At 38.9% G+C, this 64,221-nt stretch overlaps 1 protein-coding gene and 1 long non-coding RNA gene across 3 annotated transcripts; both read left to right on the top strand.

The window, feature by feature from the left end:
* The first annotated feature begins 18,222 nt into the window (after window positions 1-18,222).
* Window positions 18,223-44,102, top strand: LOC120539752. 2 transcript variants are annotated; one of them, XR_005635668.1, is made up of 3 exons: window positions 18,223-18,807; window positions 30,017-30,105; window positions 43,947-44,102. It is a non-coding gene; the product is annotated as an uncharacterized LOC120539752 (long non-coding RNA). The 2 variants fall into 2 exon arrangements; XR_005635669.1 differs by lacking the exon at window positions 18,223-18,807 and adding an exon at window positions 18,844-18,955.
* Window positions 44,103-55,471: 11,369 nt separating this feature from the next.
* pgam2 (phosphoglycerate mutase 2 (muscle)) lies at window positions 55,472-60,719 on the top strand. Its single transcript, XM_039768391.1, has 3 exons — window positions 55,472-56,062; window positions 56,640-56,820; window positions 60,069-60,719. Exons 1-3 carry the CDS (start codon window positions 55,646-55,648, stop codon window positions 60,236-60,238), a joined length of 768 nt encoding a protein of 255 aa, XP_039624325.1. The 5' UTR covers window positions 55,472-55,645; the 3' UTR covers window positions 60,239-60,719.
* Window positions 60,720-64,221: the final 3,502 nt, after the last annotated feature.

Genomic DNA, 64,221 nt, shown 5'->3' on the forward strand with positions numbered 1-64,221 from the left:
CTGAATACCTGCTAAGGACAATGAGAGGCAACATTCGTAGAGATCCAAATGGGTATTGGTATTTTAATTGTGCCTTATTAGCAATAAGATGCAAATATCAAAGAAACCAGCAGTTTTCCATTTAACTTTTTTCCATTTACAACAGTGCATATTCATCACAAAATATGTGGTTTAATGAAATATTTCAAAGGAAAATGAAGAGAAAAAAGTGAAAGACTAAGAATTACTCATCACCTTTAGGCTGCAAAGTATTTGAATGATATTCTAAGGAAGGAAATGACCTGACATGGCAGAATTAAATAAGATCTCTGGTAATAAGATCTTCTGGTAATGATTGGTTTCTAATTAAGCAATCAGGATGAAACATCCAGGGCTAACTTTGAAGACCGCTGTTACAGAGCTTTATGTTCTCTAGGAATGTTGCCAATAATTATATTCTCTGTATTTGTCTTTATTTTTAATAAAATAATGTGAATGCTGTCATTTGATTTCCACTCTGAAGTGAAAAAAATCTATCTAATATGACACCCCTAAATCCTCACTCGTGCAGCCATTTGATATTAAAAGTCACAGAAGTAGTTCAATAAAGGTCACCTATCTGGGGTGTCAATTGATTACAGTCTACATGTGCTTTATCTGGAAGGTCAAGCTTGTGGTGAGTCAGTATGATGGCATAATCTACACAATCAAGACAAAAGAATACTCTAAACAACTCTATGAAAAGGTGATTGAAAGTTAAGGGATTGAGAAAGTCACTGAATATGCCTTGCGGTTCAGTTAAATCAACTACTAAGAAATTGAGATTATGGCACAGATGTAAATGTGGCTAGAGCAGGCCATCCATAGAAACTGAATGTTTGTGCAAGAAGAAGACCAGTGAGGGTGTCCACCAAGAAATCGATGATAATTCTGAAGGAGTTACAGGATATAGTAGTTAAGATTGGAGTAGGTGTGCAGACAACAACTGTTAAAACCACGTACATGACATCTCAGCAGAAGGCACATTGTAGACTCTGCAGAAGTCTGCTTTAAGAAGTTCTATTGGTCTAATGAGACCACAAATTTGCTTTTAGGCCTTCAAACTAAATTCTATGTTTGAACAAATTATCAAAAAGACACCGCTCCATTGTGAAGCATGGTGATGGCAACATTATGTGTGGGAATGCTTCTCTGAAGCAGGCCATGAAACGTTTGTTATGAGAATGTATAATTATTGGTTTAAAGTGTTTACATATTTGGAATTAACTTGGTTATGTGTTGTGGAATGGAAGTTAAAATCTATTGCTAGCTTCTGTATGAAAATCTGCATGTTCTCTGTGTGGCTAGGTATTATTATTAACAGAAGCGTACTTGCATGGAGTAGAGCTGCCGGTGTGGAATGCAAGTTTTGACTCTTCCCAGCTGCTTCAGCAGTGTCTAGATTATTGTCCAAGTAAGAAGCCAAACATATGACAAGTTTTCTGATAAGCTTCATTCCAAATATAAGACTAGAATTTATGCTTTCCGTTGTAATCAACAAATTTTGTAAAGAATGTTCTGTGGCCTTGGATGGAACTGATCTATTTTTTTCTAACCATTCTCTTTGAAGATTTTGTTATAAATGCAGCTGAAACCCCTTGTCGGGGGCCTTCCTTGCATTTTCTCTCTGTAAGGAAAAGCCGCTCTGCTCACCAAGAAGTCAGAAATAAAAGATTCTGCTTATTAGAATTGGTGTCTGCCTGCTATTTGTTTGAACCTTCGTCCACAGTTTTATGGCACCCGAACGTGGGGCGGAGACGGACAGGTGGCTCCTCGAGCGGGATCGTCCAGAGGACCGGTAAAAGGACCGACTCCGGCCGGGTCGGAAGGACCAGCTCTGGCAAAAGTTAGGACTGGCCTGCCTCGGGCGTATCCTGTGTGAGAAGTCCCTGGCCTCCTCTGATCGAATACGAAGGTCGAACCAACTGGGATTTCCCTAGCAGGTCACGAATTTCTTGGTGAGTAGACCGAGGGAGTCCGATTGAGTGAATGAAGTAGCTCAAGGATTTGACCGGTTTATGGGAAGTTAAGGAAAATAAATACTATATCACTAACGTAGTGGATGGTAACTGGAAAATAGGGAATAATACTTGGGTCCCTCGGGGGACAGTGTAAGATACTACAAGTACGTTAGTAAGTTACTCCCTGGGAAGCGGAACAGAAAGGGGTGAGTGGCACACTCCTATTAAATAGGGGAATGGGAATAAGAAAAGCATAGTATATGAATTGAGTGTCTGGGAATAACACTGAGTGGGTGGACGAGTTTTCTGTTCCTAACGTCTGGTCATAATCCTGCTTCTACGGGTTGCTCTGTGGGGGAGACATGCACTAGCAGTTTGGCACATAGGAGGCGTCTGACGAAGGAAATGGTGTTAAGCACATCTTGTATTCCGGACTCCATGCTGAATATTGTTGTACGATTCTGCTAAACAACGGACACGAAACCACTTGAGTACTAATCCGGGAGTGGGACAGGACTGGGAGCAGAACGCCGCAAGGGCTGAATTGTTCTACTGTGGTCCAGTGCCATTCATTATGGGAAAGCAAAATAGTAAACCGGTCAAAGAGACTCCTTTGGGAAATCAAAAGTCTCTGTTAGAAGGATTATTTTTGGAAAGTGTCTCGGACATGAGCTTTCACTCGGGTCCGAAAGGGGGTTCACCTAGGAAATTAATAGAAAAGAAAACCGGATTAGACTTTAAGAAAGCATGTAAAAAATGGAATAAACAGAGTGGTGGCAGATGGCCGATAGACGGGACTGTGGACATATCAGAAATACAAGAAATAAGGAAAATATTATGTAGAAATGCACGAGGATGTTGTAACAAAGGTCCGTATAGAATGTACATGTTTGATAGATGGGAATTGGTGATAAAGGATAGGACCTTGCAAGCAGTGCAGAAGCGTAACGAGCTGCTGGCTGCTGAGGTCAAAACACAGAAAGAAAAGGAAAAGTTATTGCTAGCATTGCAGAAAACGAAGGTAGAGACAGAGCCCAAGCCTGAAAGTAAAAGAAAGAAGACCGAAAAGAAAGACCCCCTATACCCCATAATCTGTCCCCTCCTTACCAAACTCCCCCGATTCCACCTCCTGCACCCCCTCCTCCAACTGCACCCCAGTTAACAGACGAACCGTCTGGAGCAAGTTTTTACGATGAACAATATCATTATGACCCATCCTCACATATTGACCCTGAGGAAGATGATTCAGATCATTCACAAGGTGCTACTGGGTTGCAATGGCAGAAACCAGAAGAGTCATCTGTCTCCCAGCGCACGAGAAGTCAGACCCTCCGCTCTAAACCTATGGGCGGTTTTACTTCCCCCTTCGGCTCCCCTAAACCTTCTGGCCCAACATTCTCTTGCCCCCTCATTGAAGTCCCCAACCCCCGACATGATCCTGCACAACCCCCAGGCAATAATAATCCCACTACCGTAATGATTCACCGAAATTGGAACATTCAAGAATTAAAGGATGTGGTGTCTGAACTGTCCGACCCCAAAGCGGTCGGTGGACTGAAATTTGTGCATCAGTTACAGCAGCTTGATGACATGTATAAACCAAATGCTGCAGAGTGGACAGAGGTGCTCTGCCAAAAGCTGGGCACCACATGGACAACTGTAAATCACGGTGATCTTAACGGTGCCCCTTGGCATTGGAATGAAGCTCTTTCCCGAGGCCCCGGGAATGAAGGTCCTTTCCTCGGCCAGTGGGAGCCTTTGAAAGGAGCCCTAGCAGAAAAATATAAAAAGGGCACAGACTGGTCACTAATTTCAGCCGCTAAGCAGAAAAAAGACGAGACAGTGGATGAATGGGCTCACCGGTTGCAAGATCTGATGGCTAATCATTCTGGGCTAGACAATGAACACGATAGAATTCGTGCTGCAATGCCACCTTTTGTCTCGGGACTGAGAAGTGATATTCAAAGCAAAGTTCGCACGTCTTGCATTAGGCTGGGAAAGCGCTACGTTCGAGGAAGTCAAGCGTCATGCAGAGCATGCTGAGAGACAGACTAAATTAAAAGAGTCAGACACACAGACCAAACTGTTGGCTGCACAAATAAATTACTATACTGGTGGAACTGATCCGGCTAGGGGAGAGGACGCAGAAATTTCTTTGGAAGGCGAGGCGCGGAGAGGACGAGGGTTCCAATTATCAAGCCCTAATAATCGTTTCGCTCAGATGCCTGACCCTTCGGAGCAGACACCAGCGTCATATGCCTGTTACGGCTGCGGTGAACTTGGACATTTCAGACGCCACTGCCCACACAAGCACCCTCCGCCACCCCCTCTCCCTGAGTCCAATGACATTCCTTGGTCCTAGGAATTAGCAGGGACTACCAGCCATTTTTCCAGTTTCCTTTGCTTACTCGTCATGCTGATACTGATCCTTTATTGACTTTAATAGTAAACGGCAAAGAAACTGTCTTTCTTGTGGACACAGGAGCCACGCGCTCCACTTTATCGCTGTTGGAGGTCCCTGCCTCGAAAGACACTGTGAAGGTTCTCACTGCTTCAGGACAACCACATACACTACTAGTTTCAAAGCCTCTGCAAATGCAACTCAGCACCGACAGCTCTCCATTAACTCATCGTTTCCTGTTAAATCATTTGTGCCCTGTGAACTTGCTGGGAAGGGATCTTATGACTAAGTTGTCAGTCTCAATTTCTTTAACTGAACAAGGATTTTACTGCTCCATTCCTAAGCTCCTATGCCAAACTACACACCCCAAGCCCTCTTTTGCTGCATGGACCCTTGACATCTCACCACACACCCTCCTCTTGAAAGCCCTTCATTCTTTCCCCTCATGCCTATTTCCCCACTTACAAGTCCCGGACACCCTGCATTGTACTGCCCAATATTTCCCTGTTGATGTAGACACTCCGTGGTTAGAATCTTTTCTTTCCTCTGGCACATGCCCTGAAACTTTGTACATTCCATGTATTTTTGTTTCATCTACTAAAGCTGCTGCGTCAGTTCAACTCACATGTTCACAAAGTATTTTCTATCTAGGTGGTTCAGTGCCCCATGTCCCTCTGGCTAAATCTAACACCATTCGCTGGGTTGAAATTGGGGACTGGGTTGAAAAATGTCTAAATAGAACTGATTGGCTGTACGTTGCGCCAGGTATTTTTGACACCTCAGACCATCTAGTTACTAAAGTAGTAATTCAGATTGATCTGCCAGTCGTTCATTCCCTGTGTCATCCGTCTCTCTCTTTATGTTCACTGCAAACTGATAGCATTGCATGGCTCTCTTCAATTCCTGATACACTGTGGTCTCAAGGGAAAAATGATTTTGGCAGAATAGCAAATTGTGAACCTCTAGTAATCTTTCCAAAATCCTCCTTCCGTCCTCGCCGTACGCAATGTCCTCTCTCTCCCGAGGCTGAACTCGGAATTGCTGCTGTACATAAAGATCTCGTTGAAAGGGGGGCTATAATTCCTATGAAATATTCTCCTGTAAACTCCCCTATCTTGCCAGTAAAGAAAGTTGATGGCTCTTGGTGGTTTGTCCAAGACCTCAGACAAGTCAATTCTGCTATCTTTCCTAGAGCACCGATTGTGCCTAATCCTTCCACTATTCTGTCTACAATCCCTCCATCTGCACGTTATTTCTCAGTTATTGACTTAGCAAATGCTTTCTTTTCTATTCCTGTACATTCTGCTTCTCAGTTTTGATTTGCTTTTACTTTTCAAAACCGCTGTTGGACATGGACTGTTATGCCACAAGGTTATACAGAGGCTCCTTGTGTATACGGCCAAGCGCTTGTTCAAAACCTGGAAGGCTTCTGGCCTGACAGGGGAAGTGCATTGATACAGTACGTCGACAATTTTTTACTCTGTAGTGAAACAGAGAAAGCATGCACACAAGATACAGAAATATTGCTCAAGTATCTTGCAGAAAATGGGCACAAGGTTTCTAAGGCCAAGCTGCAGCTAGTTCAAACCACTGTCAAATATTTGGGGCATGACATCACTTGTGGTACCAGAGCTCTGTCAAAAGACTGCATAACCACTATTCAAAACCTGCCCAGACCGGTCACAAAACAACAGGTTATGTCTGTATTGGGCATTTTAGGTTACTGTCGACAATGGATTTAAAATTTTTCTGAAAGAGCACAGCCTTTGCAAAATCTAGCTAACACTACTGACCTTCCTCTTTCTGGCCGCATACAGTGGAATGAGCAGTCTGAGAAGGCTCCATGTGATTTAAAAAGTGCATTACACTTTGCGCCAGCGTTAGGGCTTCCTGCCTATTCTCGTCCATTCACTTTGTTCGTGGACGAAAAGGGGGGATATATGAATGCAGTATTAACACAGCACCATGGAGAAAAACAAAGGCCAATAGCCTATTTTTCGAAAAAATTGAATCCAGTGGCTAAGGGAATTCCAACCCATCTCAGAGCAGTAGCAGCTACAACAGAAGCCGTGCTAGCCAGTACAGATATAGTGCTCATGAGCCCCCTAACAGTAAAGGTGCCTCACGCTGTACACTCCATTTTAGTACAGGCCAAATCTTCACATCTCACTACTGCTAGGGCAATACACTATCAAATTGTACTCTGTACTCTGTCTAATGTCACAATTGAACCATTTATACAGATTCCAGGTATGCTTTTGGAGTCTGCCATGATCATGGAGCATTGTGGAAATTAAGGGGATTCAAAACCAGTACTGGTAAGCCCATCCAACATCAGAAATTAGTCGAATCCCTCCTCGAAGCTATAATAAAACCATCAAGACTGGCAATAGTTAAATGCCAGGCCCACACTGGGAAATAAGATCCTGTCAGCAAAGAAAACAACCTGGCTGATTACTTTGCTAAACAGGCTGCCTACAATAACACACCAATTTTTTTATTTCAACAGAAAGATGACAAAGACGCTGATAATCAAATAATCTCTTTACAGAGTGCAGCCACGGACAGAGAAAAGAGAAAATGGTCCGATCCCTCTCTGATGGGGTCTGGACTCACAAGCAAAATAACAAGCCTTTCCTTCCAAAAGCTTCTTTTCCAGGTATGGCAAAAATCGCACATGGCCTGGACCACACCGGAAAGGATGCCATGATTCAAGAGCAATTCTGCAGACGCTGTGCACTATGTCAAAAATTTAACGTAGGTAAATGTACCCCGGTAAGTCCCGCTGTCACACCTAACCCAATGGGTCCATTCGAACATCTTCAAATGGACTTCATTGAACTAACACCATCTAAAGGGTACCGATACTGCTTGGTAATTGTCGATGTGTTCTCCCGATGGGTGGAAGCTTTCCCTTCCAAACACGCAGATGCAAAAACTGTGGCAAAAGCCTTGATAAAAGAAATCATTCCAAGATGGGGAATACCACAAAAATTGCAGACTGATAATGGTACCCATTTTGTGAACTCAGCAGGTCATACGTTAGACTTAGTGATTACTAAAGGACTTAAAGTTGATATAAAGCAGGTCACTGATATCGGTCTATCAGACCATTTCCTTCTACTATTTAATATAGAAATAAAGATAGAAAACGCTCATGAGAAGCATTTTGTTAAAAAACGCTTCTTTGACTCATCAGCAGCTTTAAAGCTTACAACTATTCTAAGCAATCAGTCCGTTTATAATGCCAGCTATAATAGCGAGGATAATGTAAATAGTAAAGTGGAAAACTTTAACTCTAAAGTAAGAACTGCTGTTGACATAGTTGCACCTGAAAAGACAGTTAAAAAATCCTCTAGTACTGTTATTCCATGGAAGACCCAAAGAGTGTCTGATTTAAAAAGAACATGTCGTAGAGCTGAGCGTAAATGGAGGAAAACTAAACTAACTATCCACTATGAAATATTAAAAGTTAAAATAACAGAATACAATAACACTGTCCGTCTTGAGAGGCTGCTATTTCTCTAATATTATAAATAACAATGCTAGTAATCCCAGAGTCTTATTTTCAACAATTGACCGTCTGTTAAACCCAGGTAACACAAAGGAATGCCCCCAGAATACTTCCAGTGAAACCTGTGAGAACATTGCTGTATTTTTCACTCAAAAAATTAATGATATTAGAGATAACATAGTATATCTCCCCAACACTGCAGAACCTCCAAAGCCCGGTACTCCGTTATAAACAAATTAAATGCTTTCACCAGGATAGATTTACCTGAATTACATAGTATAATCTCTCAACTGAAACCCTCCACCTGCGTCCTTGACCCAATACCAACCAGGTTTTTCAAAGAAATATCAGGCGTTCTAATTGACAATATTCTGGACATAGTAAATTGTCATTAGATACGGGGTCTTTCCAGACTGTCTTAAGACTGCTGTAGTTAAACCCCTTCTTAAGAAACATAATCTTGACCCCTCTGCCTTTGAAAATTTTAGACCCATTTCTAACCTACCCTTCTTAAGTAAAATTCTAGAGAAGGCAGTCATTATGCAGTTAAATGACCACCTCAATAAACATGCTATTCTTGATACTTTTCAGTCAGGCTTCAGAACAAATCACAGTACAGAAACTGCACTTGTTAAAGTAGTAAATGACTTTGGGTAAATGCAGACAGAGGCCATTTATCTGTTCTCATCCTCTTAGATCTGAGTGCTGCATTTGACACCATTGATCATAATATTCTTAGAAATCGCCTTAGTCAATGGGTGGGCCTCTCTGGCAGTGTCTTAAATTGGTTTGAATCCTACCTGGCAGGGAGAAAATTCTTTGTGAGTTGTGGTAATCAAATCTCAAAGACACATGATATCCGATATGGTGTTCCACAAGGCTCTATCCCTGCTCTTCTCAATCTACATGCTTCCGTTAGGTCAGATTATCTCAGGTTACAACGTGAGCTACCACAGCTATGCTGATGACACACAGCTGTACTTATCTATAGCACCTGATGACTCCGACTCTTTCGATACACTAACACAATGTCTTACTGGTATTTCTGAATGGATGAATAGTAATTTTCTCAAACTAAATAAAGAGAAAACTGAAATTTTGGTAATTGGCAATAATGGATTCAGCGAGGTTATCAGAAATAAACTTAATGCACTAGGATTTAAAGTTAAGACGGAAGTAAAAAATTTAGGGGTAACCGTTGACTGTAATCTGAATTTTAAATCGCATATTCATCAGACCACTAGGACAGCATTTTTTCACTTAAGAAACATAGCTAAAGTTAGACCTCTTATATCATTGAAAGATGCTGAGAAATTAATTCACGCTTTTGTTTTCAGTAGACTAGATTACTGTAACGCACTCCTCTCAGGACTACCCAAAAAAGACATAAATCATTTGCAACGAGTGCAGAATGCAGCTGCTAGAATCCTAACTGGGAAAAGAAAATCCGAACACATTTCTCCAGTTTTGATGTCACTACACTGGTTGCCTGTGTCATTCAGGATTGACTTTAAAATACTGCTTATGGTTTATAAAGCCTTAAATAATCTCGCTCCATCTTATATATCGGAATGCCTGACACGTTATATTCCAAATCGTAACCTTAGATCTTCAAATGAGTGTCTCCTTATAATTCCAAAAGCTAAACTTAAAAGAAGTGGTGAGGCGGCCTTCTGCTGTTATGCACCCAAAATCTGGAATAGCCTGCCAATAGGAATTCACCAGGCAAATACAGTAGAGCACTTTAAAACACTGCTGAAAACACATTACTTTAACATGGCCTTTTATAACTTCACTTTAACTTAATACTGATACTCTGTATGTTCAATTCTTCATAATAACTATTCATGGTGGCTCTAAAATCCGTACTGACCCCTACTCTCTCTTCTGTTTCTTTTTCCGGTTTCTTTGTGGTGGCGGCCTGCGCCACCACCACCTACTCAAAGCATCATGATGCACCAACATTGATGGACTGAAAGCCAGAAGTCTACGTGACCATCATCATCAGGTCCTTCCATGAAAACACTAAATACAAAGAGGACTGTTTGATTTATGTTAGGTAGAATGCCCAGAGGGGACTGGGCGGTCTCTTGGTCTGGAACCCCTACAGATTTTATTTTTTTCTCCAGCCTTTGGAGTTTTTTGTTTTTCTGTCCACCCTGGCCATCGGACCTTACTCTTATTCTATGTTAATTAATGTTGACTTATGTTTATCTTTTATTGTGTCTTCTATTTCTCTATTCATTTTGTAAAGCACTTTGAGCTACATTTTTTTTGTATGAATATGTGCTATATAAATAAATGTTGATTGATTGATTGATTGAACTCTGTAATAAATGAATTGACCACTTGGCTCCAGATAAATGTGCATCACTATTGCAAGTACCACCCTCAAAGCGGAGGTATAGTAGAAAGGTGCAATGGCACCCTGAAATCTAAATTGGCTAAGATCTGTGAACAGACGAATTAAACCTGGCCTGACGCTTTACCTCTGGCCTTAATGGGATTGAGAGGGAGGACACACCGGCAGTTGGGACTGTTGCTGTTTGAAATTTTGACCGGACAACCCATGCCTGTTGGCATGGTCATTGGCAATATCAATCTGCATACTGTGGACAATGATCTTATTTCCAGTCTTACAGGTCTCCGAGCATCCCTGAAGGAGGTCCACGAGCAGGATAACCAGGCTTGGCGAACTAGTCCTCCACCAACGGAGTCACAGATTCCCTTGGGAACCTGGATACTGGTCAGAGACACCCGAACGAAGCACTGGCATCAACCTTGCTGGAGGGGACCATTCCAAGTGCTGCTATCCACACCTCACACCGTTAAAGTCGAAGGACTTCCCGCCTGGATTCACGTGTCGCATTGCAAAAAATGGCATTCATAGCTTTGCTAGTCCTAATCATTTTTTATCCATCTGACTCTAGGACAAGGACAAACAGGTGGTGACCATCGGACTCACCAATTGAAGCAAATACATGGGGACTTTCCCACATTAACTTTCCAAATAGAGAAGACTGCCTCGTTCCAGATTGACTTTTGTTCCATTGCTCCCTGTGAGTCCAGTGGACAAGACAAATGGAGATTGTCTGAAAAATATGTTTGTGTGACCCGACCCAGGTATAAAACTGATTTGAATTCCTCCTCCAGTCTATCTGAATGTTCAAGCTGGAGTGATGTGTTTGCAAACACTGGCGACCAGGACTGGAGGTATAATCCGTGGGAAGCCCAGGAACATGATTTAATAACAAAGGTTTTCTATGAATGGTTTATATCCACTTTTGGCTCTTTGGGCCAATGGTTCTAATCCATTTTTGTTTCCCTTTTAGTTGCTTTAACTGTTATTCTTTTGATTTGCTGTCATCTTATTCCGTTAATCCGTTATTTTATCCAGAAGTTTTTCACTGCCTCAATAACTAAAGCTTATTTTCTCCACACAGAACGCATGCATCTTCTTCCCCAGGCCCAATTCTCTTCCCTGTCTTTCCTTGATCAGGACTGTTTAGCTTAAACTCTCTTATTATTTAAACTGCCCAGGGCATCATTAATGAAAGTTAAGTTTGTTTAACTGAAGCGGCGTGTTGCCTGGAATCCCCTAATCTCCGTCTGCATTATGGATACCAAGGTTGAACCTAGGGCTCCAAATGAGCTTCAACTGGAACTGCCTGGGTTATGTGAAGTCAGTGTGAGTTCCACCCGGTACTCATTGAGTGTATCTGTATACTGGATATAATTAAGATACTTTAAATTGTTTGAGATATGTTTTATATGTAACAGTAATTATAATATGATCTTTTTTGAGAATGTATAATTATTGGTTTAAAGTGTTTACATATTTGGAATTAACTTGGTTATGTGTTGTGGAATGGAAGTTAAAATCTATTGCTAGCTTCTGTATGGAAATCTGCATGTTCTCTGTGTGGCTAGGTATTATTATTAACAGAAGCGTACTTACATGGAGTAGAGCTGCCGGTGTGGAATGCAGTTTTTGACTCTTCCCAGCTGCTTCAGCAGTGTCTAGATTATTGTCCAAGTAAGAAGCCAAACATATGACAAGTTTTCTGATAAGCTTCATTCCAAATATAAGACTAGAATTTATGCTTTCCGTTGTAATCAACAAATTTTGTAAAGAATGTTCTGTGGCCTTGGATAGAACTGATCTATTTTTTTTCTAACCATTCTCTTTGAAGATTTTGTTATAAATGCAGCTGAACCCCCCTTGTCGGGGGCCTTCCTTGCATTTTCTCTCTGTAAGGAAAAGCCACTCTGCTCACCAAGAAGTCAGAAATAAAAGATTCTGCTTATTAGAATTGGTGTCTGCCTGCTATTTGTTTGAACCTTCGTCCACAGTGTTAATATAAGCAATCAATAGCCTTTCCAAATGTTTTTCTGTTAATATAAAATGTTTGAACACAATCCAGCAATGTGTGTTCTTCTGTTTTGTTTGTTAACATTTTAAGTATATTTAGTTTCTTGTATTCATCCACTTATTTTCTTTTTTCTTTCTGATGAAAATGTTCACTTTTTTATTAAATTGTACAGTTACTGTCTAATCACACTGGCTAGTTGTTATCCACAAGTCATAAGGCTACTCATTCATAGCCATTCATACTGGCAACTGCACGAGTGTTTCTTGCATATACTGTATCATCTGATGTTGTATTCACTGTCAATTTTCCACTCATCTATTGTTTGTATTATAATACTGTGACTTGCTTTGGGGAGATAAACAAGAATGTCATTGTACAATGAACTTAAAATTGCCAACTGTGGCATTATATGGATGAGTGACCTGTAAAGGCTTGGTTTGTGCTCAGCACTAAGGTTGTCAGGATAGAATTTTGCTACTCACACCCTTATAGTGGTAGATGTGCAGTATATTTAGAATATTGTTTTATATAGTTCTCCAAACAACTGGAAATCATTCATTTCACATTCTGCAAGATCAACTACATGTGGAAAAGACATCAAACGACTGCCTACACCAGGCCAGGCCTACCCACCAAGTACAGCCCAAGAGCAGAATGCAAGATACTGAAAGAAGTGTACAAGAACCCCATACTTTCATCACAAGACCTACAGGTAGTTCTTGCCCCTGTTGATTTTAAAGTGCATGAGTCTACCATTAGAAAAAGTCTGAACAAATTAAATCCACATGAGAGGGGTGCCAGAAGAAAACCTTTGCTGTCCAGAATGAGCAACATGGCAAGACTTATGTCTGCCCATGAACACCTCGGGCAGACCAGGACTTCTGGAATAATAACTCTGGACAAAGAATAAAAGGACAGATTAATTTGTCCACACTACCAGGAAGCACGTTTCGTGAAAATCAAACATAGCATTTGACTGGTAGAACTTGATATCAGCTGTAAAGCTTAGTGGTGGAAATGTAATGGTTTGGGGCTGCTTTGCTGATCAGAGCCTGGGCAGCTCATCATCACAGAATCCACTTTGAATTTTTCATTGTACAAGGAGTGGACAAAGTCAGTCCTGGAGGGCTGCAGTGGCAGCAGGTTTTTGTTCCAACCCAATTGCTTAATTAGAAAACAATCCTTGCCAATAATTTAATTTCATGGCTTGTTAGTGCTTTAACTAACCCAGCCACAGGGGATGCACAAACCAGTGTGTTTCTTCCTACCGGTCTCAAGCCTGAATAAATGGGGAGAGTTACATCAGGAAGAGCATCCGATGTAAAATTTTGTCAAATCAATATGTGGACAACAATACAAATTTCCATACCGGATCAGTCGAGCCCCAGATTAACAATGACTGCCACCAGTACTGTTAGCCAACAGGGTGCTGGCAGAAATTGGGCTACTGTTGGCCGAAGAAGAAGAAGAGGGGGGAGACATGTCCGGAGGCAGGAGGAGAGGAGGAAAGTAAAGAGAGTGGAACTGAGGGTAGGAACTTTGAATGTTGGCAGTATGACTGGTAAGGGGAGAGAGTTAGCCAATATGATGGAGAGAAGGAAGGTTGATATATTGATATATTGATGCAAGAGACTGAATAGAAGGGGAGTAAGGCCAGGTGGATCGGAGGTGGATTCAAATTGTTCTAATGTGGTGTGAATGGGAGGAGAAATGGAGTAGGGTTTATTCTGAAGGAACAGTATGTCAAGAGTGTTTTGGAGGTGAAAAGCGTGTCAGACAGAGTAATGATTATGAAGCTGAAAATTGCGTTGGTTTGGACATGTGCAGAGGAAAGATGCTGGGTATATTGGGAGAAGGATGCTAAGAGCTGCCAGGGAAGAGGAAAAGAGGAAGGACTAAGCAAAGATTTATGGATGTGGTGAGAGAGGACATGAAGGTGATGGGTGTAACAGAACAAGATACAGAGGACAAAAAGATATGGAAGAAGATGATCTGCTGTGGCGACCCCTAACGGGAGCAGCCGAAAGAAGAAGAAGAGTTAGTGCTTTAACTCTGCCATGTCAGGTCATTCTCATATCCTAGATTTTTTTTTCCTTTCTAAGGATATCATCCAAATGATTTGAATTCTAATTCTCAGTCCTTTACTTTTTTCTCTTCAGTTTCCTTCCAAGTATTTAATTAAGCCAAATAATGCATGATAAATACGCACAGGTGTAAATGGTAACAAGCTAAATGGAGAAATGCTGCTCTCTTTTGCCATTTGCAACTTTTTACTAATAAGGAACGATTAAAACCGAGAATACAGCTGTCTAAGACTAAAATAAGCAATAAGGGTTCAAAACCTTAACGAGCAAGACAACTGAAATGAAGAAGAAGAGTTACTTGAGGAACAAGTGCTTCTTATTAAGCAGTTGGGTTGGAACAAAAATGTGCAGCCACTGTAACCCTCCAGGAATGACTTTGCCCACCACTGTACTAGAGGGTCAGAGGGTGCTGGAAGACTGAAGCTCAATCAAAAGTTGTAATAGGACAAAGACCCTAAAAACACCAGTAAAGCCACCAAAGAATAGCCAAAAAGACAGAAATGGATGGTTTCTGGAATGGCCCAAGTAAAATCTCAGGTTGGAATCCGAGGATTTCAAACAGGCTGTGCATGCAAGACACCACTCAGAAATCACACAGCTGAAAGATTTCTGCATGAAGGATTGAGAAAAAATTGATGTCAAAGACTGCGAGACTGTTAAAACTACTTATTTGAGGTGACAATTCCAACTATTGGAGCTAAAGATGGACTTACATTTCCACTGACTCAGATGGTTTATCTGTTTATTATTCATTGAATAAAGTATTGCAAAGAGAAATTACTGTTTTTTTTTTTTTTATAATGCAAAGCTGACTAACTCATTCACTCATTCGGTTACTCAGTCAATCATCAAAAAAAAACACTATTTGCTGTTTATTTAAAAATCTGAAATTTGGCAGGGTGGTATATCTTGGTCAGCAAGTATTTAGTAAGAAAGTACATTTCAATTTATCAATATTTAGGGGTACAAACACAGCCTACAATAATCTCAAAAATGCATTGGTGGATTTATTTGAAATTTGTTGACATTATAGAAGAAAGAAAATTAGCTGTCTGATGGACGGCCTGCATAGACAAGCATCCCAGGTGGGACCAAATATGGATCCTTACCTGGCTGGTAGGACATTACAATGGAAGAACAGGGAAAGACTGGTCATTCAGTGCACCAGGTGGCATCCCCCCTGGGTTAAGGCACCTCTGTGGGTACCCAGAGTGCATCATGGTAGCTTTAGTGCTTTGGGTCATCCCTGTTGGATTCCGTGGGTGCCATCAGGGAGTGTTGAGGAGATTTGTGAGCCCTACATTTTTGGGCCCCCAGCATACCCAGAAACACTCCCAAGCCACAGCATTGGAACACCCAAAGTGTTTCTGGTGCTCACATAAAAGGAGTAACCTCACTTCAGTCAGGGAGCTAGAGTCTGGAGCAGCAAAAAGTGGAGCTGCTGAAGAGAAGAGAATAGAGACAACCAAGGAATGACAAAGTGTCTGGGTGCTGAATTGTAATTATAACTGTGACTTTGGTTGAAATGTAGAAAACTCTTAGAAGGAAGAGTTTCACATGAATCAAAATCTTCTTGCTTGTGGCAAACTTGTGTTGCAGCTTGTGTGTTGGGTGTTTGGGGAGCTTCAGCATCTCCTGGAGGTCACAGCCAACACATGTTTTTTTAAATTTGTCAGTATATGTTGTATTTGTCTATATTTATTAATATTATGCTAAATTATATATTCTCTGCACTGTGCTGAAAACATGCTTTATGCAAAAGAAAGGCAGCAGAAGTGATTGACAGGCCATGCAAATAGCACCGCTAACCTATAGGATTGACAGATGACTAAAAATGGACAGAAAAACTAGATGCGATCACATTGTGAAATGTAAAGAGAAAGTTTGGCAAAGCTCAAGAAAGAAGCAATGCTGAATAGTTAACAAGTGCTGTTTTTTTCTGTTCACTTCTCATCTTGGTTATTTGGTTATTCCTCTATACACTGGTTGGATCGCAGTGCTTAAAATATTAAGGGAATCCAAACAACCCCCCACACACTCTTTGATTGTGTTGCTGCAAATACCAAAGGAGAAACACCGGTTTTAGATAGTAGCACTTTAATTTAGAAAAGTCAAAGAAATTGTATTGTGACACTTGAAGGCACTGTTCTACGCTCTTCACGTTACTAAATCAGTATAACACATATGGTACTGGCACTTAGGTATGTCCACTTCTTTACATATACATTCGCATCTACAGATTATAAAGGGGGACTGCATATAACTGACAAAAACCACAAAAAGAAATAGTTTACTTCGGTTAACAGCACAAACAAATGAAAACCATCAACATCTAATGTTCTTCTTCCTCCTCATCTTTCTCACTTCAATGTGAAGTCGATGTGCTTCATCAACCTTCTCCATACAGCTTGTTCCTGAACCTCCTTGCAAGTCAAGCCCTTTTCCTTCAGATATTCTTCTTTATCCATGCTGCTTTGGCCTTCCTCACTTTCTCTTCTCCTGTACATTCATTCCCATCACTCTCTTGCCAACATATTCATTTTCTCTCCTCATCACATTTCCAAATCACTTCAGACTATTTTCCTGTACCCATTCAAACGAGTGTAGTGCTGAGGCGCACTGTATCAGTGCATACTCCCAACCTCTCTCTCTATATATATCTTACATATCTCTCCCACTTTTGTGTCTCTCATTTCTCTTTCTTATTCTGTCTTTTTGTGTAACCCCACACATCTATCTCAACAGTCTCATTTCTGTCACATCTAACATTTTCTCCTGCACCCCCTTTACCACCCATGCCTCAACTCCACACATCATTACTGATCTTACCACCATCTTAAAAACATTACCTTTAACCATCACCTTAATTCTCTGAACACACAATACTACTAACACAATAAATATCTAATAATGATAATAAATAATATTCAAGTTTCACAATATTCCAAACGAATACACATTTCAATTCAAAAGAATACACTTGTGTTTTGCAATGACAATCAACAAACGTCAAGTTACTAGAAAAAGCAGGAATTGATCTAATGCAGGGATGTTTTACTTATGAATCAGTTATGTTTTGCATATTCAAAAGTAAGCAGCTCCAGTGACCTAACAATATTATTATTAATTATTATTTGACTGACACCTTTATTTAAGGCAGCTTACAATATTTTAAGATAGAATTGGATGCATGTCTTTTGTTTTACCACTTAGTGAACAGACAGGTGAAGCAACCTGATCATGGTCACACAGTGTCAGTAGCAAGATTTGAACCCACAAGTTTAGGGTTTATAGTCCTAGGCCCAAAATCTTAACCGCTACAACACACTGCTTGCCAATAATGCTAGCCCTGGTTTAAAAAAAAATTAAACATATTGTATGCAGAAAAGCACTTAGTTCACTAAATTGTACTTCTGTTACAATAATGAGGCCCATTGCTTTATGAAATCTGACCAGTGAATCCGGGTAACATAGCCACCCATAGTACAGGTAACTAAATACACCATTCTATTAAAAATACCTAAAGTAGCTGTCTTTTTTGTGTGTTTGCATTAATTGCAAAGAAACACTTCAGCTCCCAGTAAAATGATTTTATTAAAGCATGTTATAGTTATTCTTCAAGTAAATCCGTCTGGAAAAGTCCAATTCCGTTGTTATTTCAATTGATATCGTTATGCACATTTTGGAAATTAAAGGAAATCTAATTTAGGAGAATTATTGAAACTGTCTATCTTAAAACGGAGAAACATTTCTGTGCAGCCTCAACTATTTAGTAATTTATTGGTTACAATTTACTTTGTGATTATTTCATAATATGCATGCATGTATATTTTTCTGATGAGGTCAATAACAAAAATAAAAATGCCGCAAAGTGTGAAAACTGACCATTAAGTCCCCAGGCGAATGCACCCGAATGTTACCTAAAGCGTATATTTTCTAAGCAGTCTGATTTATAATTGGCTTTTCCATTCGGGCAATGCTACCTAATGTCAATTAATTTGGGGAATTTTAATTTACTATTAACTATTCCTAGACTTTGCCTGAACTGTAGGAGTGATTTTTATATCCTTCAGGCACTAATTTTCAGTCCAGAATTCTTTCCCATTCAAAATCCTATTACTATAAAACTTAGAACCGTTACAGGGTATCGGTCCGTGCGGAGTCTGCATGTTCTTATATTTACATGATGTACTTCCTCGGCATTGCTAGGATAGGCTCTGGTTCCCCCCAACCACGAATTTGATTATACATTTTGGGGAACGCTATGTCACGCTATTAACGATGTGGCTCTCGCCTGCTTCCAACACCAGTTACTAAAGTTTTCATCACGTAAAAGGAGTCAAAGTGACTTGGCTCGGAAAGACACGAACTCGCGTAGACGAACTCACACACTTCCTCTTTCCAACGGCTCCAGCCCACGTGGTCGTGACGTCACAGGAAAGCGCGCGCTGCGCAGGTGGGTGACTCACTGCGCGGGGAGAGAGGAGGGCTGCTCCGTGTGTGTTCAATGGAAAGCAGCGGGCGTGTGACAGGAGGGTGGAAGTTGCTGAATGCTCACTATTTCCGACATCCTTGAGGGCTCGAGTAGCTGTCCGCAGACGGTGGTTTGTTATTGTTTTGTGACTGGTGACGATCCACGTCATAGCTGTTGTTATACATTATTGAATGTCGTGTGTTGAACTGAGAACCCAGAAGTGCTCGCCACAAACGACTTCCCGTCAGATTTAAATATCACGGATCAGTTTCATGGATTCACCCCGTGACGGCATGTATTTGATGTTGAAGAGTTATATTTAGACTTATTCCCATTGCACTGTGCCTCAGGGACGAATTAAACATTTGTACCATTGCGTTTTACATCACGGGACTTATTCTTTATCTGCAAGGATAAGGGTGTTTGTTAGACGTGTCGAGCATCAGCTTTAACTCTACTGAATCATAATCTTGCTAACAGAATAATGAAAAGTAGACCAGCGAGGTATTTTTTTTAAATCCCCTAAACATTTGTTGCAAAATAAAAATTGCAACGGTATCAATCAGTGTAGCATCACTTATTCAGAACTGGATATGCTGTTTTTTTCTCAGATGACTTCTGAACATTTTCTCCATTTTTACTCACAGACATTCATGCAAAGGATATGTACCTGGAAGCTTCCATTAGCCTCTTTCTGGTTACTGATTTTACTGGAAAAGTGTTATAACACTTCACCCAAAAATTGTATTTTTTATATATTACTTAACCCATGTGTTTTGTAGTGATGATCAAGAAAAACATTTTGATCTTATGTTTTCATGCTGAACAGAGATAAAAAAAACCCCTATGATATACCTTAATACATGCCACTTGTGGCCAGTTCAGTATAATAGCAAACAACTTGAAAAATGGCCATGGAAAAAAATCTCATGTTACTTGAGTTACACAGTTCACATTATCCAGTTGTTTGCTCACACAATGTAAAACACGTACAATTTTAGATCAGACAGGCTCCTTTATTCTTTGGTCAAGTGTCTTGGTTTCAGTTTGAACTGCATTTTTTATTTTAAGATTTTCATGGTGTCTATTTGACATTATTTTAGCAAACAATTGCCATTATTTTGCATTTATTTGTGAAAATGCTGATTATTATTAGCACAGAGAATTTATTTGTACGTACACTTAGCCATCGTTTATTGACTCTTGGGGAAGGGTGGTGGTTATGGGGAGTTTAGGACAGGTCAGATTTAGAACTGCACATGAAAAGATGAACTACAGTGTAAAAACAAATGTGCGTAATAATGTAAATTCTAAGCCAAAGTTTTAAGTGTAAAACTAAAATAAGCAACATATTAAAAATAGCTTGGGGTTGTATATAACTGAGCATAATTATAAGAAAATAGAACACAAGAAATCTGACAAACAAGAGGAGTCCATACAGTTCATCAAGCCTATTTGTTTAGCTCATAGCTAAGCTGTCCCGATATATCATCCAGCTGTGCTTGGTGTGTGGGTGTGTGCCCGGGGTTTGTTTCCTGCCTTGTGCCCTGTGTTGGCTGGGATTGGCTCCAGCAGACTCCCATGACCCTGTAGTTAGGATATAGCAGGTTGGATAATGGATGAATTTTTCTTAAAGGTTGTCAAGGTTTCTGCTTCAACTCCATGTCACAGTAGTTTGGTCCAGAATCCTATAACTCTTTGTGTAAAGAAGTGTTTTCTGGCTTCAGTTTTAAATGCATCTTCCTCTTAATCTCCACTGATGTCCTTGAGTATGTGATTCACCCTTATGCTAAAATAATTCTGCTGGATCTGCTTTATCAATGCCTTTGAGGATTTAAAATACCTGGATGAGGTTCCCACACGGCCACCTCTGCTCAAGACTAAACAGATTTAATTCTCTGAGTCTGTCAAAGTAGGACATGTCCATAAGTTCTGGGATGCACTTGGTTGCTTTGCTCTGCAGAGCTTCAAGTGCTGCAATGTCTTTCTTGTGCCATGGTGACCAAAACTGCACACAGTACACCAGATGTGGTCTTACTAGTGCATTCTATAGTTTGAGCATAATGTCCTTTGAATTAATTAAAATGTTTCAGTTGCTTCCATGCATTGCTTAGTTGATAAAAATCTGTGTCAACATAATGCCTTGCGCCCTGTGTTGGCTGGGATTGGCTCCGGCAGACCCCTATGACCCTGTAGTTAGGATGTAGTGGGTTGGATAATGGATGGATGGATGGATAAACCCCTAAATCCTTTTCAAAGGTTGCATCCTGTATGACAGTGTCTGCCATCTTGTATTTATAATTGATGTTCCTTTTGAACACATGTAGCACCTTGCAGGTTTCTACATTAAACTGCATTATCCAGGTCTTTTTGAATTTTTTTTCTGTCTACCACCCCTCCAATTTTAGTGTCATCTTTGAATTTGACAAATTTACTTACTATACTAGAATAAACAAATATTAATCAGAAAAAGTAATAGTACAAGGACAGACCCCTGTTGATGACCTTGCTCCATGTGGAACATTCTCCTCCGATCTGTACTTTTTGTCTCTTGCTGGTTTACCATCTAGAGATCACGAGAACCAACTAGGGAACCAACCAAAGAATTATGATATTATAGCAAAAACAGAAACCTGGCTAAATAACAGATGGGGTTGAGTATAACATAGAAGAGTACACGTTATTTAAGAAAGATAGACAGAACAGAAAGGAGGGTACTGTTTATGTAAAGCAGAATTTAAATGCAAGTCTTCTTCAGATGAATGATGAGCCACGTCTTATTGATGACTCTGGATTCACCTGGGAAGCAAGGAAAGAGATCCTATTTTAAAAGTGTGCTATAGACCAATGCAGACAGTATTTTCAATATGCATCTTTTTAATAATATTAAAAAGGCAAGTTAAAAGGAGGACATTACAGTCAAGTGGGACTTTAAATGAATATTAACTGAGCTAACTTTGCAAATAGTGAAATACAAGAGCAGCAGTTTATAGACGTAATCAGTGAATGTTTTTAACACAGTACGTTAAAGAACCAATGCAGGGGTAAGCCTGTCTAGATTTAGTATTTTGTAATAACTTGGGTAGAACTGAGAATGTAGAGATGATGGAAATACTATGGTCAAGTGACCATAATGTAATTCAATTCTCTGTGTTTTGGAAGAGCTTGGATATAAAGACTGAAACTCTTAGGTCTAACTTTGGTAGGGCAAATTTTGAATAGTTGTAGCAAAGTACAAAACAATATACTGGGATAAGCTTTTAAGTGGAACAGGTTTAAAAAGGTTATACACATAATGCAGAACAGGTACATCTCAAAAATTGGAATTAGCAGGAATTTAAAAAATAATGTGGGTAGATAATTGATAAAAAAAGAAGCTGCCAAAAACAGCTCTATAAGACCTATAAGAATAATAACTCCAATGCTAATTTTAGGGTGCATGAGAGAAATCATTAAGAAAGATATTAGAAAGGCAATTAGAGAGGAATATTGCAGATAAGGTGAAAGATGACCCAAAGAGACTAAGTACAGTTGTGCTTGAAAGTTTGTGAACCCTTTAGAATTTTCTATATTTCTGCATAAATATGACCTAAAACATCATCAGACTTTCACTCTAGTCCTAAAAGTAGATAAAGAGAAACCAGTTAAACAAATGAGACAAAAATATTATACTTAGTCATTTATTTATTGAGGAAAATGATCGAATTTTACATATATGTGAGTGGCAAAAGTATGTGAACCTTTGCTTTCAGTATCTGGTGTGACCCCCCCTTTGCAGCAATAACTGTAACTAAACGTTTCCAGTATCTTTTGATCATTCCTGCACACCAGCTTCGAGGAATTGTAGGCCATTCCTCTGTACAGAACAGCTTCAATTCCGGGATGTTCGTGGGTTTCCTCACGTTAACTGCTCGCTTCAGGTCATTCCACAACATTTCAATTGGATTAAGGTCAGGACTTTGACTTGGCCATTCCAAAACATTAACTTTATTCTTCTTTAACCATTCTTTGGTAGAACGACTTGTGTGCTTAGGGTCATTGTCCACCCACCTTCTCTTGAGATTCAGTTCATGAACAGATGTCCTGACATTTTCCTTTAGAATTATTGGATATTATTCAGAATTCATTGTTCCATTAATGAAGGCAAGCTGTCCTAGCCCAGATGCAGCAAAACAGGCCCAAACCTGATACTACCACCACCATGTTTCACAGATGGGATAAGGTTCTTATGCTAGAATGTAGTGTTTTCCTTTCTCCAAACATAATGCTTTTCATTTAAACCAAAAAGTTCTATTTTGGTCTCATCCATCCACAAAACATTCTTCCAATAGCCTTCTGGTTTGTCCACGTGATCTTTGGCAAACTGCAGACGAGCAGCAATGTGTTTTTTGGAGAGCAGTGGCTTTTTCCTTGCAACCCTGCCATGCACACCATTGTTGTTCAGTGTTCTCCTGATGGTGCACTCATGAACATTAGCCAATGTGAGAGAGGCCTTCAGTTGCTTAGAAGTTACCCTGGGGTCCTTTGTGACCTCGCCAACTATTACAAGCTTTGCTCTTGGAGTGATCTTTGTTGGTCGACCACTCCTGGGGAGGGTAACAATGGTCTTGAATTTCCTCCATTTGTACACAATCTGTCTGACTGTGGATTGGTGGAGTCCAAACTCTTTAGAGATGGTTTTGTAACCTTTTCCAACTTAATGAGCATCAACAACTCTTTTTCTGAGGTCCTCAGAAATCTCCTTTCTTTGTGCCATGATACACTTCCACAAACATGTGTTGTGAATTGCAGACTTTGATAGATCCCTGTTCTTTAAATAACACATAGAAAACACCTGACTCGAATTTCACCTTCAAACTAACTGCTAACCCTAGAGGTTCACATACTTTTGCCACTCACAAATATGTAATATTTGATCATTTTCCTCAATAAATAAATGATCAAGTATAATATTTTTATCTCATTTGTTTAACTGGTTTCTCTTTACCTACTTTTAGGACTTGAGTGAAAATCTGATGATGTTTTAGGTCATATTTATGCAGAAATATAGAAAATTCTAAAGGGTTCACAAACTTTCAAGCACAACTGTATGTTAGTAGTAAATGAACAGTCAAGGAAGAGGTGAAGTGTGTCAGGAATAGTAAAGGGGAATTAAAATATACAGACAGTGAAATAGCAGATGCTCTAAAACTCACATTTTTCTGAGGACTTCAAATATGAGGAAGTAACCTTCCAGTGGTGTCAGGGACTACTAAGGAAGTACGTAGAGGAAGAAATACTGCTCAGATTAAATAAGATGATATCAAACAAATCTCCAGGGCCAGATAATATTTATCCTTGCATTCTTAAGGAGGTTAGTGAGTATGTATAAAATCACTTACACATAATTTTAGGATGTCACCATGCACTGGGGAAATGCCAAAGGACAGGAGATATTACCCCATTATATAAAAGGGTTATCAGACAGATTCAAGTAACTATAAGCCAGTAAGCTTAATATGCCTCACAGGTAAATTAATGGAAGGGGTTATTAAGGATAAGTTTGAGCAACACGTGGCAAGAACAGTTTTACCAAACAGTTAGCATGGGTTCAGAACAGGAGGTCATGTTTAACCAACATGCTGGAATTCTATGAGGTGACAACAAAAGGGTATGATCAAAGTGGAGCATATGATATTATTTATCTTGACTTTCCAAAAGCATTTGATAAGGTGCCACATGAGAGGTTAGACATCAAACTAAAAGAAGTGAGAGTTCATGGTGATGTTTGTAGATGGGTGCAGAATTGTCTCAGTCATAGGAAGCAGAGGGTTAGGGTGCGAGGGACCTTATTAGAATCTGGTGTTAAGAGTGGTGACGTTTTTCATATATGGTATATAAATGATTTGAACAGGAATACAAAGAACAAGTTGATACCAAGCTAGGTGGACTGGCAGATAATCTAGAATCTGTTGAATTGTTACAGAGGGACTTGGACAGCATACAGGCTTGGGCAGATTTGTGATAGATGACATGCAATATAAGTAAATGTAAAGTATTACACATAGGAAGTAAATATGCTAGGTTTGAACGCACAATGGGAGGTCTGAAAACACTGAAAGCACACCTTATGAGAGGGATTTAGGAGTTGTAGTAGATTTGGCACTATCACTATCAACTTCCACACAGCGTTCCGAAGCCATTAATTAGGCTAACAGAATGTGAGGTTATATAGCGCCCTGATGTGCGGAGGACAGCTCCAAGGAGGTTTTGCTCAAGCTTTGTAATACACTGGTGCGGCCTCATCTGGAGTACTGTGTGCAGTTTTGATCTTCAGGCTACAAATAAAACATTGAAGCACAGACAAAATCCAGAGAAGAGCAACTAGGCTGATTCCAGGACTACAGGGAATGAGTTATGAGGAAAAATTAAAACAGCTGAGCCTTTTCAGTTTAGGCAAAAGGAGTTTAAGAGGTGACATAATTAAAGTTTAGAAAATTTAGAAAGGAATTGTTAAAGTGGAGCAAGACTGTTACTTTTAAAATGAGTTCAAGAAGAACATGAAGACACAGTTGGAAGCCTTTTAAATGTAAACATTAGGAGGGTTTTCTTTACACAGAGAACCATAAACACATGCAATAAGTTACCAAGTAGTGAGGTAGACAGTAGGACTTTAGGGACCTTCAAGATTCGCCTTAATGTTATTCTGGAGAAATTAAGTGAATAGGACTGGCAAGCTTTGTTGGACTAAATGGCAGTTTCTCATATAAATTTTTCTAATGTTCTAATGACTGTTGGTTAAAAGGTGAAAGAAATGATTGAAATTCATTATCCTTACAAGCCAATGATCAAAAATAAAACAGATAGCAAGGAACAGAGTAATTAAACGTCTGTATTCCAAATCTTTTTACATTTTTGAAATGGATATTTTGATACTTTACCAGCATTATGAATATTAGAACTTGTATTTATGATTTTGTTCTACTGAAGACGTTGCCTTTCAAGTAAAACAGTTAATTGCCTTTCACTTTAAAATTAAATTTTAAGTCTAGGTCCTGATACTTTAGTTGAAATACCAATTAAATAAATATGGAAATATTATTTGTCTGACAATTTCATTAACTGCAACTTAAACAATTTTCCATTTTTCTGTAACAGATACACCAGAATCTCAAGTAACTCATTTAGGATCATAAGATAGGGCTGGAGAAAGAAGCAAGAGTAAACCAAATCATTAAACCCAGAATTTAGCAGAACAACATCTGTTATGGACTGGTTAGACTAACAACCTGCTGCAATTATTTTTATATATACTATAAACATTAAACAGGTTAATAAAGCTGTTTCTTATATGAAATATAGCCAACCTGCGGCGTACCATACGCCGCATAATCAGGTCGGATTTTTAATGATTTTTAAGCACAGGGAGAAAATTAACATTTGAAAAATCGGTAATGTAATAAATCAGCAAGAAATGCAACATTGTAACAATGCACGGAACGAACCAACACACAATCGTCCATGACTGAAAACTGGCAAACCGCCATCGCTCATGTGCCCACCTTCAACTCGTCACTTGAGTCGTTGTCGTCTTTGCACAGTCCAGATGCACCTGTGACTCACGTAGACTTTCCGTATTCCCGCAGGAGCATCTAAGAAGACGCATGTTTGTCGCGAATGCAAATTGCTGTATGTAGCGTGTACAACAGTTTGCTATGGTGCACGTGGTCGTGCGTCGTAACCGAAAACTCAGTTTTTAAAGACTGCTTATTTCATTGTGTTTTAACCTCAGTTGTAAAGGATTGTTTTAAGGACCCATGGGATACCCCTCGCAAACCGTTTTACACGCTGCATATGGAGACTTACCTCTGCGAGAAACATGCCTCTATGAACAGTCAACGTGGCTCGGAGGTGCCAGGAGTTGGTGGGCGTGGCTCCTTCCTGCGTGCGCCATAGGTCTCTTACTTGTCAGCGGCTCAGTAAATCCACGCCCCTTCCGGCGTGCTTTCCATGGGTGTCTTGCCTTAGCGAATTATATATATAGATGGTAACAGAGAGCACTTCCCCATGTTTTCAGCTGACAAACTACATTATATTTTCTGTATCCAAACATGTGTTTTTTTAACTTGTTTAGTCCAATAAAAGGTCACAGATGTATTGGACTCAAGGCAGATAACATGTGTAGATGGGATACTACTCCACCATAGTGTCACTGCCCACTCATGCTGACTCATACCGGACTATAGTAGAGTCATCAATCACATGTGGGTGGAAATCGGAGTACCTGGGAAAACCCACATAAATCTTCAATTCAGTTTACTGTGATATAGTGTTGCTCGCTGATAATAGACTCAGTACACACACAACTCTATGTTCTACAAATATATTATGGTATTAGTATATAAGCATATCACAGTTAATCTAACTTATAAAGCTGATTTTGTTTTTATGTGTTTGTCTGGTTTGTAACACTTGCCTCCAGCAAATTTTGCACAGATTTCCCTATTTGTACGGGGAAAACCATAGGCTGAGTTTTGTTCAGAACATTTTCCCTTTGGAGAACATTTGTTTGCTAACTTTACCTGCATTATACTCAGGAAGTACCCATAAGAGGCTTTTGTGAGATTTGGCACATATATGCAAAGTTCCTCCCCAATGTGGGTTTCATCATAAAATTTCACTTTGGAGCCAAAGTATTTTCTCTTGGAGAATTTATTTAATGAGAGTAACTGCACTTTATTCCACTCCGGGCAGTACTGGGTAGCAGTGTTACTGAAAAATAATATGAGTTTAAGCTAACTAATTATCTTAACTTTTGTGGTAATTTTGTCTGGGATGGCTCTATACAGCTTTCCCCACACACATGTAGATGCATGGTGTGTCTTTTGTCACAGTGGTAATGTTTTAACTGTGATTAGTCAATTTCCCTTGTTTTTTTTTTTTTTTTAAGTAAACATTGTCACTCCATTCTCTGTTTGCATCAAAGACAGCAGTGGTCTGCTTTTTATGGGTTGAAGGTATAATAGGGAACAAAATCCATAGAATATTTTCTGCATAATATGTTAAGAATGTTTTGCCATGGCTGAGTGATTATGAATAGATTGAAAAGTTCAAACATGGTAGGACAAGTGTTAAGTACGAGGAAGGAGTGGGACACATGTCCACCAAAAATGATAATATTGAAATGATTTTGGCAAACAGACAAGGCTTACGGCCCCTGGTACATCTTGAGCCCATAAAAATGGATCACTGCCCTCTGCTATTTATTAGTGCAAAAAGAGAGTGGAACAGCCATGTTTACCCCTAAAAAACAACAAGACAAACTGAGGGTTTAAGGTAACTTTACCATTGTGATCACAGACACACTATGTTTCCACACATGTGTGGGAAAAGCTGTAGAACCAATAGAAAACAAGATTGTTACACATGTTCAGATAATTACTAACTTCCTTTGCACGTAAGTCAACATCTTTATGTATAATACATGGCTGTTCTTTTGTCTATCCAGGATTTTAAATCACCTGTAGCTCGCAAACCGTTTGAACTATTGACCTGAAATTTGTTACATATATACTACGTGTTGTCTACTTCCGCTTTCAGGGTGATGATTGACATCCAAGGTTATTCCTCTTTTTATTTTTTGTTTTATTGTAGAATCAATTTCGGCAGCAGACAGCAGGGCAGCCGTGCAGCGCATGGGTACGGCTGCCGTTCTCATCCCTCCCCCGGCACTTCCCCTACCTCTTCATATCTTAAATCATTCTTGAGGCAGGTTGAAGAAAAATTAAAGAAAATGTACTAAGTAATTGCAACACAAACACTACCTTAATCAGTTTTAGTGCGAAGAGATGCCGACAAAAGAAAAGAAGCAGCAGGTCGCTAGGGTGGAGAAAACAAGAGCTGCTCAGAAAGCAGCAAGCGCATCAACCTCTGAGCAAACAAATGCTAAACATACAGAAAAAGAGTATGAAAACTATGAATGCTCAAGTCAAATGTATTCACTGCACGTTATCGTGCAGTGCGCCACTACTGGTATTGGATAAAAGGTGGTCCAACTAAAAGAAGATATGGCCAGTTTAGAGTGAGTGAAAAAACAATGAATCCATGTGTACTTTGGGGGTGATCTAGAGCCCTTACCTACCACTAGGAATGACCAGTGTTGCTCAAAGTAATAATTTAAAAAAAGATTTTACTACGAAAGTAAAGCAACAAATACAGGAGAGATAAGTTACTAAAATAAGAAATTAAACCAAGAAAATACTAAGCCATCAGAGCCTAAATTAACAAAGAAGGACCCTGAGTGCCATATGGGGCACCATGTGTTCCTGCACATTTTCTGTATTATGAAGATATACTGGAAGAGACCAAATTAACTGCCCTCTTCTGTATACTTGTGAAGCTGAAAATGTTGCCCTTGGGTATAGGATTTCTCTTAATGAAATAGTCTGATGGGGTGGTAGCTTTCCCTGAGGAGCAATGAGGGTATAGCTACCCAAATTAGTTGTACACTGCATTCATGGAGAAGAAGGCAAACATCAGAGACGGTCCATAGAATGGCAAAGTCACAGATTTGATAACTAATGCAAACTGGCAGCCTTCATCCTTTTAAGTATTATATAACTTCTTATGCCACATGCTGACATCTAAAATCGCATAAACTATTTAAAAATAGAAATATGCAAAGTTTACCAACAGTGACCAGTCCAAAAATGGAATCCAAGTCCTTGAACATGTGAGGTAGCAATGCTAAGTACTGGATCCACAGCTGGATCCGCAGTTAATTAAAAAGTGAAAAAGAGTTAATCATGCCTTGTCAAGCATATTACAAGTACATGCTTATTATTCATGTAATTTTCATAGAAAACACTTTAATTAATGCATTTTATTAAAATTAAGAATACAAAAATGTTATGTTTAAAACCCATTTCATTTCCTTACTGCCACAAGGTTCTAAGATGTATGTTTGTGTTTTTTTAATGTGTTAGTGTGGAGTAGTGCATATGCCATTATTGAAAGTCATAATAAGCATTTAATCCTAGAAATTGTGTTCAGTATCATATTTAAAAAATGCTGATATTAAAGCTTAAGTCCAAAGTCACATTTTCAAAATTTCATAACAAATTTTAAATGTCAATGTCAAATTGAAAATCTACAGTGATGTTTTCAACCCTAATATAAAGAACGAATTTAATCCAAAAATGTTTTGCCTCAGGCCAGCCTCTCAGGAGCTGCATTCTGACTACAGATCCTTGTCAAGGAAGTAGCAAATGAGGAAAGGAAAAGCAAAAGGGCCCTCTGCTGGTAAGTGAGAGAGCTTAATCTAAGAAATCACTGAACAATGGCGGGGTTCTCAATTTCAGTCCTGTGGGCATGCATTTAATGTACAGTATTTTATTAACTGTGTTGGTATTAATTGTTTGTTGTTGATAGTCTTCTCCCAAGTCTGTGGGAGAGACATATGCAAGTATTTGATTGTACTATGTGCACATGACAATACTTTTGAATTTCAAGTTGAGACTGATCTTGTTGTGTCTCAGCCAGGGTTGCTCCCTTGAGTGGGGTTTAAATTCATGTTTCTCTATTGTTCGTTTTTGGTTATTTTATTTATTTTAATTATATATATATATATATATATATATATATATATATATATATATATATATATATATATATATATATATATATATATATCATTCTTTATTTTTAGTTTTGTCTATGTATATTAGTTGCCTTTGCTATGTTCTGTATATGTTTTGTGGGTGGTCCCTGAAGAGGCAAGCTACCTGCCAATCACCTCCAGGAACTGCCCTCTGCCCTGTAAATCCAGAGGGTCTCCCACAGTTCCTGGCAGATCATTTTTATTGTGCCTGGGAGTGGTAAGTTTACTTGTGTTTGATTTGTTAAATTTCAGCTCTCTGCTCTGCAGTTTGCCAGTTCTTTGAATGTCTATATTTGGACTTCTTTGCTTTGGATTGCCTTTGGTGTTACAGACAGCTCCTTTTTGCCTTTTTTTGCTCCTTTGGGGCTTCATTATTGTTACCAGCTGTTTTATAAAGATTTTTTTTCTTTTTTTATAAAGACTCTGTGTTTTCCCCTTTACTAGCCAGGGTTTGATGATGATATCCCCCGCTAGGACTACATGCTTTAGGACTTCTGGTTCACAACAGATCCATTACATTCATTTACTTACACATCAATTCCATCAACCATACCAGTTCAAAGTATAATTATAATTGCCTTTCCCAGGATTTCTTTTCCTTTTTTTGGGAGTTTTTTCTTGTTTTCTTAAAGAGTTAAGGCAGGCGGGCTGTCAAAAACAGGGCCTGTTAAAGCCCATTGCGGCACTCCTTATGTGATTTTGTCCTATACAAAAATAAATTGTATTGTATTGTATAATTACCAATCAACATAGAGTGTGTATTGTTGCCATATGAGAAGTAATTAGAGTATCCAGAGAAAAGTATTTGGGAGATTTTGCTCTACCAAGACAGGATTTACACCCAGGTTCTAGGTTGAAATCCCAGTCCAGCCCTGCCACTGTCTGTGTGGAGCTTACACATTCTACCTGTGTCTGTTTTCTTTTCTTTTCTTTTCTCTGGGTTCTCTAAATATCCTCCACATGTCAAAGATGTATGTGTTGGGTTGACTGGTGAGTGTAACCTGGCCTGGTTTTAATGAAAGTGTGTGTGTTTGTGTGTGTGTGTGTGTGTGTGTGTGTGTGTGCGTGTGTGTGTGTGCGTGTGAGTGAGTGCTATGATGGACTTGTGACCAGTGTTTCCAGGACCCTGAATTGGATTAAGCAGATCTCAAAAGAGATAAAACATCTTTAACTACACCGTCTTTGGGTATTGGAACGCTAAAAGCACCACACAATATAATTCAACTAACATCAAACAGGTAAATTATTAAAAAGTTATGAATTTTTTTGTATGAAAACAGTGCTACACACTGCCAACATCTTGTAGCATTCAACCATATTAGAGAACCTCTGTAATTTCAGTAACAGTAAGAGAAAAGGAATAGGAACTTGAAAAGAACCAGTGGCTGTGTTTGAGCAAAAAAAGTTGTTAATAATGTCAGTGCGGGATCTTACCATATCGTCTGAATGTGGATCCCAACGTCCCAGTGCTGCAAAAATGGCATAATTCTTCAGATGACATGCAAATCCTTCATAAAGAGTAGGATGTTTTCTGATGTCCTGGTTAAATTGGGCTCCTTGACCTAGTTATTCCAGCCCCCCAGTCATCACCTGTCTCTAATGGTCTCTCTCTCTTTTCACAACTTCACCACCTTATAGCTAATGTGTGGTGAATGTACTGGCCAGGTGGATGCTACACATTAGTAGCGGTTGAAGTGTCGTTCCCCATACCGACTCACTGAATTGCTTTGAGTAGTGAGAAGACAGCTATATAAATGTAAATAATTATTATAATTACTAGGGAGCCTCGTCCCCGGCTTTCTTTGCTCGCCAACCTCCCAGCCTGCACTACACACCAGCCACTTCGCATCTCTGCTGCTCGTGTTTGTGGATTTCACTTTTACCAAACAAAAAATCTTTTAATTCTCGCGCATACGCCTCTTCATTGGGAAGAAACACTACTTTTCCCTGATGGCAACACGAATTAGACGATCTACAAGTCTCCAACTTAAAGTTTAAATCCAAACAATGTACTCGATCTTTTTTCGCTGTTCTGTTATTTCACCGAGTAATAATTTCCATTTGTTCGCACTAATGCAATCTTTACTATCATTTTTTTTTGATAGTTTCAAATTTTAGTACTTTCATTATCTCTAACCTGCTCTGCATGTGTATCGCACCAATGTTTTTGAATTCTTTACAATGTTCTACTTTGTCATCTACTCTTTGTCTTTTATTTCTGGCCCTGGGTGTAACTAAATCTCTTGGTACAAAGTGTCGTCTTGTGGGACATGAAAGTATATCTCTGAAAAAGTCGGGTCTCGTCCCAGAATTTTTTATATTATAATAGAGTGATTATCTATACTAATAAAAGGCAAAGCCCTCACTGACTCACTCACTCACTCAATTTGGCAGGCTTATTCCTTACAGCTTACTTACAAAAGTTAAGCAAGTTTCATTTCGAAATTATACAAGTAACGGTCGATAACAGTCGACAACGTCCGCCATGTTGAACTTTCTTATTTATGGCCCCATCTTCACGAAATTTGGTAGGCGGCTGCCCTGCGCTAACCGAAACAGATGTACGTACTTATTTCGATGGTATGACACCACTGTCAGCCGCCATATTGAACTTTCCAACTTCACTAATTCTCCAACTTCCCATGTAGGTAGAAGGCTGAAATTTGACAGGCTCATTCCTTACAGCTTACTTACAAAAGTTTCGAAATTCTACGCGTAATGGTCATAACGGTCAACAATGTCCGCCATGTTGAACTTTCTTATTTATGGCCCCATCTTCTTGAAATTTGGTAGGCGGCTGCCCTGCGCTAACCGAAACAGATGTCCGTACTTATTTCGGTGGTATGACACCACTGTCAGCCGCCATATTGAACTTTCCAACTTCACTAATTCTCCAACTTCCCATGTAGGTAGAAGGCTGAAATTTGACAGGCTCATTCCTTACAGCTTACTTACAAAAGTTTCGAAATTCTACGCGTAATGGTCATAACGGTCAACAATGTCCGCCATGTTGAACTTTCTTATTTATGGCCCCATCTTCTTGAAATTTGGTAGGCGGCTTCCCTGAACTAACCGAAAACAATGTACGTACTTGTTTCGGTGGTATGATGCCACTGTTGGCCACCATATTGAACTTTTCAACAGTCTTTGTTACTTATGGGCCCATCTTCAAGAAATTTGGTACTCGGGTTCCCAACGCTAACTGAATCCTACTTACGTACATATATACATCCATAGCCTGCACCTCTGTCACCGTGTGAGGTGCCGTTGGGTCCACGTTGTTGGCTGCCTGCCTATATAAGGCCGTCCGTCGCTCCAGTCTCTACATTCCCTTCCTTGCTTCGCCACGGGATTCACGTCTCCCTACTGATAACTACAGCCTTTTTGTTTAATCCACGGCTTCTCCACTGTTTTATTGTTTGTTTATTACAATTATAGTTATTGTGTAGGTATTTTAGACTTACTTTACATTGCTCAGATACCTATTTCCTTTATCGTTCCAACCCCCATTACCATGTCTATCGAGATGATCACTATCGATCAAAGAACTGTCACTTACCGAGTGGTTTCCATGCACGGAGATGGCACCTACCTTTTCCATTCTCTTTGTTACATATTGCACGGCCATATCAGGCTCACTCTTGATATCTGGAGGAACATTCTGTCTTATGTATTGAATGACTGGGACAGGTTCAAGGTGTGGACTGATGACGGTACAGGAGATAATTATACTACACAGGAGCACTATAAGAGTGAAATGCTTAAGCCCTTCACCTATGGTTCTGCATGTGAGTTGATGGCTGCCGCTGAATTGTTCGGTTGTCGCTTTCAAGTGTACCGAAATGGCCAAATATTTTGCACCTTTCGAAACCGCCAATGCCTCTTAAACATCTTAGATTGACAGGTGACGATTTCAGTAGTGGACACTTTGATGTTTATGAATGTTTAAACTCTCAAAAGCTGGATGTGATTTTATCGATGAAACCGGTTGTGTGCTTACAACGCTTGGCAGATGCCGAATGTCTCTTCAACACAAGTCCTACAAATACTGTCGTAATTGAAACAAACCATGAAACTCAAACCGATTATGACAGCAGCAATCCAAGCTGTGAGATTTGAGACAAGATTACTGTTCACATGGCCAACTGTAAGTTACATGTTCAAGAGTAAGCTCAGCGCACAGCTTGGTCATGTTACAACCAGATGGCCGAACTGACAACATGGTATACAAAGAGATCCTTAACAAATAATTATTGGCATATTTTCCCTCAGTTTTAGGTTTAATTTCAAGGTTTAATTTTCTTCTTAATAAACATTTTAATGCAGTACTTCGCCGCTGCGAAGCGCGGGTATTTTGCTAGTATATATATATATATATATATGCCAGCAACACTCATGACAATGACAAAACAATTACATTGTCAATCATGTTACATTATTATTAAAATGTTTCCTTTTCTTTTTCATTACTTCTTTAACACACTACTTCTCCGCTGCAAAGCGCGGGTATTTTGCTATATGTATATATGTGTGTGTGTATATATATGACAGCATATATATGACAGCAACACTCATCACTCACAACAGTGACAGAACAATTACATTGACAATCATGTTACGTTATTTTCAAAATGTTTCCTTTTTGTTTTTCATTACTTCTTTAACACACTACTCCGCTGCGAAGCGCGGGTATTTTGCTAGTTATTATTATTATTATTATTATTGGTAAATGTGCACAATGTGATTAATATCCTGGATTCATGTGTTTATTTCACCTCTATGGAGGTATAAAACAAAGTGGTCATTCCCTCATTTTATTATGTTTTCAGTGGCATTCCAGATGATATTAATAATAATAATAACACACTTTATTTATGTATTGCCTTTCCCATGCTCAAGATCTAAAAGAACAGACATGACAGAAAAGCAGAAAACCAACAATCCCTTTCCCACATGCATTTCTGAATGAGACATGGCTGAAGTATTCTGCATCTTGTTAAATGACATCTGGTCAGATTGCCTTTTGAATTTCACACAATAGCAAGAGATGTTAATCAAAGGTGATCCGATATGTTTTCAGAAACTCTTGCCAGACAAAGAAGAGCTTAAAAGGAAAAACATGTCAAGCTTATACAGTAATTGCAAACTGAATCCTTACTTACTGTGATAGACACATTCGTGCATCTTAAGCAGGTATGAACCTGTAAGTGGAAGTGGGCTGTGATCCAGTCAGCAGAAGCTACAGCTTCCCTTACACACTAGGTGCATGTGTCTCTTTACTCTCTTAGAACCCACACAACTCCTTGGAGACCGAAAGCGCTTTCTCGGCCTGGAAGCTAATTTCCTTAGTGCTCTTGGATCTGACATTGTCAAAACCCATTGAACACCTTTGGGGTACTCCAATTTTCCTCCCACATTCACAAAAATATGATCCTAAGTAACTGTGAGGTTTATAAGTATACAAAAAAAAAAATAGATCCCAGACAGAAATGTAAAGAATGTGAAAGCTCCGCACAGAAAACTACCACGCACAGAATTCAAACCAGAGACATGGGATCCATGTGGCAGCAGCATAAACCACTGTGTCACTGTATCTTCCTACACAGACGGTGACCCAGTTCAAAAATTTGCAAGTGCTGGAGACATCATAATTAAATTTATGTGGGCACAAGTTCCCAGAATATCCAATGGAGCATTCTGAAAATAAGCAGGATTAAGGTTTCCAAAATGCTGCCATGTTGCTGTTAGATTGCCATCTGTAATGAAGTGTTTCTCATTTCATAGTAGCACTGCATTTCATCATGCATTGTAAAGAGGTAAGAGGACAGATCCAAACTGAATGATAACCACCAAGGTGGAGAAGCAAACATATCCCATCCAATCAACTAAACACTCCACCCTCAAACTGGTCCACATTTACATCACATGCAATAACAGGCCTAAAGAATAAGAAAGGCAGAAAAATGCTGTCAGCAAATCTTTAACAGAACAAAATGCCATAGGGATGTCTACAACACCTGCTCCAAGTGTGTTTGTTAGATTTAGCACATGTATGATCTATTTCAAATATAATGTTTGCCACTAAAGGTCATACATGTTGAGGTTTTGTCACATTTACCGTAGAGCAAGATAAGGGGAATCTCTTTTTCTTGTTCCTCTTCTTTTTTTCCCATTTCTATGTTGGGCCGATGTGTTTGTTCAGCCTTCTCCAAACAGCTTGGTCCTGCACTTCCTGACTTATCAAGCCCTTTTTCTTCAGATCTTCTTTTACTTTATCTGTCCACTTCTACTTTGGCCTCCCTGACATTCTCTTCCCCTGTACTTCCATTCGCATTACTCTTTTCCCCCACATATGCATTGTCTCTCCTGATCACATGCATATACCACTTCAACCTATTTTCCTACATTTTCTTAGATATCTCTCCCAGTTTTGCTGTATACCACCTTTGATTGTCTCATTTCTTATTTTTGTTCCTTTTTGTAACTCATCCACATCAACTTTCTCATTTCTGCCACATCTCACTTTTTCTCCTTGTGCTCCCTTTATTGCCCATGACTCGGCTCCATCCATCATTGCTAGTCTCATTACTGTCTTGAAAACCTTACATTTAACTTTGTCCTTAATTTTTCAGTCACACAATACTCCTGATGCCTTCTTCCAATTGTTCCTTCCACACTGCACTCTGTGGGTTACTGTATCTCTGCATTTACTTTCCTATCTTGGGCTATCAATAATCCTAGATATTTAAATGTATACATTATTTCCAATGGGTCTTCCTGCAGGCTAACTTCTGAGTCCTTGTCATCATTAAACCTCAGATATTCTTTGTTCTTCCTATTTATCTTCAACCCTCCATCTTCTAAGGTCCTTGTCCATTCTTCCAACTTCCTCACCACTTCTTCTTTTCTAGTGCTATGCAACACAACGTCATCAGCAAAAAGCCTACACCAGAGGGATTGTTCCTTTATCCCATCACTCAACACATAACCTGATCAAAAAGGTAACGGCTTAAAGAAGATCCCTGATGCAGACCTACTCTAACTGGGATATTGTCTGTTACCTCAATACTGTTATTAACTAGAGTCCCCACTCCCTCATATATATCCTGGACAATCCTTATGTACTTCTCTTGTACTCCTTCCTCTTTCATGCACTTCTGGACTTCTTGATGTGGCACTCTATCATAAGGTAAATAAAATAAATCTACTTTAATTAACATTAAAGCAGGGAAGGGGTTGACAGGGGTAAAGATGGTAAAGAGGACAGCTGGGTGATTTGGGATGGGGTCAAGCCTGACCTAGACCTTCAAGAGAAACTTACACTGTCAAACATGGAGCAGCTCTTCTACACATCAGTTTGAGTAGGTACAAGTTGAAGACAGAAACAAATTGGAGGCAAGAGTGAAGAGAGCTTTGTGTGATAATGTGGTTTTGTTTGTCATCATTTCTTTAAATATATTATTGATTTTCTGGGCATACAACTGTTATTAATATACATCATTAAGTCTAGTAGCATAGGTTATACTTAATGAGTCGTCATTCAAAAAATCTCAATATTAAAAATGCTAAGGGTTATTCCCATTTGTCAAAGGATTGTGACCACTGGTGTTAGAATCTTGATCTTGGTCTTAATCTAAAGCTCATGACATGATACATGCTAGTGAAGAAAAAATAATGTGTCTAGTGGCAACCTCTGCAAAGTTATTAGGATTCTCTCTTTTCTACAGCAAACTGCATAGGCAAACTGAGCGAGAAGGTCACGTGGCAGAAAGAATAAGAAGAGCTGCAGCATCTGCTAACATGAGGCAATTGCAGAAGCCAATTTCTCAATAGATAAAATAACAATGACAGCTCTGACATCCATTAAGCATCAAGCACATGTGGAGTAGCAACCTACTAGTAATCACAAAGTAACAGGGCTAGAACCTTTTTTCTTGGGAGGACCCAAGGTCCTTGTGTTTCCTAGTAAAGAATAAAACATGTAAATTAGCTAACATCTTTTAAATTCACCATATTTGATCTGTAGGTTTTTCTAGTGACCATTTACTGTATCTTCATATTGTTTTAAAAGGTTATTTGTTTTTGTTGTGTATGAAATTTAGTATCCAAAGTAGTCATAAGAACTAGATTCTACAAATCAGTAAAACTGAAGAAGGAGCCACAAATACTTCAGATTGTTAGTAAAAAAAAAAAATCAATGTCAGCACATCTTAATTGTGTTACATTGTACAGTATACTGACTAGGAGCATGTAACTTTGGATAGTTATGTACCTCGAAGCAGGGACCTGGTCTTCTATTTTCCATCAGTGCAGGCCCTCACACTATAACTCCAAGATGAGCATTTGGCCTTTCAAAAGTGGATTCCTGCTCATAGGACTTGGCACAGCAGCAGACTTAAAGTGACAAATAGATTCATGTAGTCATCAAATCTGATGTGTGTGTTACAAACATACGTCCTACTATGGCTTTGATCCATTTTTCTTTGTGCTTCATTTGTGGAAAACACGTTGCTGTTTTTTTCTTAGAATGTGCTTACAATGGAGTTCTTTTTTTTTTTGCAATTCTGCTATTGTTTTAGATAATTGGAAGTGATTTACCATTTAACCACTCCATTTTGAAGAAAAATTATGTAAGTGTGGCCTTTTTTACTTGCAGCTGCTTCTTTTCCAGAATTTTGAAATCAAGCAGCTACTGAGTTGGTAAAGTGGGATCCAGCATGAGTGAAAACAAAAGAAATTTCTCAGTCCAGTAAAGTTTGTTTTAAAAAGGTTCAGAGAAAATTCAAAGCAAAACAGCTTTCACAATAATAGACCAAAAAGTTATTACACATGCAGGATAAAATAAAAAAAGGAAAAAATGTTAGTTGTACAAATTTAGCTTGTTCTTGTTAAACTTCAGTTACTTTCTATATTTAAAGGTTACATTACTTCTCTATGGCAAATTTACATATGCTTAACTTAATACATTCAGTACCTTCTATATGTACCGCACATTTAATATGGTCAATACAATACAGGATACGGTCCGAAAAATGTTTGCCCTACATGCCTTACTAACTACAAGGCAGATCATAAACTGGGACTAGTTTGTAGTAAGAGGGACAAGAAATAATTAAAATATACCATTTCAGTTTAGCTAGTTGGGGGTACAATAGAATCACCCAAAGATTATGCATTAATATATAGGCAAACATAAGATAACTAAGAAAATACTTCTATCAGTTTAACATAACCTAAATAACAAGGTAGCAGGTTAATGTTGCCATCATAATGCCCACGAGGATGCAATTCCAAAGATTTTCTTTTACTGCATTCATCAGAGAATGGTACCTATTCAGAAAGAAGATATTCAGTAGTGTGATAGGTGTGTGCCATAGGCTTGATTGCCATTATAAACAAGGGAAAACAATTTGTTCCCCAGGCTTTTCATTTATAGCTGGAACAGTCAAAAACTGGGGAATGGAATTTCAAAAACAGAAACCCTAAAACAAGCTTTGGCTGTCAACATTCTCACACAAGAAGTGCAGGTTGTTCAAAATGAAGACACCCCACCTGAACAGATAATAGTGGCAACATATATATGTTAAACCCCCAACCAATCAGACCACCATCCACCATTAACAGATACAGCTTAATTTTCAAGGTCCCCTTGGTAAAATTCAAAGCCTTTAAAAGACAGGTTCTAAAATGTTTTTCACCGAATTCTGAATTCACACAAGCTGAAAAAAAAATCTAACGACTATAATGTTGGCATTTTGGTTTACCTAGAAGTGCCCAACTGACCAGCAACTGTAGGAAGCAAGAGCTTTAGTTTTTCTTTCCTTTTAGTTTTTTAACAGAAGGCTATGAAATGACCAGGTCCAAACAAAAAAAAGCATTTTGATGGAACAGAACAAAGGGTTTCCTGGATGCTTCCATATTGGTTTTCTGAATATTTCACTGGAAGTCTGTCAACTCGGGTGTGACATCATTCCTCCAATATCTGACTAGGATTGTTGTTAGGGCCAGCCTCTCTTGCGTCTCTGTGGGCATGTCTGCGAAGGCCCTGACTTCTAGCCCAGAAGTCCCCAACTCCAGTCCTGAAGGGCACCAGTGGCTGCAGGTTTTCATTCTAACCTTTTTCTTAATTAGTGACCTATTTTTGATGCTAATTAACTTCTTTTAAATTCATTTTAATTGACTTGCTCTTGAAGACTCAGATCCCGTAATTGTTTCTTTTTCCTTAATTAGCAGCCAAACAATAGTGAGATACAAAATGAGCCAAAACAAGACCAGCAAAATGTATGTGAAAATAAAGAAAGATGAAGGTATCATGAAAGCTAATCTGCTGAGGTCCCCAAAACATTTTATCAGTGCAAGGAGAAAATCAACAATTTCGGAAGTGTCTGCTACTGCATAATGTAAACAGGAGTAAGCCATGGAATTAAAGAATGGGTTTAATTAACAACCAGATTCAGCTCCTAATTAAGCAACTGGTTGGAGTGAAATTGAGTTTGAAGCTCTGACCTAGTTGGTCTTGTCTTGGCTCACTCACTTCACATTTCTGTTTGGGTGCCATTTAAGGAAAGAAATGAAGTAATTCAGAGGAATGATGAAGAAATTCAGGGAAACAAATCCTAAAAAACAAGTCAATTAAAATAATTCAAAAGTAGTTAATCAGCAGAAAAATCAGTGCACTAGTTAAAAAAGGGTTAAAATAAAAACCTGCACCCACTGGAGCCCTCCAGGACCGGAGTTGGGGACTCCTGCTCTAGCCAGTTACTCATTGGGGCTAAAATGTGCTCAGAAAGGTCACTTAATTATGTGAGCTGACTGATTCCAAAACAGAAACAAACTGTTTTGCTTATGCATTTGCAGTTCATTCTAAAAATCTCTGGTTTTCAACTTTTGCCTGTATTTTTTCGATTATGATTTTTGACTTATTTTCTTGCTTTGTTATCTCTCATTTAAATGACTGTTTTTTGCCTACTTTTTGCCTTTATGTTTCTTTTCTATATTAATAAACCTCTTTGTAGTACAGCTAGCATAACAATGGCAAACAAAATTACAATCAAAATTATTAAGGCAAAATCCACAATTCAACAAGTTAGAAAATATACACATGGCGCAAAATTCAGGTGTGTTCGAGGGGTGTGCAAACACTGTAGCCTTCAGTGGACTGAGTTCAGTAGGTAGGTTCTGAGACCTTCTCAGTCTGTTTCAGGATTTCAGAGGCCAAAGGTTATCTCACCAAGGCTGGGCAAAAGACTGAAACAGGCCTGGACAGGATTCTAGTCAATCACAAGGACCAAACTCTCTCTCTCTCTCTCTCTCACACACACACACCATATTCACAGTGTCAATTTGCAGATGAAATTAACAAACTAAATTAAAAAATAATAATAAATAAAAAAAAAAAAAACTTTTGGAATTAATTCCTGAATTGCTAGAGCATGTCTGGCTGTAGTCATTTTCATGAAATGGTACTTGAAAATCTATTCGGTTATGACAAATTTTAGGGAAAAACAGAAGAGAAAAGCAAAGTTTATTACAGTGACTAACCATTATAGACTTCAGGTGAATTTGACACTTTAAGGGTAAATCATCGGGTGATCAGATTTTCAAAGTCCCATACTCCCATGACAGGGAGATGATGAAGTGTTGGCTGTGTACCCCATTTAATATAAAACAAAAAAGAAAGAATGTGAACATAAACTCCGAACAATGGTGGGGACGATGCACATCCTCACTTAATTTTCCCTATGCTGAGTTAACTCTCATTCTCTGCAGTGGAGCACCACCCTCAATAAGTTTGGGTTCACAAATGAATGCTGACTTCCTGTGCCTCTGTTCTTTAAATAGGCTCAGAATGTAAGGGGCGGGTCTTCCACAGCAATACCATAAGTGACATCACAGCTTGTTGTAGAGCTCATTGTGTGATTGCTGTGTGAAAAGGAAGAGGGTGTTAGCAACTTTCTGAGGCACTGCTATTGGTAGGCTGACCTTGTTAGAATGCGATAGATGCTCCTGATGTGTTTACATGCGACACAAAGTAAAGCCTGCATCCATGTATTTTGTTAACTTAAATACTCACTGAATCTCTGCTGAAAGTTGTCCTAGAGATTTGCCGATAATTGACTGGTGTATCTGACCCCCATGGGGGATTCACCTCCTATTGTCACCCTGCCCCTCTTGGAGAATTGCTATCAATCGCATTGCGCTTTCAACTTGCAAGAAGCGACCCATTGCTAGGATTTCCGGAAACCCTTTGCGACCCTTTCTCATTTACTAATATTGTAATTCATGATTCAGCGTGACCCATAGTTTAAGAAACACTGCACTAGAGAATGGTGGAAAGCAGAACAATAAGTTCCTGCTTTGCGCCTGTTCTGTCAAGACAGGAATTGCAGTGGATCATGTGGGATTTAAAAAATGAATAGATGGACTTATGATCTGTAAGTAAGTTTAATTTAAAAAGTGAGCTGCAAAATCATTTTTAATGGAATATGAAAGCTATGTTTTCTAATAAATTGCACATCTAGAGAACTAAGATATACTGGCATCCCAATCAGGATTTGCTACTGCTTTGTACCTGATGCTGCAAGGTAGGCTGTAGCTCAATGTATCCCTGATATTAGATTAAGCAGGTTCAGTACATGGATGGGTGAACATCAGTAAAGAATGGCTCTTCTATGATCAATAAAAATACTGAGAATTTCTTAGTGCTCTTGCAGGCCTTCCAGAGAATAAAGTGTTAAGTGAGATTTCACCAGCTTGTGGTTTCTGTGAAGTCTGATTTCATATTTCACCCACTCTTTGGTTTGGAGAGTGGTATAATAATAAAAGGCCGTGCTTTCAGCAAGAACTCTAGATCAACTTCATCTGTTTCCTTTTGCTGTGAGGTGGGATTAATGTCAGTTTTTCTATGCCCAGAGCGGGGGCATATGTGGTATGTTTTTTTTTCTTCTGTCTCTCTTGCTCACTCCCAATGAAGTCTTTAATTCTTAGCCTACAGCCCCCGTGACCTCCTACACATGCACTACTCTACTTCCTTAGCTGCTACAGAACATGTGGCTCTGTCTGTTATAAAAATGTGAGAGTTGGCCAGACAGATATGCTAAGTATTTTTAGGCCTAAATGTTCTGTTTTTTCATATATCTTCACAAAAACCCAATGTGCTCAGTTTTCACTGTCCCTTTCCTTGATAATAGCTAGGAAAGATAACTTAACTGTGTCTGCTTTGATTCAAATTCCTAATTGCCATAGGATGACTGTCACATTGTAATAAAATTACAATCAAGAGATGACTTTGTTTCTTGTGAATAATTATGTTAGCTTTAAAATAATAAAATTATTTTCATTTTTGGTTTAAGAAGGATCATCGTTAAACAGTGTCATGTACATGCGCATAGGGGATAGCGTAAGTGTTCTGGTGATGGTAATTCGCTGCCGCTCCACAGGCTGGCGCTGTATACTAACACCTTTTTTCTTCTTCCCTCTGCAGATTCCAAGATTGTCAGCTTTAACACCAATCATATCACATCTGGTGTCTGTCCACCTGGCCCTACCTCTTCCTGCCAGAAGTGCTTAAAGACAGAAGACCCGTCATCTGGGAGAGTCAATATTTAGAATCACATCCTGAAAGACATTTTTTTTCTCAATGCGGTTTGTACAACGGGTTTTATTTTCATTCAGTTATGCGGGGTTTACCTTTGGGTGCCCCAAACCTTTATGTGTTTCTGCTTATTTTATTACAACAGGCAAAGTTCAAATATGTGTTAATCAAAAGCACCTTTTTACTAAAACCAAAATGTTATTCAAAGTTCTTAGTCAGCAGTCAAATCTAAATCATTGACAAAGTAGGCCGATTATTTCTTTGTTTTCTGTATGAATTGCTCTAACACAAGCTATTACTCTGATGGACCAAAGTCTGGTAACAGTTTATGTGCACCAGTCAGTCAGTCATTGTCCAACAAGCTGTATCCTAACACAGGGTCACGGGGTCTGCTGGAGCCATTCCCAGCCAGCACAGGGAGCAAGGCAGGAACAAACCCCGGGCAGGGTGCCAATCCACCACAGGGCACACACACACCAAGCACACACTAGGGACAATTTAGGATCGCTAATGCACCTAACCTGCATGTCTTTGGACTATTGGAGGAAACTGGAGCACCCAGAGGAAACCCATGAGGACCCGGGAAGCGAATCCAGGTCTACTTATTGCGAGGCAGCAGCGCTACCACTGCGCCACCGTGCCTCCCTTATGTGCACCAGTTTCTTTAAAATAACAGCAATACAATGTCACTATTGGCTCCTGGGGCTAGCATCTAAAATCATTGCTGTCAACAATATGGCAGGCATCCATTAATAGAAGGTGTAGAATGATGGCATCTATTTAGATAACTTTACCCCAAATAATGTTGCATTAAGTAATGATAAAAAATATTATCAAAAGAAATAACACCAGTAATAATTCCAAAATGTTGAAAAAAATAATCATGGCATTCTCAAATATGATTCTGACAAACACCAATGAAAATAAAATCAGAATGCAAAAGTATTTAAACACAATAAATCAAGTATTTTAGTCTTGCACAGGAAAGGCTACCAAGTTTAAAGGGATTTCCAGGAGGAGAAAAGTAAGCAAGCGGGACGTCAAAATCAAGTATCAGTCCTAGTGAGCATCAATATCCCAATGTAAACTCTGAAATTCATATGTAGTTAGAGAAATCAGAGCAAAATTCAGAGCTGGGAAATCTTAATAGTGTAACACACAAACAAAGATACGTTTTTATTTGTTATCCACAAACTCAGATAGTGACATATCAGATGTGCTTGTTCTTGTGGTGGCTTGTTGATAACTTCAAGCACTGCATACCAAAGCATTGGCATGTTATGTTGATGGAAACACAAGGGAAACACAGAACAGTGATAATAATTCACATTTACATTTATTTGCTTAGAAGATGCTTTTATCCAAAGCAGTTTATAAAAGAAGTCAACATAATTGAGTAACAGGGCAAGGGTACACAACTGATTTCCACAAGTGAAAAGCTCAAAACAAAATATAAGCTAGTTAAAAATCCCAGATTTAAAAAACCTAATAGCAATCATCCATCCATTTTCTAACCCACTGAATCCGAATACAGGGGTCTGCTGGAGCCAATCCCAGCCAACGCAGGGCACAAGGCAGGAACCAATCCTGGGCAGGGTGCCAACCCACCGCAGGACACACACAAACACACCCACACACCAAGCACACACTAGGGCCAATCTAGAATCGCCAATCCACCTAACCTGCATGTCTTTGGATTGTGGGAGGAAACCGGAGCGCCGGAGGAAACCCACGCAGACACGGGGAGAACATGCAAACTCCACGCAGGGAGGACCAGGGAAGCGAACCCGGGTCTCCCAACTGCGAGGCAGCAGCGCTACCACTGCGCCACCGTGCCGCCCTAATAGCAATCAATTGGACTGAAAAACCGTCTTTAAACACTTCTTGAACACATTGAGGGATTCAGAGTTTTAAATGGAGATGGACAACCTGTTCCACCTGCCAGAAGATACAGATGAAAAGGATCTGGACTGAAACTTAATACCACACAGAGTTGGCATCACCAGATGGTGTTCATTAGCAGATCTGGGAGATTAAGAAGGAGCATAAGACCTCATCTGAGTGGTCGAGAAGGAGCATAGGATCTCATGCCCAAAATGATGCAAAATAATTTCTAATAACTGATAACAATTTCTTTGATAGAAATAAATGTAAAAATCTGATTCAGTGCCTCTGAAAACCTTAAGTGGGAAGTAACAGTTCATAAAAAGGCTTAATCAAATGTACAAAATTATAACACTGTCAAGCTGTATTAACAGAGATAACTAGATCTAGTGTCAGGCCACAGCTGGCAGAGAGAAGAAAAAAATAAAACTTTAACAAACAGCATAAAATGACCAGCAAAGACCAGTAATTGTTAAAAAAAACTGGAAAGTTAAAAATGAAACCTAATCTAGAGAAGAGCCTGCAAGGACTTGTGTTGACCACCTTGATCCTATGATTTCAGTATGGATGCTTGTCTAAATAACCAGCTCCTGCAAGCACACCCAAACAACTAAAATGCTGTGAAACACAGGATCAAAATGAATGTATGTGCAATGCAACTTGCATGTCAAATAAGATGAAACAGTATGCAGACACATACTTTTGAGTTTATTTTGAATGAATGCAGGTCCAAACAGGTTTAAATAAAGAATAGTAGTTGCAGTGTGGCAATTAGAAAGAGTGGCCAGAAAACCAGCTAAGGGTCCAAACAGAGAGATCAAAGAGAACCAAATTTCCCAAACCAAAACACAAATTAAAATGTGTGGTGAAAGTTCAAAACTGTTGTGAGTTTGTGCCCCAAAAAATGCCTTTGTTATGTCCATCTTTTAAAATAATTTTATCCTTAGCAGAGTTATGGAGTAACTGTAGCCTATCCCAGCAAACAAAGGGCACAAGGCAGGAACAATCCCTGGACAGGGTGCCAGTCCATCACATGGTGAACATACAGACACAAACACACACATCAGCAATGCCAACCCACCCAATCTGCATGTCTTTGGACTTTGAGGAGAAACCAGAGTACTAGGAGATAACTCACGCACACACTGGGAAAACACGCAAACTTCAAACAGAACACCGAATTTCAGGGCAGCGGCGCGACCACTGTGCCACCCATTATGATACACTCATGTTATAAATGTTTCCTGTGCATATTTTGCTTCTTTTATATAATTTTTACTTGGTTTGAGGGGAGTTTGTTATATGCAGAATCAGCTTCTGTCCTTGTTTTTATTTGAATAACTAGCAAAATACCCGTGCTTCGCAGCGGAGAAGTAGTGTGTTGAAGAAGCAATGAAAAAGAAAAGGAAACATTTTGAAAATAACGTAACATGATTGTCAATGTAATTGTTTTGTCACTGTTGTGAGTGATGAGTGTTGCTGTCATATATATATATATATATATATAAATATATATATATAAATATATATTTACACACACACACACACACAAACATATATATATACATATCTATACATACACACATACATACTGTACATACACACATATATACACACACACACATATATATATATATATATATATATATATATATACATACACACACACATATATAAACATATATATACATATACATACATATCTACATATATACACACACAGCTATTTCAGATCAGTGCAATACGCTGCTTGTTAAAACGGATAACTCCCGCCTTACGCAAGTCTGCGTGGATATTATGAACTATCGATTTGTTCAAGTTCTATTTAAATTTTAAATAGAAGGAATTTTTATTTAGTCGACAGAAATATCTTTGGTAGGAATGGTAAAACAGACAGGAATATTATTCGTGAATAAATCAACTCAAACCTTAAATAACTTAAAAGAACAAACATTCAAATTTCTTTACTCTTATGTAAATTTATATAAAAATAAACTTAGATTTTAAATATCCCAAAAGATTTTGCTCTCCATAAAAATATATCCTTTCAAAATTATACAAATTCAAATATGAACATGCTGCATAACAAAACCTGGAAATATAAATAAAATGTGTTCCTTTCAGCAATAACAAATCAAATCATTAAGTTGTCTTTGCTCATATGTCATTTTAGAGCTGGACGCCTGGCATCTATTTTTGGCAACAGGTTCGTTTATGTTTGGTGTGAGGTTCTGTGTTGTGGAGATTCTCAGGATGGATTGCAGGTGCTCATCAGTGAGGCGACTCCTGTGTGCTGTTTTGTTAGTCTTTATCACTGAGAAGAGCTTCTCACACAGATATGTGCTACCAAACATGCACAAGGTTCGAGCCGCATGTAGACGGACTTTTTGTTCTTCAAAGTCACCAAAGCGCCGTGCAAACTCAGTGCGCCGGTTTATCAGCAAAGTGCGATTTGGGAACACCGTAGTGACGACTTGGTTTAACATTACTTGGCAACAGGGAAAGTTGCACTGGTGCATTTGTGTCTCCCATAAAAGCAACTTCACTTGAAATCACTTTGTGATTGTGCACGGGTAAAACGTCCGCTGAAGTGTCAGATTCTTATTTAATTCTTCTGCTTTCTGTATCTTCTGCATTGCATTCAGGTCTTTCAGCCTCACTGATGAGCACCTGCAATCCATCCTGAGAATCTCCACAACACAGAACTCCCTGATGTTTTGTCTCATAGTGCCGTCTTAGATTAAATTCTGTAATTACAGCCACATTAGCTCCACAAATGAGACACACGGGTTCAGTAAACATATACTCAGCCTCCCATCGGTTTTTAAAGGCTCTATTTTCAGAATCAACTTTTCTCTTCAGCATCGGTGAGCTAGCTTCGCAATAACTTGCAGCATCATAAGCTAGACTTGATTAACGCGTAAGTGTTCGCAAGGCAGCTGAAGCGCTGCATTATGGGATCTGTAGTTTATTGTGTTACCAGCGCTTCATATACCCGGCCATTAATAACAATAATACAGTATATAAAATGATCTCACAGGCTGGATATAATTACACGCCGGGCTGGATGTGGCCCGCGGGCCTTGAGTTTGACACATATGGACTAAATAGAACTTGAAAAGATATATTTTTCAAATGTGATCGCAATTCAGATAGAGTTGACGCGACTACAGCCTGCATGCCTCAATAAGTCATCCTCCCTCGCTCTTACTTTTTACCGCTCATCTAATGAATACACTGAGTATGGCTTTACCAAAACAATCATTGATGGCGAATAAAGTATCCATTATTCGAGTATGTAGATCGGGATATATATATATATATACATATATATATATACCCCCGTATCGCAGCGGAGAAGTAGTGTGTTAAAAAAGCTAGAAAAAGAAAAGGGAACATTTTAAAAATAACGTAACATGACTGTCAATATACAGTATTTGTTTTGTGAGTGTTACTGAGTGTTGCTGTCATCAAGGATTTGATTATCATTATTTCTTTCAATCAGGTTCGTATTTGTAGGATGTGTTGTGTTCAAGTTACATTCCGTGTTTGTCAATCGTTGTAAAGATGACAGGTTTCATTCATCGATTCGCTTCTTACTGCATCAATAAACAGCTCGTCTTCTTCTTTATCCGAGACCTGACACACTGCATGCACGGGTTTTTTACACTGTCTTCCTTTAGCGGACATTGACTTTTTCCACCGTGTGCTTTGTTTCCACAGTAGCAGCATTTATGAATATGCTTGTATGTATCAGACGCTTCATATTTTTTGCTGCCTTTTCAATTGTGTAATTCGGTTTTGTTCAGCTCTTTGGAACTGTTGCTTTTATCTGTGCACTGCGCCAGTTCACGTGAGCCTCGGTGTACATGCATCAAGTTCCCAGTTGTGCTGGTGCCATCTCGTGCTATGTCCATGGCTGTATTTAATGTTACCTTAGTCCTGGCACTTAAAACTTCTCTCGCAGTTTCGCTGAGTTTGTGCCAAACACCACGCTGACCATCTTATCTTCCTCTGCATAAGCACAGTCCTTAACCCGTGAATATTTAGTGGGAGTTTGCTATTGGATTGCCGCTGACGGACGGCCTTATATGGGCAGGCACTAAATTACAAACGCCAGCGCAGCCTGTCTATGAACTTAATTTAAAGTGTAGGTTTACATCATGCTTTGTTTCCGAAGTAGCAGAACTGATGAATATGGTTGTATATGTCACTCGCTCGCTTCTTATTGTTTCGCTGCCTTCTCAATTATATAATGCATGTTTTCTTCAGCGCTTTTTGGCGGTCTTCCTGATTTTCTATGTACTGCGTGATTACGGGAGGCGTGATGATGTCACACGAAACTCCGCCCCCACGGCGTTCAAGCTCATCTCCATTACAGTAAATGGAGAAAAACAGCTTCCAGTTATGACCATTACGCGTAGAATTTCGAAATGAAACCTGCCCAACTTTTGTAAGGAAGCTGTAAGGAATGAACCTGCCAAATTTCAGCCTTCCACCCAAGTTGGAAGTTGGAGAATTAGTGATGAGTGAGTGAGTGAGTGAGTCAGTGAGTGAGTGAGTGAGTGAGGGCTTTGCCTTTTATTAGTATAGATACAGTAGCTAAGTATGCTGATTTTGTTAACAACTTTTCCTTAAACATCTCCATTTTGAGTTTCCATTGCTTGGAAGCGGTGTCGGACTTTATGCTTTAAATACCAGCACAGTGGATCCATCCTTATCCAAGTTTGTGGAAAATCATAACAAATATTTATGAATTTAGTATAATTTTTGTTGGTTAAGATTCCCTAGTTTAAGATCTTCGCTACATATTTTATTATATTTTTGTTGTTTCTTCATGTTTAGACAAATTATAAAATGGGTTCTCTGGTTTTGGATATTGGCATTGGCTCTGACTTACATATCATCTACTGCTTGTTACTTTTATAATTAGTCTGCCAGGTGCTGCAGCATGACACTCTGAATCCAAACTAACTCCAAATAAGCCTGATTGTGGAACTCAAAACCAGGTCTGGGACCTGCACCTTTAAAACCACCAGGTCCTATAAAACCCAAATGGGAGAGGGGAACTGGCTCAAACAACAAAACTAATATTTCTAAAGAGTATATGATCCAAAAAAGGAAAAGTACGAAGAATTTTGTTTAAAAAATTAATCAAAGACAATCTCCTAAGAGGGAACCCAAAAGTTGCCTCATTGCTCCAGTACACTGTGCCTGAATCCTAGCCAAGGCATATACTGCATCATTTTTTCTCCAGGCATTCTTTCAGATATAATAGGACATGACTGATAAGTTAAAAAATGACTCTAAATTGACAGTCAATGAGAAAGTTTGGCAGCCCCATCCAGAACAAGCTGACAAGCTTAATAAGTTTTACCGCAGATTGGAACAACAAGGAGCCGAGCATCAACAATCCCCTTGTTCCTTCCATCCTGAAGTGGTTCTGACACAAGTCACTTCATCTCAAAACCCTCACTCGTTTTTCTTCCTTTTCTTTCAAGAAATATGATGTCTGGAAGCTTGTTTGCAAAACAGAACTGGAAAAAGTCTACCGGTCCTAATTCAGTCTCACCAGCAACAATCAAACACTGTGCAAACCACCCAGCTCCTCTCTTCACTGGCATCTATAACCAGTCTCTTGCACTCTTCCAGATTGCTATAAATCTTATTTTATCGTTCCTGTTCCCTAAAGAGATAAAAAAGCTGCCTCAGTGATTATAGGACAATTACTGTCACTTCAGTCCTAATGAAAATACTTGAACCCATCTTAAGTCAGTTACTGTTCCTCATGTTGATACACTTCAGTACACATTAGAGACAAACAGATCTGAGGATGATGCCATAAACATGGGCCTTCACTCATTGCTGGAGCATCTGGACTATAAAGGAACTTACGTCAGAATATTGTTTGTAGAATTCAGTTCAATATTTAACACCATTGTCCCCAAACTGCTGTTAACTAAATTTCTACATGGTGGACTGAATACTTCCATCTGTTAATGGATTTAGTTTTTTGACAAATAGGAAACGGTACATTCAGCTGGGCTCTCACTGTTATGATTACTATATTTTAAGTTGTTTTTGTTGCTTTTCTGGGGTGTTTCGCAGTTTTCCAGGAGGCAAATCAAGGGTTTTATACCTTGCAGAATTTTATGTTGCACAGTTTCACTCCCTGATTTTTTTTTTTTTTTATCTTCCTATCACAATGCAATTTTGAATTTCGACAAGCACTATTGTGAGACATTCATGCCAGCAGTTGCTATGGTTTCCATCCCAGAATGCTCTGGGAGTGCACAGCATGTGTCATGACAGCATGACCCTAAAAGAATCATCATTTGGTGCCAGTTGCTTATCCATGTTTGGATTCATTTAACATTATGGTGCCCTTTTAAATTACCAATCCCTTTAATGATATCCAGACTGGTTTCTGATTTACCACTTTGATTGCTGTTGAACATCTCTGTCTTGGCCAATTATCTGTTCTGACCCTGGCACATATCTTTGATATTGCTTCATCTCCTGATCCTACATGTAAAAGTCTCTGCTCACAGAACACACACTTCCCAAATTATCTTTATTTCAGCCCAGGTGTCCCTCAAGGCTGTGTACTGTCCCCCCACTCTATTACTTGTACAGCAGTGACAGTAGATCCACTAACACTTCACTAAAAACATTAAGTCTGCTGATGACACCACCATCATTGAACTAATTAGTAATTCAAATGAAACAGCACACAGAATAGAGGTGACTCATCTTGTGTCTTGGTGCACTACCAATAACCTGGTACTCAATGCCACTAAGACAATGAAAATGGTAATCGACTTTCCAAACAGCAGTTACAACCCCTACCTCTAGAAATGAGTAAGTCTGCAGTCACTATGGTGGAATCCTTCCAATTTTAGGCTGCCAATCATAAACACACTCAGCTGGGACATTAACACCACTTCCATTGCAAAGAAAGTTTAGCAGCAGATAGTTTTTATGCCAACTAAAGAAATTAAACATTTCCCAGCCCATCCTAGTACAAATATACAAAGTCATATTTGAAAGCATAACCACATTCTCCATTGTTGTCTGGTTTGGTTTAAAATAAACTGCAGCATGTTAAGCTGTGGTCCTCCATGTGTTGCAGACCTGTATGCATTTAGTGTCTCAAACCATGTTAAAAGGATCACCACTGACTCATCTCACCCAGGTTATCACTTTAAGTAAAAAAAAAAAAAAAATACTAATACTGTCAGATACCTAAACATGTTTATTCCCAAAGCTACAACCCTTGCAAATCATTAATTTAGCATGACTTCCTCGATTATTTGTGTGTTACTGTACTGTATGAAGGTGTATGTTTGAATGTATTTACAGTACATGTACATTGTAGATGCCACATGGGCTGGATGGACATCCTGGCCAGGAGAGGGAATGGTTCTTTACCCGGACGGGAGGACCAAAATGGAAGGACAGACAGCTTATTAGGAAAGAGACGTCACTGGAAGCTTTTGATTCCCCCAGCACGCTAGATGGCAGCAGCCCCAGATGTTGGTGCCCCCTAGGAAACCAGCAAAGCATGCTGGGAGATGTAATTCGGCAGAGCAGACCTGCTGGTGTCACTGGGGGCCATGAGAGGGCATTGCAGGGAGACAAGTTCACTGTTATAATGGACTTCCATGTGACCCAGAAGTGCTTCTATTGGCCAATAGCCCTGGCACTGGAAGTACTCCTGGGTCTGAAATGAAAAGGACCGCACACTCCCTTATCTAGGTGAGTCGGAGCTGGGAGGTAGTGGGGTAAGAAGAAAGTATTGTGGAGAGAAAACCTGTGTTTTGTGCTTATGTGACATATTTGAGGTGATTTGATTAATAAATCTACCTTTATTTGAACCCGGGACAGTGCTTGTGCGTTTGTGCTGGGGTTTGGGCTTGCTGGTGCCCAGGTATTCATCATAACATGTATGTGTGCTTAGACACTATACACACACACACTTTCATTTGCACATCTTTAGGACTGCACTATTTGGCAACTGTTTATAACTTATGTACATATAGCTAGATGATACTACTGCAACATGGCTCTTCTTCAGGTGACTCCCTTCCTCATTGGATGTTTTAGCACTTGTAACAACATCATGGACAGATGCACCGGCTGAGTTAATCAGGCCTAACATGAGCCGAGTGACTTGACCATTGCTCCTCTCTCCATAATCACAACATATTTCCCACCTCCTGGTCCACTGTATTGGAGAGCTTCTTTTACTGTTGTCAACTAATATCCATAATCTTCAAAGCTCTCCAGAGGGACTGTCCTGGGAAACCTCCATGACGTCAATGGGCAAGCACTTTGCTCTTCCTCTTGTAAGCCTCCTCCTTGTGCTCTTCTCATTGTACTCTCAGGTATTAAATGATGATGTACAGTATTTCACTTTTGTAGACCAGATTAACCAGGCTGACATAAGGGTCATGCTGACAATTTTATGCAGGAAGGTGAGATGATGCTTAATGTCAGCTCTATGATGTTTTCAGCTGTTCCCAACACACTGCTCTGTCTTGATAGAGGGGTGATCTCTACACTCCTGACAATCGTAATAAGCTGTAGTTTCTTGTGAGTATTCCTGAAATTCTGTACCACTTACTCATTTAGTGTCGACAATGTTGTTAGAATCTTGTCAAGCCTCCAGGTGTATCTCACTTCTATCAGTTTTGTACTTCAAAAGGAGAATGTGTGATAAAGAATTGCTGGCTTTCCACATTGCTTGCAGCCCAGGCCTCTTAGCCTAAGGATGACCAGATATGTGGGGCTTGGAAGGACAGTGTATGTTCCTTAACTTATATTATTTACAATATGTTATTTGCATGTGATGTTGGGTCATGTTATAGGTAGCTCCTAAGCTTCCAAGTTAAATTCCTGTACATTAACTATTGGCAAATTAAAGTGATTATGAAATATGATTCCTTCTAGGGCCTAGGATCTGGCCACATGAATTAGATAAGCAGATAAAGAAAATGGTTTGATGGATGAACTGAACACTCTTGAATTATTTTTATAAGCATTTTGCAATGGTGAACCACATTAAGCATGATTGAGTGGACATAAATATCCATTTTTACTTTCCAGTGCTGCTTTGTACTTTGGGGTCAATTAACACATGAAAATAATGATACATTGCCCACAAATACATATATAACATTTTATTCCCTACCTGCCACACACTTTACCCATTAAGCCAACATTGCTGGAAAAACAGCCTGATTCTAACTGAAAGATGGCCATTGCTTCTGATGGAAGGTTGTAGCTTACTGAGTAGGCCCTTAATGTTTAATTTCCATCTGAGGTTACAGTTTCCCTCAATGCTAAAAGTCAAGTTGCTATTTTTGCACTTGCACACGACCCCTGCCCTTCACAGCTGAAGGAAGGCACGTCCACTGTAAGAATTTTGCTTTTGATTGACAGTCTCTCGCTTCCAATCTGAGGACAAGGACTTGTGGTTGGCTGGGAGCTGGTGACAGTATTTACCATATAAAACAGAGAAACCCTACAAGGTCTCTGACAGCTCAGGAGACACCAAGGAGACAACAGCAGCTGTTTCTGCCATTGATTGGTTACAGTAAAAGAAGACAGTAGAATCCCATCATTGTGCTGTGCACAAGTCATACCAGTCATTATAAGAAAACCATATCTGAAAGATTTAAGACAACACTAAATAAGACAACATGGCAGCTGCACATCGCCTAGTGATTGTACGTCATGGAGAAAGCAGCTGGAATCAGGAAAACCGTTTCTGTGGCTGGTTTGACGCTGACTTGAGTGAAAAGGGCTTACAGGAAGCAACGAATGGAGCCAAAGCACTCAAAGATGCCGGCTTCCAGTTTGATGTGTGCTACACCTCCGTCTTGAAGAGGGCTATTAAAACTCTGTGGACTATTATGGAAGGAACCGATCAGATGTGGCTGCCCGTTATTCGGACCTGGCGCCTCAATGAGCGCCACTACGGTGGACTCACCGGACTCAACAAGGCAGAGACAGCTGCTAAACATGGAGAAGAACAAGTCAAAATCTGGAGACGATCCTTTGATATTCCACCACCTCCAATGGACAAGGACCATCCTTTCCACCAGATTATTAGCATGGTAAGATCAAATGGCAGAGGAATTTGAGTGAGTGTGAAGGAATGAATCAATTCTGCTAAAGTATGATTCAAGCCAAGGAACTGACAAGTCAGAATGTAGTCAGTGACACACATAATCTTTTCAATCAATACATGTAGTTAAGTGTAATGAGTAAAAAACTGTTTAGCACCACAGTAAAAGGATTCCCTCAGCCAGTATATCACTTTAATGAATACATTGCATTACACGCACACTATTATACTATATGTTTAGATTTAATAGATTTTGTTTTCCGATTTCACTATTCTGCATTTTCTTTATTACAAAGATCATAGAATCAAAGTGTATTACCTACTGGAAATATGATATTCTGTTCCAAAGCAATTGATATCCAGATGATACTAAACCAAATAAAAACATAAATAAATGTCATCATATATGAAGGAGAAGGAGTCAGGTAAAGACATCTGCACTTTTTTTGTCTAGGATTCTTAAAAAAAAAAGATAAGTAAAGACTTTGGACTATAATGTCCATTAAAGTGTCAGCACTTTGACTTCATTATAATGCTCACATCTTCTGCTTCCTTTTCATTTTCAGGAAAGACGTTACGCAGGATTAAAAGCTGGAGAGTTACCTACTTGTGAAAGCCTCAAGGACACCATTGCCCGTGCCTTGCCTTTCTGGAATGAGGAAATTGTACCTCAAATCAAGGCTGGCAAGAGGGTTCTAATCGCTGCCCATGGAAACAGCTTGAGGGGCATTGTCAAGCATCTTGAGAGTAAGTACCTGAAAAGGGAATTGATTTAGCTAAGTCATCCGTCTATCCTACTCTAGCTGATATATCTAGTTTATGCGTGCAGGGAGCCAAAACCTAACCCAGGAAATACCTTGGATGGGCAGTCTGTAAAACCTACACATATGTAGATAGTGCCATATCCTGCATTGATTAGCTTTGACATTAAATTGTCTCAGCAAATTGTCGCCTCTAAACAGAGTATTCATTTATATGCATGGCAGAATGGTGCAGTGGTTACTGCTGCTAGCCCATGGATTCAGCTTCATGAGTTTCAATGCCATGTCTGGCCACTGAGTGTGTGAAGTTTGCATGGGTTTTTCATTCTGGTACTAAAGTTTACCTCTCATATTCCAAAGATGTGCATGGTAGGTCGACTTGCAACCCTAAGTAGGCCCCAGTGTGACTGTGACTGCAGCACTTGTGGCCATTCATAGACTTGCAACCAGTATTATTTGGTTAGACTCTAACCTTGGTGACCCTGAATTGGACTGAGAGGATTTAGGAATGCTATTTACAGTGAAAAGCTTTATATACTTCCATCTTCTAAGTGACTTATCCTGATCTGGGTCATGGGGAACTGGTACCCATCCATGAAGGACTAGATGAAAGGTGAAAACCAAACCTGAATATGTGCCTATCCATCACTAGGAAACACTCATGCAGGTCAATATGCATTATCTGTGGGTCAATATGGAGTCATCAAATAACTTATTATACACATCTATGGGGTATCCTGGTGTGCCAGGATAAAATGCCATGTAAACATATGAAGAACATGCAAACTCCATACAGGCACTAAGTATATGTTTTTCTATGTACATATTGCAAGGTGAATGTGTGTTTAGCAATGGACTGGTTCCTTGCTGGTGATTGTTCCTGCCTTGCATCTTATGCTTACTTTGAGTGGGCTCCAGCTTCCATGCAACCTTGCCATGGATAAATGAGAAGGGAAAATGGATGGTTGGAATTTGTGTTTAGCATATGTGTTTTTTTTTTACATTTTACCTATACTTTATTTGTAATCCACACAACACTACATTAGGTAAAGCTAGTTTAAGAATGTTTTACAAACATATCAGAACAATTTTTGACCATTCAAGCCAACAAAGTTTATCAACACTTTTTATTAACACTTTTTATTTTTCTCCTGCAAATCATCACCCAGTCATGTTTTGGAATTCCTCAATCTATTGATATTTACCACCTTAACTGGTAATCTGTTTCTGCATAAAGATAAACCTTTTATGACTGGTGCAAGATGTACCCATAAGGAGTCTCCATTTCTGCTGTGCTCTTGTTCAAGAACTCATTTTAAAATAACAGCTGACATCCATTGAACTAACTCCTTATGTATTTGCAATACTGCACAGAATTTGCACATACTCTCCATGCCAGTGTGGGTTCCCCTCACACATCTAAACAGGTTCAATATAACTGAGTGTGGATGCCATGTTCAGGGTTGGTTCTTGTCTTGTGCCTGCTTCTGCCAGGATTGCTTCTGGCTGCCACTAAACCTAGAATGGATTCATCAAATCAGAAAATGATGGATGGATATGTAGCTAATAGCATATAGCTCACAATGCTTACACAGGTTCATTTTATAAGAACAAATGGAGTTGAATGAATTACTTTTTCAGACAATGTTACTTAAAAATACATTTTAAACCCAAACCACTAGAGCTGTGAAACCACAAACAAATGACCTGTAAAGCCTTTAAATGCATAATTGCTTACACTGTGCCTTTTTCTAACTGGAACCCAAATATAATTAAATGATTTGTCTTGTGTCACCCAGTAGGCAAATGGCAGTAAAATTACCTCCAATCTTATGTTTTATACAGCACATTTGTAGCCGCTATTCCATATGGTCCATCTACATTAAAAAACAATATTTGCCACTGTTCTCCTGTACATGGAGTAGATAAAGTTTTACAGCCAGCCAGCCAGGCAGCCATTATCCAACCCGCTATATCCTAACTACAGGGTCTTACAGTATTAGGAAACCCTACTTCAACTCTGCTGGCACTCTGTGAAGTGTCTAAGTTATCCAGTATATGGCGATACTAGCAGCTTACATTCTTTCATTCCTTTTCTAGACAGCTCACTCTATAAATACCATTAGCCCCGTAGATAAGTGAATGGCAAAGGCATCGGATTACCTCTGCCACCTTTTTCAAGAAAGGTCAGACATTCTGAAGTCAGAAGCACTGTAGCAGAGATGTGACTTTAGAAGTAGCCATACACAGATCACACTTTGTGCTTTTCCAAAACCTGTCTTATTCTGGTAATTTGGAAGTCTTGGTTCAGCCATTAGAGTTAAATATGTACTAAAAAAAAACAAGAGTTTTATTAATTAATAATATTTAGGATAAAAACACACTATTGGTTTACAGTAAGTCTATGTCATCAAACAGATGGCATGGACTCTGCTAAACACAGTGTTACTCAGGCTACTGCTTTCAATTAGCAGTTGTTTGGAAAGGTTTTGTTTTGTACCAAACTCACTTTTATAAAATGGTTTACACATGTATGTATACTGAATCTCAAAAAAACAAAAAGCAATTACTTAGACTGAGTGCTCAACCAACTAAAAAACTTTAATCCTTGACAAGAAAATACACAGAGGTGAATATCAAAAGATTCTGGAAGAAACTAGCATTACATATTGTGAAAATTGTACAGAGAAAAAAAATGAAAAAGTATAGAAACAGAAAAAGAGCAGGCATCACAGTCTTTTCTTCCTTTATGTGGATTATGTATGTAAATATTGCTTTTGCTTGATTTGGGTGTTGTGACTGAATTCTCTTTCCTATTTTAATGGAGGACCCCTGGAATAAGAACATCTACCTTGTTTTGTACTGGTGTTAGTGGAAAACCAGCACTTGCTGATGAACTTTTATTCCGGACTCAAAGACATTGATAAAGTAGATCTAGTAGAATTCTTAATGTTAAATCACATACTTGAGGACACCAGTGGAAATTAAGGAGAAGTGTACTTCTTTATGCAAAGAGTTGTTGGGAATGTTAATCAAACTACTGTGACATGTAGTTGAAGCAGAAACCTTGACAACTTTTAAGATGTATCTGGATGAGATATTGGGAAAACATAGCTATTAGCTAAACAAACGAGCCTGCTGGACTGAATGGTCTCTTCTTGTTTGTCAAATTTTTTATGTATATTCTTAAGTATATGTGTATGAGATAGAGTAATCTTAATTTTTCTTGTGTAGGCATGTCCGATGCGGCCATCATGGAACTGAATCTCCCCACTGGAATTCCCATTGTGTATGAGCTGGACAGCAATCTCAAACCCATAAAGCCCATGCAATTCCTTGGGGATGAGGAAACGGTGCGCAAAGCCATGGAAGCTGTGGCAGCCCAAGGAAAAGTTAAGAAGTAAATAAGATGACGCTGTGCACTAACAACTTAAGAATAAAAAAGCCCCAGATGAACCATGTTCCAGAACTGAAATTACATTTCCTTTTGAGAAGATAATCCCACCAAACATATTATGATGCAGTAAGAAAACCTCTGCAAGAATGAAACCCTTGTGAACCTAAAGCTTCAGCACATTAGCCCAATGTCTTCTGCTTGTAGAACATTGTGACCACTGCCAGCAAGTAATTTCAACATCCGTTACTGACAGATGACCACTTTATGTCCAAGGAAAACATCCTGTTTGAATATAGTAATTGTTTGTAGCTGTCTGCATGTATATACAGTATAGTGAAACTAAGCCAACATCACCCTGATACATTTTCTGTGCCATTTATAGTAGAACATATTTAGACAAAATTCAATATGGAATTCTTTATCTGTTATAATGAGCCAAAATTACATTTTTTAAAATAAATATTAATAAACCAACTGGGGTAACATTTGTTGGTCTCAAAATGTTTCCAGTCATTATCTCGTAGTGCCATTGTGGCCGAATCAAAGCCAGAGCTAACTGTCAGAACCTAACACATTTTCTGTTATCTTTTAAGAACTTTGTCATGCTAAATTTATGGCTCTCTTAATACAGAATGAAAAATTAAAGTTTAGGTGACACCAGGAAAATATATCACAAACACAAGGATTTTTCTTCATGCCAATATGAAGATAAGATGTTAGATTGCAAACTTTAACCTCTGTAAATTAACCAGTTACTCATAATAGATTATAAAGTTAAAGTCCTTTCTACAATATGACCTAACATTTTATTTGCCTTTATAATTGCTTTTGTACACTGCCTACATCAACAGGTCTACAACCGCCATTTGTCAAATCCCAAATCAGGCTCTGATTTTGATCCAGAAATCTGGTGTAATCCATCAGTGACTTTAGATTCAAATCCAGGGTTTAATAATAAGATCCGGATTCCTATCTGAAGGTATAGATTACTTCTAATGGCAGAATAAACATGCACCTTAATGTGGTTAATGAACACTCAAAATCTGTGCAAAGTCTATGATCCTAAAACTGTTTTGTGCTGATAAATTTACTCTGCCAGGTTATATAGGTAAAAATAACTAGAAGTAAGGTCTAAAAATGCCCCAGATAAAGACAAAGTTGGATCAGCCTGAAGGAACAAAGTAACATAATTGGAAAGAAAATAAATAAATGAACCCACTACAGTAAGTGTTCATGCCTGTGTCAGCTAGGTCTCCTTGTTATTGACAAACTGGACATGTTGCCAGTTGTGACTGGTCAAAAAAGGAAAGGGTTATGGTGCCAAATACAAAAAAGAATCTAAATGATGGAATATTGACTTCTAGCAGTGTCTATTGAATGGTGAAGCATGGTGGCGGCAGCATCGTGTTGTGGTGGTGCTACATTGATGCAGGCCTTGGAAGGGGGAAATGAATGCAGCAAAATACAAGGGAAATCTTGGAGGAAATCTGGTGCCACCTGCAAGAAACCTTGTGCATTTGGAGAAGATTTGTTTTCCAGAAACACAATAACCCCAAGCATAAAACCAAAGCTACACAGTTACGGCTTAGAAACAACAATGCTAATGTCCTGGGATGGCCAAATCAGAGTCCAGATCTCAATTCAGTTGATAATTTGTGGCTGGACTTGACAAAGGCTGTTCATTCATAATTTCTGTGTAACATGACAGAGCTTGAGCAGTTTATTTTATGGAGAATGGGAAAACTGCAGTGTCCAGGTGTGCAAAGCTTATAAAGAGAGACCTGGACACACAGTCTCAAGGCTGTCATGGCAACCAAAGGTATATCTACTTAATACTGACTTAGAAAGCGTGAATCAGTTATTTTGTGTTATATAGTTGTAATTACTTTAGACTATTTTGCAGAGATCTTCTTCCGCTATGACATTAAAGTGTGTTTTTCTGCTGATTAATTAAAAAAAAATTAAATTCTCTATGATTTAATGTTGTATAATAACAAAACTCCCAATGGGGAAGAATACTTTTTATAGGCTCTGCAGTCTTACATTTTCTTAATATGCCTACAAATGTGTTGCTTTGTTTATTAATCTACAATCAAAAATCATACCCAAGAATTTAAAGTAATTATACTCCATCCAATAGGTGAACTATAAAATAATAAAGTTTAATTTTTGAAACATTATTTAAGGGAAAGAAAATATAAACTTATTTTGAAGTAGATGGTTTAAGTCCACAACAGTTTACCCATTGTTAAAACTCTGACAGTGGACTGCAATATAGTTAGAACAAAATGAGAATTTCCTCCTCATTCCAAATTGTACAATCATCAGCAAATACCTACTGTATATATCAACATTCAACACAGCTAGAAGTAAATAAATTAGTATTAGGTTAAATAAACCTGGGCTTATGCTTGGTAGTATATCATATCCACGACTATTTCAGATGAAAATATATGATCTTTTCGAGTCTTTAAAGTTCTCTACAATAGAAATCTCTTAACCACATTTGGACTCTCCCTTTCAGTCCTAATTCATGTAACTTAATTAACACAACCCATCTTTCCATAGCATACTTATAAGCCTTTCTAATGTGATGGTGCACCTCAAATGGAGTCACTTCAACCAGACTTTAATTATTTATTAGCTCTTCTAAATGTTGTCTATTTTGTATATATTTACCCACTATAATGTATTATGTACAATTACAAAAAGATCATTTAAATCTGTAGAGTGTTTCCTCTTCTAATTTTGTAATACACCTCTGTGACTATAAAAATGAAAAGCCAAAAGCTCCCATTCATTGCTTCTTCTCACTACTGGCCTATAGCCATGCAGTACATACTGTTTATTTTCCATTCAGTCTATACAATTTTGCTAATAATAAAAACAAAACAATCTTATACTAATACATCTATCCCTACAAGGCAAACTGAAATTCAGCCTTTAGCTAAGACTCTCGAGTGCACACAACATCTTGTGATACAGTACTGTATATCCATTGTTTATATATAGCTCTTAAAACTATATTATCTCTACACTTAAATTTCTTGAATTGTATTAGCCTATTTTAGATTATGATCCTTAACAGTAAGTGTGAATTATTGTTATTATTTGTCCAGCACACCCCCTGGTATTTTCAAATATTTAACAATCACTCAAATAATTATTTTCAGGTTTTCAATTTGCCTTCTGTCTGTGCTGAGTGATCAAAAACATCCACAATAAATGCTAAAAACATAACATTGTTTCTTTCATAAATCCAAAATTATTAAGAAATCCCTGTTTATGTGTAAGTCAAGAGAGATCATTTAAGACAACTTTTTGGTCATCCGAGGCCACTGATACTAAATTTCACTAGTAATTATTCCGCTTGCTTATGTCGTTTTTGCCCACCACATTTTTTTGCGCCACTCTAATTAACTGTTCTTTATTTCTTCATTTCCATATGCCTGTTTGGGTTTCCACAGGGTACTTTGGTTTTCCTTCCAGATCCCCAAAGACACGTAGGTTAGGCTACCTGACGATTACAAACTGGTTTAGTGGCCGTGTGCTAAGTTGAACATGCCATGGACTTAGGCCATGTGCCAGCCTGGTTCTTACTTTGAGCCCAATCCTGCGCGATTGAGAGTCGCCAGTGTTAACCTGAATTGGATAATGCCGTTTATAAGAACGTGAATATGCTCTTGTTTAAAGGTAATATACGATGAACAGCAACAGCTCTGAGTTAGCAAGTGAAACTGGTCTGTCCTGTCAGAGACCGTTATTCAAATGAGCAGTTTCAGTGCCAGCGTATGAAGAAGCGAAACTGCTACTGCTCAGCTGTCACCGTCCTACTGTGCACATAGCGAGTAATCCAATAAAGGAATGTGTAAAGACCAACAACACAAGTCAGTCATCGCAGGCTACAAAACATTAAGACACCTTACTGGAATATACAGCAAGACTCGTTTACAATTTTACCTACTCAAGAAAATGGTGACAGTTTTAGGT

The sequence above is a fragment of the Polypterus senegalus genome, chromosome 11 (assembly GCF_016835505.1).
Source record: "Polypterus senegalus isolate Bchr_013 chromosome 11, ASM1683550v1, whole genome shotgun sequence".
NCBI classification, from domain to species: domain Eukaryota; kingdom Metazoa; phylum Chordata; class Cladistia; order Polypteriformes; family Polypteridae; genus Polypterus; species Polypterus senegalus.

Coding starts and splice junctions, on each gene's coding strand:
- pgam2 (XM_039768391.1), top strand. CDS start 55,646: ATGGCAGCTGCACATCGCCTAGTGATTGTACGTCATGGAGAAAGCAGC. Junction 56,063..56,639: donor TCCACCAGATTATTAGCATG/GTAAGATCAAAT, acceptor TTTCATTTTCAG/GAAAGACGTTACGCAGGATT. Junction 56,821..60,068: donor CATTGTCAAGCATCTTGAGA/GTAAGTACCTGA, acceptor TTTCTTGTGTAG/GCATGTCCGATGCGGCCATC.